General features: G+C 43.0%; 3 protein-coding genes across 3 annotated transcripts; 2 read left to right on the top strand and 1 right to left on the bottom strand.

Annotated features, from left to right (window-relative positions):
• Positions 1-26288: 26288 nt before the first annotated feature.
• Positions 26289-42153, top strand: ctsk (cathepsin K). The gene is made up of 8 exons (XM_079165130.1): positions 26289-26491; positions 27607-27730; positions 31656-31778; positions 33376-33528; positions 37109-37327; positions 39206-39371; positions 40697-40805; positions 41027-42153. The coding sequence occupies exons 2-8, from the start codon at positions 27608-27610 to the stop codon at positions 41124-41126; spliced, it is 993 nt and encodes a 330-aa protein (XP_079021256.1). The 5' UTR covers positions 26289-26491; position 27607; the 3' UTR covers positions 41127-42153.
• Positions 42154-43989: 1836 nt separating this feature from the next.
• On the top strand, positions 43990-52612 carry LOC306699326 (cathepsin S-like). Its single transcript, XM_079163905.1, has 8 exons — positions 43990-44101; positions 45182-45306; positions 45443-45565; positions 46500-46652; positions 47933-48160; positions 50150-50315; positions 50974-51076; positions 52253-52612. The coding sequence occupies exons 1-8, from the start codon at positions 44083-44085 to the stop codon at positions 52350-52352; spliced, it is 1017 nt and encodes a 338-aa protein (XP_079020031.1). The 5' UTR covers positions 43990-44082; the 3' UTR covers positions 52353-52612.
• A 6171-nt stretch (positions 52613-58783) lies between these two features.
• On the bottom strand, positions 58784-67054 carry onecutl (one cut domain, family member, like; the record flags this gene model as incomplete). Its single annotated transcript, XM_079164955.1, has 2 exons — positions 58784-59094; positions 66013-67054. The coding sequence occupies 2 exons, from the start codon at positions 67052-67054 to the stop codon at positions 58784-58786; spliced, it is 1353 nt and encodes a 450-aa protein (XP_079021081.1).
• Positions 67055-72089: the final 5035 nt, after the last annotated feature.

Genomic DNA, 72089 nt, shown 5'->3' with positions numbered 1-72089 from the left:
CATCTTCTCGTATGCATTATGGGTTCATTAGCTTTGAGAAGGAGCTCTCTCTCTCTCTCTCTCTCTCTCTCTCTCTCTCTCTCTCTCTCTCTCTCTCTCTCTCTCGAAAAGCTCCTTTTGCACAACAGGTGCCTTGAAACAGGAACAAGACCTCACAAGGGCCGCAGGGTGACGGTCTTTGTTTCCCTTCTGAGTGTGGACGCCCTGAGCACGGATCCCTGTGCCAAGCGGCCCATCTGACAGAGAATGCAAGAGTCTGAGCCCGGCTGGGTTTTCTAACACTTGTCAAATAGCTATTTTTAGCTGGTCACAGTGAGAAAGACAAGAGCCCGGCTCAAATCCCCAATTAAAGCGGCTGGAACAGAACAACAGTGCGGGGATCACAGAGCCCGAGCTTGTGTCTTTGCACTTTTCTGTGTGTTTTTTCTTTTCTGTGCGAGTGTGTGTGTGTGTGCTTGAATTGTTAAAAGTGTGTGATGGAGTGTGTGTGTGTGTGTGTGTGTGTGTTTTTATGGGCTTCTGGCACCTGCTGCAGTGTGACGGCCCCTGAGACCTCCTGCATGCGAGCAGCAAATATTAAAAGGTTTGCTGGCAGAACAGCTGTCGGGTAGCAGAGCAAGGAAACAGAAAGCCCCCTGGTCTTTCCCCTCTGGGTTTGTAGGGGAAAGGACTTGTAAACAAGACCACGTCTGGAGCCGCATGTTAAATAAACAAATAAATGTCTGACACGCAAGGTGAAAGAACAACGTTTGTTTCCCACTACGAGGGGAGTGAAGGATGCTATAGTAGAGGAAATAAGTTTATTATTGATAATATGGTGGAAATGACAAAAGACAGTTCATGCTAACGAGAAGAAGTCGGGAAGAAGTCCGAACTGAGATTGCAGCAGCTGCCGAAGAGTCAGCAGACGTTGACATATCGTGAACATGAAGGGATGTCTAGTGGGAATAAGTGCTGATGTTCAGCGCTGAAGTGTTGAATGCTGTAAGTGGGCAGATGACTTTGATTGGTTGGTAACTGACGCGATGCGGACTTGTTTCAGAAGTGAAGTGGACATCTTATATCAAAGTTTGTAGGACAAAGTTTGTGTGACATTCTCCAGTTATTTGCTCCCATGTGTCATTTAACCACTGCCACCTGATACGTCTCGGTTGGCTCCAACGCTCCTGGACTTTACCTGAAGCCTATAATCACTTTCTTCAAAGCCACAGGACTCCATTGACAAACAACTGTAGTTTTTTACCTCGCAGAACACGGGAGTGTCAGTTATTCCCAAACATCTCATGTTTACTATACGGCGAGAGTTCCTGTTATTCACATTGATGAGCTCGCGTTGCCTTTTATAAACGACTGAGTTGTCGTTTCCATTTGAAAAACCTGGAAAATAAATCAGGTAGAGTCAGGTCGAAACAAATGACTCAATCTTAATATAAAAATATGTTTATTTAGTCTATTAACTGAAAAGTTTTTTCAAATTTTTTCAAATTTTCAAATCGTCACATGCATACTCTATCTTTATTATTTGCTAAATTTGGTGAATAGCACAATGGTGGACCGGTGAACAGTGAGCATCTGTGGTTATCACATAATCCCGTCTGAGGTGGAGGAATATAATCTTCACGTAATTCATGTCTACATGACATAATATCTGCACCCATTGCAGAGCATTTTACGGACTGTGTGGAAGCCGTTTTTCTAATTCTAAAAGGCTGTGAGGAAAAAGCAGAGCCATAAATACTGATGTCACAGAGGAAGGGCGGGTTTGCCTGATGGCGTAGTTGAAATTGGCATGTGGTGGGAGTGATATAGAGAGGTGTGTGGCAGTGTGGCAGTGAGCTTGTATCTGTGACAAATAGGATAACATTAATTATTTGCCTCTGTGGCAACACATTGAAACACATTTACTGTAACGTATTAGCACTTATTAGCATTTATTGTATTCGTATTAGCTTGTTTGCTGTTTGTGTAATCAAGGAGATGCACTTATGACTTCTGGTGACCAGCAGCTCTCTTGAATGTTGAAAACACTTATTGTAAGTCGCTTTGGATAAAAGCGTCTGCTAAATGACTTTAGTGTTTGAATTGTTTTTACGTAGCTTATTTTGGAGTATTTACTAAAGAACAAGCTGACACGAGAACTGTCACAACAGCTTCCACAAGCAGAAATGATCTGGGAAAAAAGGTCAATTTTCTGTGTTGGTGGTTTGCAATATGGCCACCGATATGTATTCGACATGAAACGCCAACGTAAAACATGTCGAAGCAAAGAAAAGTGATTGTTTCATGTGAAAAAGTAAACATGTTTGAAGAGAGACTGTGAGAGAGCGAGAGGGACTGACGAATGATAAGTATGAGTGTGTGTTTGAGTATTTACACCCATGCAACGTGTGGTGGAAGTGGGTCACAGTGACGGATCCACTCACGTCGGTCTTGTTCCAGACTGCGTGTTAGGTAAAGCACTCTGCTGTAATTCCTCATTCTGACGAGGAGAGCGTTGAGACGGTGCAACGTCACACAAAGTGCGCCGTCTGCAATATTAATAATAGCACAAATAAATGAGGGAAGGGAATTAGTCTCAGCGCAGCGCCTATGCGATGTGACAAATTAGGTCGTCTCAGCTAACAGCGGTGATGCGTCCGATCCATCGACGTGCATCAGAGGGATGAGGGGAGGTCACGCGTTAAAGTGGAGCTGACTGTTGGGACACGGAGGGCTCTTAACCTGGAACGGGTCAAACACTGATCAAACTCAATCAGGGCAACATGCACACTGACAAATGCAACAAACTCCTCGTGAAATGTAGGGCAGAAGACTTGTTGGTGTTTCTTGTCAGATATCAAATACGTCACCATGTTTCTATTATAGAAGGAGTCTGAAGAACTCTAAGGAAACTAAAAAATCCCTCAGTCCAGCGGGAGAAGACGTCCTCACATCTGAGCAAAGAATTCGAGTAGAAAATGGCAAATTTCTCACACAGCAAAAGTAAAATTAACGGTAAAAGTATCAAAAGTAAAGATACTTGAAGCAGAAGTCAACATTTCATTTTTCAGATCACTGAAAGACACAAAGGAGAACACAATGAGGTGAAAAAGAAGGGGAACAAGGAGGGAAAGTACCAAAGACGAGAAATGGGGGGGGGGGGGGGGGGGGCATTAAAGAAAAAAGGAGAAGGCAAAAGATGAAAAATAACATTAAAAAAAGCAATACGGAAAAAATGGAAGAGAAAAGGGCAAGAAGGTGGAAAAAGGAGTAAAAGAAAGCAAGAAAAAGCGATAGAAAAGCGATCAACTCTTTAATCTCCTCTCTCTACTGTGCAGGTGGAGCTTTTCCTCATTGGAACACATTAGTAATGCCGTCATTGTTTCTGGTGATAAAAGTCTTGGAGTTGTGTCCTTTCACAAAGAGGGATGCGGAGGGAAATGTCACAGCAGAAACACCTTGACCAGCCAGCAGGAGCTGGTGTTATAATAAATACCCTTTGACCTGATCATTTGCGTAGCTATGACATCATTATATAAATTACTTTTAGTTTGGACCACCTGAAGGACTGGCCACCTCTCCAAGGTCCCTCCCTCTTGCCCATTGCATGCTAAATAGGCTCCAGCCCCAAACGACCTTGACTAAATGGGGATAGAAAAAGGGGCGCATGCATAGGAAATCACTTTTGAAAGTACAGCCAGTTATTGATGGCTTTTGCATTTGATGGTCTCCACTGCTGGTGATCGCTGGTGTTGAAAAAAGCCCGTCTTCATAGCCTCCTCCTTGCTGCATCACACTACCTCCCTGATCTCCCTCTCTTCAAAAAGGTGTCTTTTGCATGACTTTGTAGTCTTTGTGCAATTAATCATACAAATGAGGACAAGGGCGCACTTTTGTACGGTCTGTCCTCAAAGGCATTCATCACGTTGCACTGAGTTGTAAACACAAACAGTGACGGAAGTAGCTGTGTGACAAAAAAGAGCTTGAGAGAGAGAAGATCAAACTCCGCCCCCAAACACCCGGCCAATCACTGCATAAATACTTGTCAGATTGATGGTTTCGGAAAGTTATTGGTGGGTGGATCCCCCGAATTCTGACACTGGAAAGGTGTGGAAGGAGAGGTTTTCAGATGCTGTTAAATGATACTGATAGATGTTGTTCTAATGCATGTAGAGGTATAAATAACCTTGAGCCCCAATGACTCAAAACATGACAGATTGGTACCAAAAGGAGCCCCATGGTAGGCTTACAGGACTGACCGAAACAGGACTACAGACCTTGGTATTCCCAACCTTTCCACCAGATGCCCCCAGAGTTTCCTGCTCCTGGCCATTCAGCCTACCCAGTACCTCCCTGCCACACCTGTTCCTAGTTCCTTCATGAAGCACCAGTGTATATCCAGGCCACTTCCCCCACTCCTAATTTGCCAGATCTCCAAGGAAGATGTTGCTTCCTTTCCATCGCTTCCAACCATTCCAGCATGTCAGTGTTGTGTCCCTGTCCTGAAACTTAACTGTCTTTTTGGAATGCCAAATTGCCAATTCTGTTCATTACCCTTTGATTCTTGTACAGGTCCTCATTAAACCTGCTCTGCCTCCCTACGTTTGAGTCCTCTTCCTGGTTGCCGCTGCGCAACAACCGTGACAATAAGCGTACATGATTTGAATGGTGGATAGTTTAGCAAATACTAATACCTTACTTAATTGAAGCTGCTGAGAACAAAAAGACAATGAAGACAAGCTGCTTTGTGGTTTATTCCTACTTAATTCTTCAAAGAAAACTTAAAAATGGATGCTGTAGATTAAAAAAGAAAAATGCTGGAGACAAAGAATGATTACGAGAAGCCCATACAATGAAAACGATATCATCAAACTGGAAAGGACGCATCTTGGTAAAGGAAAAACGGCATGAAAGAAAAAGACATGGAGCATAAAAGAAACCCTCAAATATAAAGAGGCTTTTTCATGGCCAAACAACACCAAGCTGCTGCTGACACAAGCCCAGGGCCAATGCCATTCAACTCGTTATTCATGCCCTGGCTACATTTCTCCAGAGGCAGCGAACATCTCTTTCTATTCATCTTCAAAAAAGTCTTCAAATGACTGTATGGCCTGAATAGTGCGTCTGTGCACTTCGGTGGGTTCAAACGGGCTGTGCACCACAGATTCTGCCCCGAATAGATGTTTTCATGTGCAAACCCTCCAAAAGCAAGTCTGATGAAAAGACAACCAACTCAACTTATTTTGTATGAAAAAAAACTCTTGTATTATTTGCAAAAACAAGAGCAGTAATGAACACAACTGTGGTGTTAATCGTATTTGCCGTTAAGACTGACAATGTGGTGGGTAGATGTGCGGTTCATTGTTCCAGGCTCAGATAGATCTTCTCCCAGACAGCTGCCTGGTATTAAGGTGAACTACTCTGTCAAACACTTTTTTCATTTCTTCGAATGAGACAATGTGTGTGCAAACAGCATATGGCTTTTTGAAGACGTTGATTTTCTTTTTAAAACTCCTTTTTAAAACTAATCTGGAAACTTTCATCCACATTTCTGGGCCTCCACTGTGGAAGTCAATGCGATGCGACTGAAAGTTTTCAGAGACACCAAACAGTAAATGGACCTTGTGATGAGAATCTTTAGTTAAAATAAAGAAACTACAAAATGTGTGGAACTGAAATATTGATCTGGAGCTGTAGGATATGACTAAAACATGCCGATGCAGAAGTATCTTAAAACTTGCATTCTCTCTACTGTCCAGCAGGGGGCGACTCCTCCGGCCGCAAATAGAAGTCTATGAGAAAATGACTCTACTTCTCTCTTGATTTATTACCTCAGTAAACATTGTAAACATGAGTTTATGGTCTCAATCTCTAGTTTCAAGTCTTCTTCAATACAGCATGATGTTCATTTAGTAAATGATGGTCCATTTAGAGTCAAACAGACCATAAAGCAGGGGATGCTTTAGGGGCGGGGCTTACTGAGATTGACAGGTTGCTGCTCCTACCAGAGCCGTATACGGCATCTCTATGCATTGCAAATATGGTCACTTCCGTTCATTGTTATTGTTGCGAAAAATAACAACACGACAAGATGGCGATGGGCAAAATTGCCGAACTCGAGGCTTCAAAACGTCAGTCCATAAACCAATGGGTGACGTCACGATGACTACGTTCCACTACTTATATACAGTCTATGATCTGACAACAAGGTAAAGCTGAGAAAATATTTTAAATAGCTTACACACAATACAACTGATACTGTTTTTTCTTCAGGTGGCTAAAACGTTTGGCTGCTGCCCCAGTCCACAATTGCTTCACTGAGCCACTGAGGCTATGAAGGCAAAGCAACGAAACTAGTTCAAAACTTGTCATATACTTCTTTGCCTGAAGCTAAAATCAATTAAAGTCTGGAGCCGCAGCCCAATATAACAGTCCAGATAAATCATCCCCTAACAAGGAGACTGACATACTTCCTCTGCATAAAATGCCCTCTGATTAAATTGCCCATTTGGCAGAATCCCAAGCGTCAAATCCTTGGTTCTCCCTTGATGGTGATCTGCTCCTCCAGAGCCACACTGCAACTGATGTGATGTGTGTCCTCATTATGACAGGAGAGGAGAGGACAACGTGTTTGGTGCTGATTCACCTCTGCGCCCTCACTGAAATGCTGATCCTGGCTTATATCAGACCGCAGGTGAGATGAAAATCAAATCAAATGGGAGGAGCCAAGTTTGGAAACGATACCGTTTTTTTGGGCGACAAAACGGAGGTTTGAGGAAGCATCTTGATTTAAACGAGCCTCGCACCGTCCCAGAGGGGGGACAGAGGCTGCCGGTAATCCTGCTGTGTTAAAACACAGTCTGCTGTGGCCCCCAGTCTCATGGAACAAAGTGTCATGAGGATTACTGTTCACATGGACGGCCACAGTGCAAATCAACAAAAACAACAACAACAAAAAGACGGATTTACACAAACAACAAAGCAACAAGGCTGGAAAGCAAAAGTAGTAATGGTGCATTATTCTAGTTGTCTATAAAGGGTGGTTTCAAGAGATCTAATAAGAGCACAGGGAATAAAAAATGTTTAATATAGGTCAGTGTTTAAAGCTCACCGCGGTACCACACACAACACAAGCTACACATATTCTAGCAGTGTTTTAGACATTTTTATATCCGGTTTTCTAAATGTGACAACAAGTCGCCCGAACACCGAATTAGGTTGTAATGTCGACACATAATAATAAAATTAAAGACCACATTGCGATGGGATCACACCAGGGTGTCCCGTTTCCCCCCCGATTTGGAACTCAGCCTTGATTTCAACTTCAAAGTTTCTGCAGGACCACATTTTGCCGTGATGACTCACACACGGACTCACAAAGACAAGAACAACAACACCAGTAGTGGCTGATAACCAGCAATTAAATACATAACATCATATATCACTACTACCAGAAACTTGAGGCTTCCTTTCTGTTCATTTTCAGGTTTTTGCTTGCTAGTGCCACAACAAGATGTGAGTTCATCTTGAGGAAAATAATTAAGTCTTGTTTATTAATCCCTATTGGATAGTAACCCTAAAATGGACACAAAAAACACACAAATACGATAATAAAACTATAACTGGCACACTTAAATCATCTCCACATCTGAGGATTATTAAAGTGATTCCATTGTGATGAATAAGGGAACAAAGAGGAGCAGTTATTGCCTTATAGACACACACCAAACCTACGAAGGAATGCTATAAATAACAATGGGTTAATATATAAATGGTGCAAGAACACCACAGCTTATTTCATGCTCAACAACAAGTACAACTGATGAAAAGTAGTTTGAGGGTTTTTGTTGGGAAGAAGCATCAAAATGAACTCACCAGCTTTTCATCGCAACAAAGCTTCCACCTCTTTACTGCCCATCGTCCGTCTCCAGCAGAAAAACGCGTTCATCTCCGTTCAGGACACTTTCCCCTCTTCCTCTTCCTCTTCCTCTGCCTACATTCAACTGGACTTTTCCAACATCTGTCGCATCAGAGTCACTTTCGCCCTCCTACTTCATTAATATCCTTTTTTTTTTCTCTCCTCCCCCCGGCTACAGAAACACCTCGGGGGAGTTTTCGGATAATTGCGCTACTAGAATAATTTAGGTCGACTCCTGTCCGTGTCTGCCGTGTTGTGCGCGGTGATGCTGGGGAGAAGCTGCCGCGCTCTGACCGCCGCTCTGCTGATTGCTGCCCCCTCCGCATCTCCATCCCTCCGCTCGGCTGGAGCACAGCGCCACGGATTTAAAGCTGGATGCGCGCCATGTGTCGGGGTCGTAATGCCTTAAATCCCCAATGTAACTGTAGTGTAACGTACGGATGACTCTATTACAGTTGTAACAAACCCGAATCAAGTCGTTACTTTTTGTTAACAGAACTCCATTTCCGCTTAAATATTTAAAAAGGAAGATCAATCCCATCGTCATGCTCGTTTTTACCATCCATTCATTATATTTCACTACTTTTATGAATCAAGTGCGTAACAGTGAACGGAAATAATCTGCTTTTCCTAATAGAAGTCTGGATTTGGAAGTAAAATATGAGCACTGTGTTGTATTTGTTGTATCATATTGTACTGTACATTTTCATATTTTCTCTTTTTAAATTATGTGTATTACTATTGCACTTTGTTAAAGCACAAATCACTGAGCCCTATAAGGATCCGTTCATAACATTTAATGCAGAATCAAAGTCAGAACTGGCAGCAGTTTCACTGGAAACCTGCACACCTGACAGCTTCAGTTAACCCTTTGTATATTAATGAAGATGTTAGAAAAATTGAATATTCCTGTAATTCATCAGTTTTTTTCAAATTATTTCTGGCGAATTTCAAAGAACAGCACAGAAATGTTAGAGTTTAGTTTAACGGATCCAATATTGCACAGCACCTTTAGCCCAAATCTGTTTGAGGAGGAGTTCAGGGTGGATGGAGGTGTCACAGGACTTTCACCCACTTTTCACCCTTCATTCTTTTTTACGGGTTTTCGTTGCAACACTGAGATTGTTTTTCTCAGATCATAAGCAGATTTTCACGGTGCTTTGAGTTACGTCTGTATCTTAAATAACATAAGAAACACATTTATTGTTTCACTAAACCAATGTGTTTTGTTGCATTTTCGTTTTGTTTCAATTCACAAAGTCAATCACTTTTAAAACTGCCGTTGTCTTCCCAGATCTAGCATTTGATTTGCTGAACACAATGTTATCCTGACCAATAGAAATGACGACCAAAGCTATGAAAACAACACACGATGTATGAGCTCTTCTCATACTCTTCTCAAGTATAGCTTCACTATGAAGCAGCTGCAATCCCCAAACACTGTTTCACATTGCAGCAGCTTTTTTTTGTCAACAAGGTGACAGTTTAAAACACATCCAAGGTGCCGGAGACGTGCAAATAATCATTACATGGGTGGCAAAATCCCCAAGCTGTCAGCTCTGAGGGGATTTGTGAAACGTTTATTTTTTTTTTCCCTTTTACTTGTTATCCGCCACACCGAGTGAGTGCTGGCATGCTTCCAGGGCAGTACATTACTATCACAGCTTGGAGGGAGAGATGCGGCAGAAATGCGTGGGTAAGCCAAATCTCTGGATTGAACAACAGCTGGGCACAATATAGATGAGTAGGCTCCGACTCTAGAGGCGAGGAATACCCTCTTCCTCCCCTTACACATGCATACAGATGCACAAATAAACACTTATGTACAAACACACTCATGCACTCACTGCTTGTGCTTATTAATGATGCTTCAAACAGATCAACTGAGTTCAGTTCTGACATCCTGGGAATTATCCTTTAAAAACCAGGATCAGCGCGGTCATACGGACATATATCCCTTTGTGAGGTGAGTGAGCTGACTGACCAGCTGTTGTTTTATTAAAGCAGTTGTGATCGGCGATGCTGGAAATGAGAATGTGACTCCTTCTCATCAGCGTTGCCCCCGGTGGACTGACCTTTTCCTCCGCGGTCGGAACAACAGAGACGCTGCAGGCTGAAAACTCACCTGCTTAACATGGACCTCACGTTGCACACAGACACACACACACACACACACACACACACACACACACACTCATTTTCACTGTACTTATGAGGACCATCTGGCACGCAGTGTTCTTGAACCGATTCTAATGGGGAAAAGTGTTTATAGCTGTTCTAAATGGACGCACCGGAAGCCTGTCCTCAGGTTTTATTATGAATTAAATTAAAGTCTGTGCAAATCTGTGCATGGAGGAGGTCGGGCAGGATGTATGTGTTAATAACAGGACTTTCACACAAGAGATTGCTGTTCGGATCCTAAACAAAAGTCATGTTCACATATTTTGTATTTACCTCCGTAACTTAAATAACATAAGAAACATATATTAAGCCAAACCATTAAGTTTTACTGAACAAAACCAAGTGTTTGTTTTGTTTTGTGGAGAATTACAGTATTAAGAAGTATTAGTAGTAGAATTTATAGCACCCTTAGTGGTGAATAGAAGTGTTACAATAATAAAATGTAAAATATGTTAGTCACAAAATATTTACTGAAGAATGAATTATGTTTGTAATATGTTTACATGAAGGATATTATATGTTACAGTATATTGACATATTGAATGTATTGAAATCATGAATGCATAAACACTGGAGGACTTAAACACTGTAAAGAATAGCCATCAGGGAAAGTTAGGGAATTCAAGGCGAGGCTTTTCAGAGACGGGGGAGGAGAACCGGATGAGGAGCAGACTGCCATAAAACAACAGAGAGGACTCCTGGGTAAGACCATGCGGCCCCAGGTCAGAGGTGATGTCAGAGGTGATGTCACAAGGAGCCCAGCCACTGAGATGAGCAGCGGATCGATGAAGGAGGGGTCAGATCAATCGGAAACCAATCACTGACCCCGGATGACGGCCTTTATGTTTTGCGACAGGTTTCGGACGCTTTCCGACCATCAAAGAACATAAAAAGAATGTTTGAGAGAAAAAGCTTCAGTTCATAGCAATATTCGTTTTTCAGCTAACCGGCCAGGTCGGACCTGTGAGTGAAATTGCACGTGGACTCTGTTCTCGAGAACATTACCATGCATGGTGTATTTCAGATTGCATTTGTAAAACATTAGGTTGCAATTGAGTGCATCAGTTTGCATTGTTTACCTTCGTGGTTGCAGTTGTATCTGCTATCTTTTTATTAAATTACTATTTTTGATTTTTAATTGGATCCAGTTCGTTTTTGATTAGTCTCCGTTGCTGGAAGTCAGCAGCGGCGAAAGTTTGCAGCCTACCTCCTCTCGTGAAGTTCCAGCCTCGACAGTTTCAATTGACAATGTTAACTTCGTGTTTAAAACTGATGTTGTCGTCCCAGATCGTAGCATTTTAACTCGCTGAACACAATGCTATCATGTCAAATAGAAATGATGACCAAAGCTATGAAAATAAGATCCAAGTTGTAATAAACCACAACAGAGCAGTGCTGAAAAGTGTCTATAGCTGAGTGGCCACACTGGAAGCCTGTCATAAGAGAGACGGGTTAGACACGAGTTGTACAAACTGAAAATTTCTATTATATATTAAGGACTCCGGACTTTTAGAGTGCTTTTTTTTTTTACTTTAATGCACCAAAATACCAACCGATTTCTGAATACGAAAAACAATATTATTAATATTACATTTCAACAAAAATGCATCATCAATTACGTTTTGAGGGAACGTATTTTCTTCCTGGATTACGTTTGTGTTTAACGTATCAGAAATGTGTTTGATCAAAAGTCTGCGTAAATCCGTATCGGGAGGACATGGTTTAACAGGTCAAACACTGGACGTTCACCAAGGAAATCCAGGTGTTTGTTTTCCACGTGAAACCAAAAGTAATATACCTAATTCAACTCATGAACACATAATCTCTACCTAAACCTAACCAAGTGGATTTGTTGCCTAAACAAATGTAAACAAGAATACAGTTTTTAAAACAGCAAAAGTGCCATGAACGGTTAAAACCCTATAATGTGTATATACACCTATGTAGAAGATACAAAATGTATCTGTGGTTTGCAGAAACGATGCCAACCTTTTGTCCTGCCGACTGGTTTGGGATAACGAACACACTTTCAGACAGTCTGTCCTTCAGGGTATTTATTGAGTTGCACTCGATTGTACTTAGTAGAAGTGACAGAAGTGCTTGTGTGAAGTAGAGCCAGCATCTAAATGTTAATCATTTGAGACTAGAAGCCTCGGAGTCGACTCACATTTTGTCAGTCGAATCACTGCCCGTTTTCTTTAGCTGTGTCATTGTGCACAGAGTGAGGCGGGATACCAGCTGGGCAGGCTGTAAACTTTTACAATCAGGAGAGACGCCCCACAGTGTGCTGGGATTTTTATAACCGAACAATAACCAGGACGCACTCTTCTCTGACTTTGTGGAAAAGTGATCTCACGGATGAGGAACAAAGGCATTAATGCCTGAAAAGGTGGGGTTTTGTCACAGCTGCGTTGGATTTCAGCCCCAACGCACCCACCAAACGGGAGCAAACATACCTCGCAGGCCGTTGTCGAACTATTCAGGCGTTCAACTTTTGCATACAGGGCGCAGAAATATTTTCACAGTGAATGCATCCCAGACGTCATCCAAAGACCTTCCCTCTGGATTCAAGCATGTGTGTCTGTCAGAGCTCCATTCATGAGCAGCAGGAACAGACGAGTACACCTAAAAAAAAAGGTCAAACAGAGACCGAGGTGAGAGCAGACATGCAAACCCGAGGCTGTCTGTAAAGATGGAGGGAATTCAAACTAAACTCACTTCTACAAGCTGTTTTTATAAGTGTTGATCCAAACAACAGAGGGATCCTTGGAGACTCTGTATATATATATATATAATAGAAATGTGCTGAAGGCCATCTTTTTCAGTCTAAATGTGAATAATTCTTCAATGGAAATTCTTTTAACAGTAATGAATAACTTAAAATAAATATCACTAAAACATTAACGTCTTCAATTAGTTGGGCTACTTTTCTTTGGATGCTGTTTCTCTTACTTACTTCTCTCCAGTCTTTTATTTTTGGAACCCAGATCTTACTGTTAAAAGCTGAGACATGATGCCCCACCTCTTGCAATTCACTCTGCTATCAAGCATCATTGGCGCCTGGTTTGGGGGCCAAAACCGAACCATTACATGGTCCGCATGCCTCTCAAAATTTGAAAAAAAAACGTGTTCTGACTGGCTCCTTGCTCTGTGGTACCCTTGAGCCAAACACTTCCACCTCCTTCAAAAAGGACACCAACCAACCAAATGGCCTATTTACCAAGCAAAAGCAGCCTCCTCGTCTCCTTGTTGTAGATTTGTCCCCCAGCGTCCGCCACGGCAGCTTCCACGCAGGCGAGAGCACCACTTGTGTGAGTACGTACTCGAGGACAGTGCGCCCATTGAACACGAACATGGCGAGTCCTTAAAGCAGGAGGTCAGAGTGGTGTTTGACTTCGGCACCAGAGACACATTCAAGTTAATTCGTCTCACCTGAAGAGTTGGGGGGGGACAACGTTGGTCAGTCGGTTTACCCATTTTTGCAACATTTTTCTAGACTTTCCAAAGAAATTTCTAATATGCAGTCTGACAAGAAAGTCATTTCATGCTATTGAGCTCATTCTTCATGCAGAGCCTGATCCATTTTTGACACCTCTCTCTGGACAACTTTTACATTTTGGATATTTTACTGGTATGGCTGAAAATAGCAAAGTCTATGAAATATTGTTCTTTCATATTATGGAGTTTGACGCAGTCTTTTGGGGCCACTTGCAAGGTTGTGGGATTTTATACATATTGACTGAGCCACATTGAAGTTTTAAACTCAATTTTGGGATTGAGCCAAACACCTGATCCCTTTCACAACAGATTCTTCCATTGTCAACGACTTCGATGGAGTATCCACCCGGTAGTTGTAAAGGTACATGCAGTCAGTGCTGAGATTTTCAGACTGCTATGAGTTCTGCATTTTGGCTCCCGGTAGGCGACGCTGGATTGGGGCTCAACCTCACTTTCCATTTTAATTAATCCTCCTCATTCGCCTGTGGTTCTCTGATTAGAGCGGGGCAACCTTGCGCTTCCTCTTTTCCCTGAAGCGGAACATGGAGCATCTGCCAGGCAGGAAGCTGCTCTTTGATGGACGAGAGGATGGAGGCGACGATTGATGCACAGGAAGGTGCAGGATGTTATTGGGTTTTACAGCAGTCAGCACACAGCGATGTTGAATTAGGTCTTTGTTATAATACATTTGGATGAAGTAAAACCTGGAGAACGTAGCGTGTAGACAGCTCAACAGCTGTACATAGAAAGGACAGTTCTGCCCGAATGTGAACAAGCAATCTACACATGAAACTGTATCAGACTGAGTTTTGGGAGGACAGTAGTGCATTCGGTGAATTCCGGATGGGTTTAAGTAGATCTGGCCCCTATGGACCGGAGCCAATTAGGAAGGAGGTCTCATGAAGCCTGACCTTTGGCCCCCAGGCGCACCTCCTGTGAAAATCCTAAAACTATAGCAGCACTGGCAAAGACAAGAGATTTTGTTGAATAGAGAGCTTTTTTACTTTTATATATATATATATATATATATATATATATATATATATATGTATAGATATTCACACTGCAGCTGCTTAGGGAAATCATACTGTAAAGATCAGCTGTAAAATTGTATCAGTTCCTTGGCATTACAATGTAGCTATGAACCTAATTTGCTTCCATCCTCAACCCTTTGAATTAGTGTAGTTTGTAGAGAGCAGCTTCTGCATGATTAGGCAGAAACGTGACCGGATTCTCAACAGCATGTGGTCGCTTTGCTACCCAAAATCAACAGCTGACGTCCATCGTGTCCACATGAATGTGAGGAGAATAATTAACGGGTCGGTTACCTCCGAGTGCCCATCTTCTGTTTTCCTTTCTCTCTGTGAGCGTTTGTGGGTATGTGTGTGGAAAACAGATTCAATTTGGTCTCTGCTTGGTTTGATGGTACAAACTGTGGAATGATTATTCTTTTTAAGATAAACCAATGCTGGAACTTCAGCCAGCCGACAATTCAATCTTTAGCGTGCAGTTCATCACATGTGTTGCTCATATTGTGTCGCTCTTCTCCAAGAGCCTGGTGGGCGGAGTCGGGTCATCAGGGAGATTCAGCTCACCTGGTCTGACTCCAAGACTATATCAGCTGATGGCAGTCAGCCAGTCTCTTCCACCCTGTTTGGGTTTGTTTCATTTAGTTTAACATTACACTCATTTCCTTTTTTAGTTATGCAAAATAAACTTCTCTTTAGTTACACGTTGTGTGTGTTCTCCCCTCTTTTGTTCAGCCTTAAGCAGAGTTGTGACAATATTTACAGTTGCATTAATCAACAATGCAGAATTTCTTTGGGGTGTGGAGGGAACAGCGGCAGTAACAGTATTGGCACCATTGTAATCAGCATTGGTTTGTGGACTAACGTTTGAAGCCTTGAGTTCGGCATTTTGGCTGTTGCCATCTTGGTTTTTGGCCGCCGCCTTTTAGTTTTTTGCAAACACAGGGTGGAGCTAAGTAAGACCAAAAATGTAACAATTTACGATAATGAAAATAATTTAGAAGTTACGAAATGTGAGACGTCCTCGTGTCTAACGTCCTCTCTCGGTCTCTGTCTCTTGGTCTTTGCATCATGATCAGAGAGAAGAAGACATCTGAGAACTCTGGTCGTCTCAAACACAATGAAACCCTCAGAAGTAAGTTTATCACAACATGTGACCAACAAGCAGAACATCAGTCTGCAGAAATGCTCAGTTTCCCACTGTTTGCGGAGCAGCCGTCCATCCTCGCCCTCTGCAGGTAACGTTAGTGATGTCATACGTTAGTGATGTCATACGGAGTTTGATCATAAGAACAGGATCATCAATGAAAGACAATCACTTAGATAATTGTTTAGCTGCAAATGTATTTTAAACATCTTGGAACTTCTTGTATTGCTGCTCAAGAAAGATTATTTATTTCTATACAAGAATAATAAAGTAATGTCGATTATTTTCATAATTAATTGCTCTTTTTTTCTCACAAAATAGTCAAAAACAACCGACGAAAAAGAAACCGACCCGATAAGCAGCATCGATAAGAGTATCTATAAAATCCTCGTCGTATCCACAACGTTGACTGGCTGATATAACAGTTAATGTCTGAATCAGCAAAGCAACACTGGCTCCTGTCCAGCATGCACCTCAGCACAGTGAACCAATAGGAAGTGTTTCGGTGGGTGGAGGAGGAGAGAAAAAGGGGGGCTTCTCAAAGACTCATCCTTTTGTAATGGCTGCCAGTGACATCTGGTCATCCTGCTGTCGTACACAGGCCGGGCCCCGTTCCTATAGCCACCAAATATTACGCAGGGATTATTTCTTTTCTAGCAGATCCGGTCCGTCCTGCATCCCTCTGTAATGAGACCGAGAAAACAAACAGCAGACCGCCCCTTCCCTCAAACCAAGATGGTGATTTGGAAGAAATGGGGGCACATTCGTGACACACTGGGCTATTTTTGGAAATGAAACTGAGAAAAAAACTAATTGTTCCCTAACACTACTTAATCATTTACTCGTACAATCTGCATTCAAAGCCTGCAACACATTGTGAGCAGGAACACAGTGTTCTTGCAGAGTTTGTGTCGTAAAGGTTGGCAGATATTTCTTTAATCCCCCTCTTGTTGTTTTTCTATTAAACATTTTCCAACATGGCTCTTCTCCGAAGCCTTGAAGCTCCTGATAATTAAACCTCCGTAAGCCCGTCGATGTAAATCTCCCGTCTTTATGAATGGAAGCTGTGATGGACTATCATCTGCTTTCAAAGGTCGCACTAATGCTGTTCCACAGACCAAAGCCTACAAGAACAAATAGACCTTTTAGCTTTTAAATCCATGTTGAGGTCTCAGCTGTTGCCTCCTCTAATGAGAGTCCAGCTAACGCAGAGCACTCAAATATTTTTTTGGGGGGTTAAAAATGATTGGCACGACTACAAAGAGGGTGTCACCTAAGCTCCGAGCGTTGCTCGTACGAGTGTCAGCAATTTCTGCGTAACCCTCGTCTAAAAATACGAGTTAGGGGACAGAAGTGTGTGGCACTTTAAAATCTCATGTGGACGGCTAATCCCCGAAGAGCGAACCTGGCGGAGCAGCACGTGACGGATCAACCATCAGATAAATTATGAATGTGTGCCGGCAGCTTGTGTTTGTGAATTGGGCTTTAATTTCAGTGTGCTGGATAGGGGGGGGTGGGGGGGGGTTTCCTCTCTCTGCTTAGAATAAATACTTATCCCTCAGCCATGGCAGCACACGTGCGCGGCGACCGAAGGCACAGCTGCACGGCCACCAGGCCATTGAAAGAGATTAGGAGACAGGAATCATGAATGACTTTGTTTTGCTGCCAGTTACTGATGGTTTTGTTGATGATTTTCTCAACGGGGAGTGACACAGATACAAAAAAGGGAAGGCCCAGAATGAGCTGATGCTCCAAAGCCCAACCACACACACACACACACACACACACACACACACACACTGTACAGATAGTCATGCTTCATTTCTTGAGTGCAAATGATTCATTATTTCTGTTTACTCTTCCTCTGCAGTGATTGGTTGGCTACATGTGCTTTGCACCCACCTGACTGACGACAGCAGTTTCTTTTGAATGGTGACTGCAATCATTTATTTTCCATATTTATTCATATAGTTACTTATCAACAGATGGACTCTGCTCATTAGGAGTCAATTACATAATGCAATATATTCAAATCTGTCAATTCTTTGTTTGTTTGTATTTCCAATGAACATACGGTCTAAAATCAAATTCAGCTCCGTTTACTTTTTTCAAAGAGGTGCGAATGACAGAGCTCCTGATGTATTCGTCAAAATCTAAATTCAATTCTAAATAAATGTGAAGCCAACTCTGAAAAGGTATTTTTTTTATCTTGATGTCGTTTGTGGATATAATTCTATAAAAGACGAAAGATTGTGTACACACATACACAAACTAATAACTGATTTCCCCATGCGTTTCCCTGAAAAGAAAAGTCACAGAAATCACACAAATAAGCCAGATGAGTGATATTAAACCGGTCAGAAACCAGCGGTAGATTAAAGAATGTTTGTGCAATAAAATATGCCCCAATTGTAGAATTGAAAAAGACCTAAAACCCTCAGTTCAGATGAAGAACTAGCATCACTTGCCAAAGTCCAGAAACATTACTTGAAAAAATAATTGGTCCCTTTTAGGCACAGACCCACCAGCAGGCTCTGTATTCAATTCACACCCACACTGACAGATTGGAGGTGAAAATAAAGACAAGACTTGTTAAAAAAAACCCCAACGTGAATACAAGTTATTCCACCCATTAATCTGGAAACTAAAAATGAAACTAAGTGGCAATATTCCATATTCATGAAACACGTTTCCGTGCTTGATCAGACTGCTTTATTGAAAAGACATCAACAACATTTTGTGCAGGTTATTTTAAAGTTGTAAACAACACCACACCTTCTTAAGATGAGGAATCACTCTGGCTTGTGACCGTTTTTCATTTTGGCACCAAGCAAGCCCGGAGGGGAAGGGGACTCTGATTAATGGCGTAGATGAAGGGAAACATATTGTACAGCTTAGATGCATTGACCCCCGGAGGTGTGAACGCTAAAGAGGACCATTCTAATGAATGTGCACACCCTGAACACCACCCCCATGCTGTCCATTGTATCCCTGTTTATATTCTCATGCTAAATGTAGATACGGTGGAATGCGTAAGTTAGCATGCAATGCTAGAAGAAGCTAATGGAATATCCCAATGGAATTAATCCTCTGGGCAGCATGACTGTACATATTAAATATTACAACCATATGGCCAGTAATTGTTGAAATATCTTTCTGGAGCCCAAAAAAAAAAAGAGACAGTGAATTATTTTGTAACATGTCCTGTACAACCTCCAATCACGCATGTCCAAAACCTATTTCTCACAATAGGGCGTCCATCTAAATAATTGATGCTCATTCAGTCGGCATACAACAATGCAGATCTCTGCAGCCTCACTGATGAACTGCTGCTTGCTTCTTAAACCCGTTCTCACTCCCAACTGGTCAAATATCGCTGCTTGGTCAGTGCCCCTCTGAGGCAACGAGACGCCTTTCATTTGTTGTATGAGACGCGCTGGGCTTTCACCAAACTCCAATGTAAACCCATCCGCTAAAAAGCTCTGTAGAGCTGCAGAATTTGGGCGGTAATTCTCCATGAGAGAGAAAAGTAATCTCTATAAACAGCATAGGCAATGTGACAAGATTTTAGAAACGCATGCGTCGTGGTTTTCCGTTTATTGTCCGAGTATTATTGACCAATCACGTTTGACCAGGCTTTGGTTGCATGCAGGTAAACAGTCCATGTGGAGAACAAAAGAGGCGGAACTCATTTACCTAAAATGCAATCTGGCAACCCACCGGCTACCAGCTGACCATCATTTAGCTTTTTGCACGCTTTGCAAACTGCCAACTTGTGAAACAATCCGGTCGCACGTGTCATGTTTCAACTCCCAACTCCATTTTTGTATCTAAAGCTGCTGATCGGACTGTAAACGATTGCACCACAGCGGTGGAAAAGTAAATTGGATATTGGCTGGCTACACCGGGACCCCAGAAACATTGGCTAAATTGTGGTCAGATCGATAACTGAACGGTTACGAGGTTGGAACCAAAGTAACTTACCCAACGGTTCATTGAAATACTCCGGCTGGCATTAATCGAGCGTCAAAAACCAAACCTCAGCGGACCTGTGATTCAGAGACGAGCGTGTTGTGTGCAGGAGTGTATTGTCTGTTGTATGTGCTGGTTTTTGTTGCTTGTTTGTTTCTATGTTTTGTCCCGCTGTGACGTTGTGGTCAGGATGACTGGATGTTCTCCTCTGGGCTTATTCAGCTGCCTCTAATGAACCTGCTGAAAACCGCCTGCTTAGTTCGACCTCATTTTACATTCTGGTGAAGTTCTCTCAACCCTCTTAACCCCCATTTTATAAATACATATATTTAATTTGTGCTGAACAGGGATGCCTCTTCTCTCTCCTGGCTGCACCGGTAACAGTTTTTTAAATATAGCCTTTTGGAATCTCCAAATGCATTAGGTTCACTAGCAGGAACAACGTGCTGCAGCATTACTTGTTTTCTACCAGAATAGATATTAAATGATCTTTTCGGAACACAGTCTCCGTTTGGAATCAAAAGCTTTAAAGTTGATCTAATCTGCTTGGATGAATGCAAGAGTTTAAAATGCTTTCTGTTGTCTGGTGCTCTCTTATAAACTGATCACAGGACAGGACAAACCGTTCTGTTCAGGAATAATCGGATTTATGGATTGAAGGGATAGTTGAAGTGGTAGGGGGGTCAAAGAGATGTCATTTTTCTTTTTTGTTAATCCAAGCCGCTTCCTTCCAATCATCTCCTCCTCTGGAGCTGCTGGGTCTCTTGGTGTAGGAACCTGCTGATATCCTCATCACAAGCCCTCCATTGCTGGAAGATGGCAAACAGAAATGATCTTACCGTACAGTATTTTGACAAATCACAGTAACAATGAGATGGTCCGTAAGTGATTTTTTCAAAGAAAATGGGAGCATTCGCTTTTTCTCTGACATGTAATTATTGAAGAAAAGAAAATAATTGTAGTTTACCCAATTTTTTGAAAGAATTAGCATTTTGGGAAAGAGGTTTATTTGCCTTCTTGGCAAGAGTTACATGAGAAGATCGGTACTCCTCTCATATCTGTATGTTAAATACGAAGCTACAGCCAGCAGCCAATCACCTCAGCATGAGGACTGGAAGCAACGGGGAAACAGCTAACCTGGTAATTAAACTCAAACAATGCACAAAGTAACTTCAAGATAACTCAACAGCACTGGTCTCGAACTCTTGTCTCCTGGTTTTAAAGTCCTTTGTTTGTTTAATAATTTGTGGTTCTGTGGAAAGTTTGCTGCATGTGCCGGACTATGTGTCGGTCCCACCAGACAGATACGAGCGAGGTATCAATATTCTTATCTAAATCCCAGCAAGAAAGCGAAAAGCAGTTTTCCTAAATTGTTGAACTTTAGAAAATCCACACACACACATCAGCCTGCCTTTAAATTGGACGATATTGGCAGCATAGCGATTACTTTGATGACTTATTGATACATTTAAAGCAACAGTTTAGGTTCCCTTCCCTCCAGGAGTGGGCAGTATTGATTAATTCAATTCATTCAGCACAAAAAATTACAAGTTGTCTGCAAAAATAAAAAGAATATATAATTTATAAAAGGTTAGTGCTTGCCTTTAAAAAGAATGGATTTTTGAATCACACATTTTCATGCACACTATTAGATTTACTACATATGTCTTTATTTTTAGAAATATATAAAAAGATATATATATATATATATATACAGTGACAGTTGATGACAACTTCAGTGCACGACTGACTTTTTCTGTGTTCTTTGTCAATGTACACTTAAACATTCACACCCATTCAGAAACAGGACAAATCAGTGCTTCTAACAACAACTCACAGCGAATACACTTCGTAATTTTTCCCTCGACAAACGATCTGAGCTCGGAATGAAAAAAGACAACCCGGTCTAATCTGTTGGATTCAAAACAAGCCTGTAAAACCTCTTTGGTGTCTACTGCTGTAATCTCTGAACTGGTCAGTGAAAAGTGCACATTTCAGACCAGGATTTAGCCTCTCAGACGACTGGCAGGGGAGAAGAATGTGAACAATGTTTTCTAGAGTGCTTAAACACAATTAATTTCAACGGCATTAGTGTTACGTAATATGTCCCAGAGGGACTATAATGGATCGGGGCTGCATATAGAAAATGGGATGTCGTTTTTTTTTCTGCAGTGATGTAAGATTACTTCTTTCTATTACAGGGCCGACTCAGTTCTGTAATAGCAAGACGGTCCCATGATGAGCTGAGTCAGCGGGCTGATCATATGACGGGAGCAGAGGATCCTGGGAGCTGAGCGGATTCGAGGTTTGTGGGTTGGGGGGTGCGTCAAAATGGGAAACAGATGTGGCCTCACAGACGCAGGAATTTACCGTCAAACGGGGCCTCAGATTCCTCCCCAGTGTACACACGGTTTGCCCTCATTCTGAAAAAGACAAAAGTCCTACTCAGCAGTTTACATGGCCAATGAAAATGATTCTCCGTTAACGTAGGAACACCCTCGTGATTTTCCTCCTGTGGCTTCGTCCTTTAAATTAAGTCAATTTCCCTCCTTTTTCCAACTGCAGTCATGGTGCTCCCACGTTGCACCCCTGTCGTCGTCATTATGCAGGTTTTGTAAAACTGTGTTTTTAAATTGTTCTTTATTCAGCTTTGCACAAGAACAGACTAACACGCTCAAAGCTGATCGTAAACAGCAAAGAGGCCTCGTGTCGCAAACTGCCGTAAAAACCCCGATTGAAACGTGTATACTGAACGCGTTACATACATGTCCAAAGAATGCTCCTAACACCGGAATAATACCGGCATATCCCACGAGTCTTCATTTAAAAATGCTGCTCATAGACTAAGGGCTAGTTTGGAATATTCAAATGTTGTTCACGTGACCCGTGTCAAATTCAGAATATAGTTATATTCTGAATGTTAGTGTCTATGTAACCGCAGTCAGTGAAGAGCCTGAGTGGAAAATCAATCGCTGCATTAAGGTAATGGCTGCCGCTGCACACATGAGAGCGTTTGGATTATAGAAATGCATTCTCTATATTGCGATATTAAAAGATTTTCCAACACTGCAGATAAAAATAGAGCCATCGACCGCTTGGTAACCACCTTAGTAAGGAGTATTGGATTATAAATCTATCTCCGCCTGTAGCCGTCCCCCCTTTATAACCCCCCCCCCCCCACACACACACACACACACATTTACACACAGGTCACGACCTGCTGCCTGTTCGCTGGTGCTGAGAGACGGGGGGGGGGGGGGGGGGGGGGTTGGGTCCTGGATGATGGATCAATCGAGACACTATCGTCCATGGGTCTCATTATCTAAAGTGGCCGTGGAGGAACCTGGAGGAAGAGCCTTAAAGGAGCTCAAAATGCACTCTGCTGCCTGCTGAGGTCCAGTGAGCAGCCTCTCCAGAAAAATAATAAATAAAAAAAAGCATCTTATCGATCAGATAGATAGGGAAGCTGCCGGTGATGAGAGGCCTGCAGCCGCTCGCCTGTGCTGCACTTAACACACCAGAGACCTTAACCCGACGGAGATCTTAGCACAGCAGCAGAGGTTGCCGGTGACCTTGAGGGGCGCTGAAGCTGCCAACGGAAGAGACGGATCGCTGCATTTATATGAAATTCTCATCAATTCATGTTGTTGAGGGCACTGACTGCCTTTTACTTTATTTCTTTTTTTTTGCTGTATCAACACACCTACGCTTACAACAGATCGTTAGCTGTTAGCCAAACTGTTTTCCTCATAGACATAGTATTTGGTGTCCCCCCCCCCGGAGTAGCGGCTGCGGTGGCGATGATGCACTCAGTTGTGTAATTGGTTGAGAGTTGGTGATTGAGGAGTCAGCAGGCAGTCAACGGCAGCATGAACCAGACAATAAAAGGTGTTTGAGCATAACTGGACCACCCAAAATATGATGCAGTTTGCTGCAGCGGCAATGCAGTCGGTAGTGGTTGTAGTTCCGTTAGCTGTTAGCTGTTAGCCAAACACACTCTCCAAAACAGTAAAAGTGGGAAAACTTATATTCTTCATTGACATACAGTCTGTGGTTTTACCCGCACTCCTTCTCTGGCTGCAGAATAGCGGCTGTGAGACACTCTGTGTTATCACCCGACCGACTAGGAGGCAGTGTGAGGAGTACTGAGTCAGCAGGCAGTCGATGGATTTATAGAGTAGGTGTTGAAAGGTGTCTTGAAAAATTGAGTCACCGCAACCATGAGAGCATGCAGCACCTAACTGGCCACTTAAAATATAACGCAGTTTGCTGCAGCAGAATGTGAGATTAGACAGGTGCACGTCTCACTCACTCACGTGATTATCTTGTGAACTCCTGGCGGAGACAATAAAAGTTGGACTAAAAGGTTAAAACAATGCCCCCCAGAGCCCATTACACCCATGGAGATGATGATTACCCCACAAAGACAGATGTTGTTGTTAAATAATAACTGTAAAAATAGAATGTTAATCTGACTTCACACAGGTTTAAATTCTGCCACAGAACCAGCGTAATGAGGTCAGACAAACTAAAAACAAACGCGTTGTATTGTTAATGAGCACTAAAAAGCACTTCAGGGCTCCTCGTTATTGAATTAAGAGCAGCTTAGTAGCAGTAGTAGCCTTTGTAAAAGTATAATCAGCACTAGAACTGAATCCTCTCCATTCTAACAGACCTCATTACATGAGTGAGTAACCTGCTGCAGCACTGCATCATTGGACATATGAGGTACACGGGACCTTCTTATATTTAGAGAAGTGACTACATGTGCCAGACAGCTGTGTGACTATAGGAGTCACACGACATGTTCATATATATACACACAGACCGGACACATAGGACTGTTGACTAACGGCATGAGGAAGTAGATATCCACCAAAAAACCAGACGACACATGCAGAAAAAATAAATATTGTAAAGATCTATTTTGGCTCCGTCGTGGGAAGTTTATTTGAATAAGTTAGCGCACGGGATCAAGTCTGATATGTCGTGTTCATGCATTAATAATGTTAAAACATCTTCTCTGCTCGTCTCTTGAAATATGCAACATGTGTGAGTGTCACCGCTAATAACTAATAAAGTTCAGGGCAAAATCACCATTGGTATAAATGTGTTGGTGTCGGCTAAGAAAGGCAGGACGAGAGGGATTTTTCTTAAAAAATAAAATGACTCATACAAAGTGTGTCTGTCTGTATTTTCTTATTTTTGCTCTGTTCGGGACGTTTCTCGGGCGTCAATCTCCTTTTAAAATAACGTAGCGACCGGGCGCCAAATCGTAAGCACGCCGCACAAGAGGAAGCTTCGATAATTGTGGACACAAACGCAAACACGGCCGGGCGGAACGCCAAGCGGACTGTTTGGCTTTCACTCGTTGGCGAGCGTCCCGACCCTCGCTGAGCCGTGAAGGAGGGGCCGTCTATGAATGCTGTGATTACAACAAACAACCAACAAATCACTCCTTTAGAAATAAAAAGGCTTTGTAATCTCAACTTTTCTCAATAAGCAGCAGAAAATGTGTTTAATCAGTTAACAAATTCTATCTGTAGTTTATAGCTTGTTTACCAACAGTGTCTGTATTGGAAAGGACTCCGACTGTCAGAATCCACAATGTATTCAAATAATAGAGATGTACTCTATAGCATCATATTTCCAATGTTTGTTCCTCTACTTCATTATTAATTCCTGCAGATAATGATGTTGGTGTTTTAAATACGCCTACAAATGTTTCCCTTTGTATTCTGCAGCATGAATCGGGTAACACCTCATCCAGGAATGAAGGTGTGCAATGTAAATGATGTCATGGCTTCCTGTAAAACAGAGATGTGACCTGCAGATACGTGTGCAGATTTATGGAGATCCGATTGTTACAAAATGTAAACAAATAATTAGTATGTCGACAGAATGTCTTGAAGACACGGTGGGGAAAAAGCTGACAGAATTAAATGTACAATATTTCCCTCTGAGATGTAGAAGAGTAGAAGTATATAGTGCCATCAAATGGAAATATGCACGGGAGTAAATGTACTTAGCTTCTAATATAAACCCTGCAGTGTCGTATACTTTACATGGCAGGAAGTGTAGCGAATGAACTGCAGGCTTTAAAACAAACCGAGCACCTCTCAGTGCGGTTACATCTGGTTGAATAATATTTCAATTCCCTCCTGTCAAGGATCAGTCTTGCAGCTCCAAAACACAACATGACTAGACGTGTTTCTACCTCCCTGCTTTCGGAAAAATGCCTGAGCGTTAAAAAGATAAAAGAAAGTATTCTTCTGGTGTCGAGGTCCGTCCATTCGTCCTCTTTAATTTCATCTTGATTCTTAAGAACTAAGCACTTGTTCATCTTTGCAGCGGTCTGATACATAATAGTGATGTTCGGGGGGTTGTGGGATGAGGATAAGAATGTAGTTCAGAGCACCATCTTTATTAAAAATCCAGCAAGTCTTATTCATTTTTCAAGCAGTGTTCCCAGAATGCAGCTGGGCGCTGAGTTCACAGCCAGCCTCTGTGAAGTTTTCAGACACCACAGCGTAACCCGACACCTGACATCATCTGTTGAAGGGATCTTTGCTATTTGAGTGAAACCAGATGTAATTCCCCCGCCTGGAAAAAAAAACAAGAAACTCCTCCCCAGAACCTGGAACTGCCTTTTTGTATTTCCTCAAAATCCAACCGATATAAACTCACACACTGACCTACTTTGACAGTAGAGGAACACGGCGTCGCACTCAGAAAACTTCACCAAACCCTTTGACTTTTGGACTCAAGGTAAAGTTTATTGTTTTACTCTCAGTTGTGTGAGTTCCTGCTCTGGAACAGGGTTAGTTTTAAACTTGTAGTCCAACGGGATCCAGGTTGAGTAAAGCTGATGTGCTGCTCCTCAATGAAACAGGCACTGTTTTTCTTAACTTTGACTCTGCGGGTTTATTTCCTTTGAGTTAAGGCTCAGACAGATTTAGAAGTATTTGTGTAAGCTATGAAAGTAATTAGTGTTAACAGGATTAGGATTGTGTTGTACCTTTAATAGAAAGAGTTTTGGAAGTCAGAGGTGTCGACTTAACTGGGAGCTGTGTTGACCTCTGCAGATCTGTGGCTTACTCGTGGAACAACATATAAAATATATTGACTAATGCTGTAATATATCCTTCTAAAGAACAAAGAAATGTCCATGGGGAGAATTCTTATGACTCACACAGCGACACACAGTGTGCTTTTGTTCACATTAGCTGTAAGTTATTTGCATAGATCATGAAACCCTGCTATTTAAATCATGCGGCACTTCCTTCAAATCGGCCCCGAGAGTGAAGCCAGACGAGATATAATCAATGCGTGTGTGTGCAGGACGCGGCTCAGTTCACACACACAAGCCTCAAAGACAAGTTTAGTTTAGTTAAACTCAACAGGTCGATGGCCTTTACTGGAACACAAATGCAGATTGGAAGCAGGAATCTAGAGAGGAAGTGGGAGAAGCTGATGAAGCAAAGTTTGCAGAAAGAAAGTTCAGTCAGCTGTGATTTCTTCACAGTCTGGAGTTCAACACGCACTGAGAACGTGTTTGAATCCCTGACGAGAGAACAACGGGAACATTTTATATTCTTTATCTGCTTCCTGGTACTTTGGTGTCTGGTCTGAAGCTGCTGACAGACGATATTCAATATCTTCAAGTTCGATCATGCTTGTGGCACAAAAAACAGAAAGTATGTTGTTTTGCCATCGACCTCTGGACAGGATGCTGCGCGGTGTTATCTCCCATGCAGCTGTCCGAGGGTTTCCTGGGAAATGTAAACCAGCATGCTTCTTGTCTTTGGTGGCACACGAGTGAAACCATCATGTGACAGTAAAACCAGCTTACAGAAGCACATTTTCTGTTGTTGTTCTTGCAGAATGTTGCAGTGCGTGTGCTTGTTGCTGCTGGCGGCCTCGGCCCTGAGCCACCTGGATGAAGCCTCTCTGGACGCCCAGTGGGAGGATTGGAAAATCACACACCGGAGAGAATACAACGGCCTGGTAAGTCTCTGCCATTACTGTGTGTGTGTGTGTGTGTGTGTAGGCTTTTTACAAATCCAAGAAAAAGCTCTTCCCAACCGTATGTAACCACAACGCTGCTGGGTTTCGGTCTCTAATGACTCGCTTTGCCACAACTTGAAGAAAACACGATTCCACAATTTGACAGTGAAAAAGGAAAGTTTACAGATGAAAACAGTGCCGTTTTATAAGCTGTAAGCTTCCGTGACTCTGTGTAGTGTTGTGGCGACTCCTCCATCTTAATAACAGACCACATCCCACATCTGGACTCCAGATGGGATCAACGTGTTCCTTTAAAAGAAATGTACCAATAAAGTTATCAAAACATGACTTTGTATGCAAAGATTCTCAGAACTTCAGCGATGCAAATTCCTCGAGGATTGCACCGAGCTGTTAGAGAGACCGAGGGAAAGATCAGACAGACCATAATGGGAGAGGATGTCAGATTTTCATTGTCACTGGAGTTGCTCTAAGAAAGGCTGAGTTTACTGAACAATGTCCCTTTTCAACGGTGGCTTTTCATCGGAGCGTTTTATTTGAAAGTGTTCCTGACGTTACAGCCCGAGCCGTGTCCGTACGCACCAATGAATAGATGTGCATTTATTTAGCTCTTTCCTCCGTCTTCAGGCTTTTCGTGTTCCCTCTTATCTCTCTTTGCTCTCTTTGTGCTTCGGTAAATTGCTCAACAAGTGGACGTCTTTGTGTTGACTCGCTGCCCGTCTAAAGCGGACTCAATTTAACGGGCAGTCAGTTCACTGCTCGTCTCTCTATCGGCCTGTTTCTGCTGGCGGTCTGGTGGTTTATCTAGTCTGGACATGGCAGCTCTGCTGAGAGAACATTAAACGGGGCAGATGTTCTGTTTTGCCAACATTCATTATTCTATGTTATTCATATGTCTATGGTCTTATTTTGTCATTAAAATGATTGAAATAGCTCATCATTCCTTTGTAGTTTCAAAGATTAAAATGGAGGCGGAGGCTTTATTGTTGAGTCAGATTTTAACCAAATAATTAACTTAATGATTTGCTGCATTTTTGTTTTTAGAATAATAATATTTAGGATTGTTTCTTCAGAAAATCTCTTTTTTGTATCCAATAATAACCGCCATGGGGTTGTTATCCATTATGTATAAGTTAGAAAGTATTAAGATTTGGTGCTGCCAGTCCACCAGCATGTTAAGATTGTTGAAGTGTAGATGTTTTAATTTGGTGTTTAAGTGGATCGTATCATGTCATCAGCATATGAACAGAGTTGTGTGATTATTAGCACCAACTGGGACGTCTGGAATGATTGTGTTGTACGACAGAAGCAAACAGTGCTGTGAGCAGCCTCGTCTAGTTCCTTGTATTGCTCATTTGGTAGAATATCTACGTCCTAATGAACGGGTGAACTAGAGTTGATGAAGCCTGTCTCTAATAAACTCGATTCATGTACTGGAGGTTTACTACTAATTTGTTTCCCTGATTACCTTTTTTGCAAAGAAGCATAATTGCTGGCAGTGTTATTTCCCCTGGCGTCTCGTAGAGGCGATTCAGGTGATCGGAGGAATACTAAGTGCAGGATACAGGCTCTGCATCCTTAATCCTTCAGTGTGTGATTTAGATTTACTCAACTAAAGTCCTTTCATTGAGTTTGGGAACGAGTGTGATTTCAGTTGCATGTTAATAACGTAAACATGTCGTCTATCGTCCTCCGAGTCTATTATCCTTCTCTGATCTTCACCAAGTGCTTTGAGGGCCTAAACACCACCATGCAAACGTTGCAGAAACAAGTAAATTAAAAGGAGAGGGCAGTGATAACCTGGGACAAATACACTGTCAGTTGTCAGCTGACCTGTGCCTCTCAAACCATGTATGATTGCAAAGCAGCAAAGAGTTTCTGGTTTAAAAAATGATTAAAAAAAATGCCACATCACTAATTTTCAACAGTAGAATATGTTAAAACATGACTCAGTGCTGACAAGAAGTGTATAATTTGTGCTCAACACACGTCAGCTACTTCCTCTCTTCAGGTCTGAGTGTTATCTAACATCATCGACTGTGAATCTTTAACACCACATGTTAAAATATGCCCTCGTGTTTTTCTTTCACTAGAAAGAAAAAACATTAAAAATAGACTCTGTGCTGCGGGAAAACAATGTTGACTGGAAAAACAAGAAAGAAGAGGCCGGCACCGGTTGCTCTACTTCCTTGTTTTGGCCCGAAGAAACAAGACAGATGGAGTCAGAGAACAGAGGAGCAAAAGTAAACAGCAAACGTGCACAAGAAGACTTTACAGTCGCTTCATCTTCCTCCTTTCTCAGCCAGTGATTCAGAAAGACTGTAGACACACTTTAGCCAAGCTGTTTGTGTTTAACCAGGAAAACAAAGACATTTAACCGGGATCATCAACTGAAATCACGCGGACAAAAAACACCTCATCCTTGCTCGCAAATTTAGTTTTCAATTGAGGTGAACTTTCTACTGCGCTGCATACGGCAGCCAGCTGGTGTGTTGAGCAATGGAAACTCAAAAAGTGTCCAAAACAGAGGAAACTCCTCTCACCTCCGACTCTATACGTTACCCTCCTTCCTCGGTTTCCCTGTCCCTGTTGCCAGCCATCGTTTTAGTTTTTATTATTTTGTTGTTTTGTTGTAGCTCCTGGCTGCTGCGAAGAAGGAAGAAAATGTAGATAGCTGGTGTTAATAAACCAGAGCCGACCACAGACTCACGTCTTCAGCGCTCACTGAGCATCTGTTATGCCTCTTCACCTCTGGCCAGAGGTCACCGCTCCACAGCTGTGGAGCGTGTGAGTGTGTGTGTGTGTGTGTGTGGACAGATGCATGTGTGGACTTAATCTACAGTGCTGCATGTGCCTGCGGGTTCATGTACAGTATGTGATTGTGTATCTTATGTTGTTTATATCTGTATCTATGTTTACATGCATGCATTTATTTGAATGTGTTTGTTAATGAGATCATGTGGTGTATTGTTGACATTCATGTGTCTCTCTCTCTCTCTCTCTCCCTCTCTCTCTCTCTCTCTCTCTCTCTCTCTCTCTTTCTCCCTCCATCTCTGTCTCTCTCTCTCTCTCTCTTTCTCTCTGTCTCTCTCTCTCTGTGTGATTTCAATCAGTATTCCTCCAACACTTCCTCTAATTCAACCCCTCCTTGAACTGACATCACTTAAATAGAAGCAAAGTCTCCGCGCATCATTTGCATTTTCCATTACTGGAATAGACATCAAGATAGAAATAATCATTATAGTTATGCTAATGGTTGTTAAGACCACGAATACTAAGTAGAGCGTGGATGTTTTTCAGGTAACCAACCAAACACTCGGCTCCATCTCGTTCCCAAATTGAGACGGCCGAAATGCAAATCAGTCTCCTCCGCACATAATAGACACATACAGAGGTGATGAGGTGCCAATATTCTAAAAAATAAGGGATGAAGCAACATTTTAAGGCAACTTCCAGTTGCATTGGACAGTTCTGTTGCTGTCTTAAGCTGTAGGGAAGATTGCTGTGTGAACGTGCGCCGGTTTAATTGGCCTAATTAATGAAACGAGGCTGTAACACAGGCGAGCTTCCTTTCGTCGCTAATTAAAACGTAAATGTGCCCTATTTGCCCAGATTCATTTCTCTGAGCTGTCAGGTGTTAACACAGGAAGAGAGGAAGGGAAGCAAAACTTAAGACGGAAGAATCTGCATATGTTAAAGACTCGATGCTCCAAAGTTCATATTCCTAGAGCGAACACATCATCACACACGCTAACGCCTTCTTTATAAGAAGTGCAGACTTCTGTTGTCTGAATTTGGAGGACACAAGCGGCCCCCCGGTATCCCATAATCCTTTGTGTGTCACTCAGCTCGTGTCAAGTCTCTCTGTCTTGACTCAAAGTGACACATTGCACTTGTTTTGTCTCAGGATGAAGAGGGGATTCGCAGGGCCATCTGGGAGAAGAACATGCGGCTGATTGAAGCCCACAACCAGGAGGCAGCGCTGGGCATCCACTCCTACGAGCTGGGGATGAACCACCTGGGCGACATGGTGAGTCTGAGCCCGTCCTGCATGCTTGAGGCCATGTAAGGTGTCATAGGGGGGAAGACAACCGACTCCTGGACAGAAAGATGGTTTCATTCTTTTCCATTCTCCATTCTGTTCTTTGACATCATCTACATGCTACAGACACACTTATGCTCTCAGAAGTCTATTTCTGGCCTCTCCTACCGGATCGCCTTCGCATGTCATCCAAGTGAAAGCGATGATCGGTTGATGTCCGATGTATAGCGAAAAATGCAAGCTAGATTTTGCCATAGTGACTATCTTTAAGTTCATGGCACGCAAATATCAAGTGACAGCTAAATGCACGGTAGCCAATGACAGAAATCAGACATTTTTCCAGCTTGTTTCCACAACATTTCATCACCAGAAACCAGTCAAGTCTGACTAGTCTATTTTATCATTATTTATATCACAATAATATCACTGGCTCGGCCCAGCTGCTGTGGTGCCGACACCAGACACTCGTCTCAGGTTAATGAAGGAAAGAAATACCAACTGTCACGCCAAAGGAACTGCACCACGTGTTCACAGGCCTCCGGTTCTGATCACACGTTCAAGTTTTCCCAGATCAAATAAAAATGAACTAAAAACAATTCTTTTCATTCTGGATTAATATGCTGACTCAAATTTTTTCCTTAGATCAGCGGTAGTCGCTGACGTGTGTGTGTGTCAGAGCGGTGTCATGACTGAGGCTTGTTTTTTGCATCAAGTTGCCGTCTGTAACAAGCCGTACCTCAAAAAAATGGGTGGGAAGCAATATGGGTAAAAAAACACACACAGGCTCATTTATTAGTGACACATTCAGTAATTCTGGATAAATGGCCAATTTCACGTGTTTGTGTAGAAACAGGTGGCCGGGAAATGAAGGATGTTTTTTCCATTTTCATCTTGCACTTAAGTGAAATGAAAGGAAGGACCAGATGGTCTGTAGTTCTTCTGTTGATGATCTCTCGGCTTGCACACTGAGCTGTAATGAAAGCACCGGGGAATTCTGACAATAATAGAAGGCAGGACATTATTTTAAATGATTGCTTTAATATGCCGATAGTACAGGAGTTCCCTTACTTCACCTCCTCCTTTGCTCTCGTCCTCCTCGTCTGCTTCTTCCTTTTACGTCGTTGTTTTGTAAACCTTGCAGCTTTGCACCTGTGTGCCCCTCTGGTGTCACTTTTTGACACATTAGCACCGTGCAGAAAAATTCATTTCATCAACTGCTAAACCCGTCCCTTCATGAAACGCTCTTCATCCTCCGTCACCCTGCTGAATCAAATCCTCCCCCTCCCGTATCTTCTTCACTTGTTCTTGTCTTAAGTCTAAAAATAAATCCTCTCTACCGCTCTCCTCTTGTTCCCGTCCCAACACACTTTCTATGTCACAAGATTATTCCAGGAACCGAGGGAAGTTTCATATCCTCCACCTGTAATCCTCAACTTCTGCTCTTCAGAGAGATCATTTCTTAGTATATCTTTGTTTTGATCAAGAAACTCCGCCTCCTTTATGCTCGTCTTTTCTGAACGAGAGCGTCAGAAACATTCCTGAAACCCCCTGATGTCAACTATGAACTGTGTCTCCGCTCACGCAGACGTCAGAGGAAGTGTCGGAGAAGATGACCGGCCTGCAGGTCCCGATGAACAGCGAGCGCAGCTTCACCATGGCTCTGGACGACGCGGCGTTCAAGTTACCCAAATCCATCGACTACCGCAAGAAGGGCATGGTGACCCCGGTGAAGAACCAGGTCAGAGGTCGTCTAGCACACATCTTAATCGTTGTATGTTTAGTCAAACACATGAATGATTCATCTTATTGGATATCTGGTTCACCAGAGCTTCAATCTTTGTTACTGTAGTATAGCTACTGTACTCCTCTTTAAAGCACTCTCTTCCAATAAAAGCATTTGTTTTCAATAAAAGACCTAAAGGGTGAAGAAAAACTCGGTTTGTTTGGTGAAGGTTCATCTGCTTAACGCCTTCACCTCCGATACAGATCAGTGCAAAGCAGCTTCCGTGAGCTTTCACTGTGCTGCTATCAAAGCTCCACCTACCTAGAGGTCTAATCAGCCAGAATAACTGGAGAAACCAGTTATTCATCATCTACATGCTGCAGATACAGACACACTTATGCTCTCAGAAGTCTATTTCTGGCCTCTCCTACCGGATCGCCTTCACATGTCATCCAAGTGAAAGCGATGATCGGTTGATGTCCGATGTATAGCAAAAAACACAAGCTAAATGTTGCCATGGTGACTATCTTTAAGTTCACGGCACGCAAATATCAAGTGACAGCTAAATGCACGGTAGCCAATGTAATACCCTCCATGCATCAGTGGACGCTTGGAGAAAATGAAGCAGGAGTTTGATGAAGTAGTAGGCCAAACGTGATCAAGAGCTGATATCACATGATTCAAGAGTTTCACTTCAGGAAGCACAGCGATCAAAAACAGACCTGGGACGTCAGAGGACGTTGGGCTGAAAAATTAATGTTGCAGTTCATGAGAATCGAAGCATCTCACGATGGAACGAGTTATATTTGCGTAGCTGTCATATTCCTCAGTCAGTAGTTTTCTCATTAACTGAAACACAAGATATGAATCTACAGATAGAGGGGTTTTTCGGTTCGTGCGTTTGATGGTGTTTGTTTGAGGGGGAAAGCTGAGAAAATGTCCCGCGGCTGTTTTTCAGGCAAAACGCAGAGAAGGAAACTCAGTGATTTCTGTGGGGATGTTGCTGTTGGAGGCAGATGCAAAAAGAATCAGACGGGAACAAATAAAGAAGCTAACGGTCGCCAGGAAAATCAAAGTTGGCAGCGTACGCTCGCTGCACATTACGGGATACGTTCCTGAGTAAAAAAATCCATTTCATGAACAAGTTTCATTTAAAATGTGATTGGTTTGGTTTAGGCAACAAAACGACTTTGTAAAGGTTAGAAAAAAGATCATGGTTAAAAACGTAACAACGTAGCGTGAATAAATAACAACCGCCCTCACGTAACGTTACATCACGTAGAGTCAACGTTTATGGTTTCAATGCGACACAAACAGCAGTCTGCAGGGTGAACTGTAGATGGAACATAATATCAGAAATAAAGTATCTTAAGGAAGAATGTATTACCTTAACATGTTAAAATAAGTATGCACAATTATGAAAACATAGACGCCTTGTAACTCAACTGTAAACAGTTCAGGAGCACAAGGTTCACACTCAGAACCCTTTTTACGAAGCGCTAATTCAAATGAAAATATTCAAAACCTCCATCATGAGAGAGAGAGCAGCAGCAGCAGCATGTGATCTCACAGAGGCTGGATGAGATTTTGAGTATTTGGTGAATATTTTCTCTTGTAGCCATGAAAGAAAAACTCCATCCTCCACTTTCAACCTTCATTCACGCTCCAGAAAAGTAAACACGTCCCAGTTAGTGTACGATCTGGTGACCTGCCGGAGGAAACAGCCTGTTCTCACTGCTAATGGGCTTTGAAAACACAAGAATGGGTTTAGTTATTACATGTAATTAGTTATTATGAGTGGGTCGGACAGCCGGGGCCGTATTTATGTCAACAAGGGTTGAGCTGAACTGGAAGTAGATAGACTGAAATATGTTGCACACATCTGTGCATTCTGCTGGCAGGCAGAGAGCAGCAGAATGATGGGGTGTTATCTAATGAACATCGGAGCTGAAGCTGACGCACTGAAGGCTCAGCGCGGTTAATAATCCATAATCAATGACGCATTTTACTGTTGTAGTTTATTTATTTTCATTTTGTTTCATTAACTTTGAGTTTGAATGTTTTTCTACAAATACATACATCTTTTTGTGCATTTATTTTACCCCAAATTAGGCTTCATCTTTTCATTTTCATTCATTTTTAAGCATGCTTTTTATTCATACTTACACTAGATTTAACTTAACGATTATATATATGATGATATATAATAGTGTACACAAAAACAAAAAGATGATAAGTGCAAATATTTTAAACATAAGAATGTCAGATGGATCATTTTCCATTTCTATCCTAAATGTCGGTTTATGCGGAGGACGTCGTCGCCCTCTGGTGGATGAAGGTCAAACTGCAGCCACAAGCAGGATTTATTGAGCTGCTTCCTGTCGCTCATGAATTATGCAGCAGTCTGACTTCACTCTCTGCATACTAACAAGTCCGCCGCTTCCTCCCCGACGGAAGCGTGATGACTGAATCCTGTTTTGTTTGTTTTTGTTTTGTTTGAGGCAAATTTCAGTTTTACTCGGCGCTCAAAGCCGCATTCAGAGCCTCCTCCGGTGAAGCGCTGTGATTGGCCCACACGTTTAGAAAGCAGCAGAGGTGATCTCCTGGAGCAGCAGAGGTGTTTCTAACTCAAAGCCAGATGATCATTTAGAGTCAGACAGCGACTCTGGTGTGTTTTACTCCTTCGTGACTGAGAGAGCGTGAACACACGACAGAGATCCTCTTATTTAACGGAACACTGCTTTGACATTTGGATTTCATAATTCTGTTTGTCAGATGTGAAATTAGATGAAATTAGATTTTTTTAATGCAACTATGTGCATTCACATGGGTGGATTTAGAGACAATGGTCCCCACCACCTCCCCTACATAAGAACAAGACACACAGACTTTATATTTGTTCTTTGTTTGTCTCTTTGTAGTTGTGTCTAAGAGGGAGCAGCCTTAACGTCTATTACTATCAGAGTTAATCTAACATTCTTATGATCATTCCATATCATCAGTAGTCTCCTGCACAGGTGAACACAGCTGTTTAATCTTAAAACACGTAGCAGTGACTGTGTCATAGTATCGTTGATAAAACATCACATTTCACTGTGTGACGTGTTCTCACACAGAAACATCTGCCTCCCGGTGGACAGACAGGAGAAGACACAAGCTGTTGTTTTGTTCACCGCTCATCTATCAGTTGGATTTCCCTTCAGGCTGATGAGATATTAATGCGGTGCTAAGACGCTGTTTTCATTACTCATTAATCTGCCAATTATCTTTTTAATGTGGAGTGTAAATTATGCAAAAAGACAAGTCTGTCAGTTTTCCTAAAGCCCAGAGTGCCGTCTTTAGATTACTTCTATTCACTGGCTCAAAATACAGAACCCAACGATATTCAGTTCATTCTCACATGTGACAAAGAAAAGCAGCAAATCTTCACAGCTGAGAAGCAGGAACTAGTTTGTTTGGCATTTTTGCTCCATAATTTGCTAACATCATTTTCTGTTTGGCCGTCTCCATCATCCTGTAACGGGGCCTATGTGCACATCCTATCATGAACCTAAGACCACCTCTCTCTCTCCTCTCTTTCATTAACTCCTGACAGGGTTCCTGTGGCTCCTGTTGGGCCTTCAGTTCGGCCGGGGCCCTCGAGGGCCAGTTGGCCAAGACAACGGGGAAGCTGCTGGACCTGAGTCCCCAGAACCTGGTGGACTGCGTCAAGGAGAACAGCGGCTGCGGAGGAGGCTACATGACCAACGCCTTCAAGTACGTGCAGGACAACGGAGGCATTGACTCGGAGGAGGTCTACCCGTACGTCGGAGAGGTAAGGAAGCCACAATGCTGCACATGTGGAGAAAATAAATCAGTTTGAATCCTTAACTTCCCCTTCAGTGGGTCACGTGTCCTGAGACACGAGAGGTCAACCACATCTTTAAATGCTTCGTTTCTCTTTCCTGTCATGTGCTGTTGGTGTGACATCATGTTCTGTGGCTTTAACCCACAACTAGAACCAGTCTCACCGCCCAGCCGGGTGTTGTTTTAAAGTCTGACACCTTCACAGGCCTCTCCTCACACTGAATTGAGACACCTATGACACACTATTAATGACGTGCAACGTGAAATAAAAGGTCCATCTTATCGGACTTTTTCCACCCTTAATATGATTTGTCTTACTTTCACTTGAAAGATAATCATGCTGTGAGTTTTGGAACCACAGTTCCCATGATGCTTTGACCGATTTGACAGGAAACAATACGAATAAAAGTTGCAATGGAGTCAGCTTATGGTGCTTTATGAGAAACAAACTTAAAAAAAGAAATAAAAAAAGGTAAAATGCTAAAAGGCAAAGCAGGAGTCCTGACTAATAGCTCTACTTGTACCAAAGAAACACCTCTAAAGCTCACAAAGCACCGTGTTTGTTTAAACGATATTAAAATCAAAGTGAACAAAGAACAAAGGGCACAATTTGTTACGTTTGGATAGAGCCAAGCTAGCGTTTCTCCCCTGTTTTCAGTCTTTATGCTAAGCTAAGCTAAGCTAAGCTAAGTGGTTGCTGGCTACCTTCATATTGAACATAAAAGCAGGAGAGTGGTGTTGATCTTCTCATCTAATTCTCAGAAGGAAACGTTTAGTTGATTTTCACAAATTAAAAATACACAAACATAACAGAGATAACTAATATCACGGTTAGTTAACACAACATGAATATACATAAGCTAGGCCTAAATAATATGAATGACAAAGTATTTCAAAAAGATAAAGGATATGAATAACAACAAGACATTATCAACAGACTAAGTGTAACTTTAACACTCTTGGTTTTAAATGACGCTAAAGCAAGAACACAAATTGCACAACTTGTAGAAATAGTCTGTTTACCACAACAGAGCTGCAGACAGACTGAAACCAGCAGCGGTCGGTGGTTCCTCACTTGGCTTTCAGGGTGTCACACGTCACCCAATCAGGTTTCAACAAGAGCACGATCACTGTGATCTATAAAGCAGCAACAATATCAGACTGAAGGGAGGCGGTTTATCAGAAACGATGATTTGTCCTAAAAAGCAAAACACAGTTTCCTCTTAAGTTCACACGATTGGTGCAACGAGGAAGTGCGACTTCTTGTAAATAGTTTAACGTTCGCACTCTCCCCGTTGTTTGGATGCTAACGTACCGAGGCTGTGATCAGTCACATGAGGTGCATGTGACAGTCAGATCACCAGGTTTGCTGCACAGGCCTGCAACTAAAACATGTTTCAATTATCGATTCATCCGATGTTTTGTTTGCTCATCAGTTGTTTGTTTTTTGAAAGAACATCAGAAAACGTTGGACAATTCCATCACGTTTCCCCGTGTGACATCATCAAAAGTCTTGTTTTGTCAGAACAAAAGTCCAAAACTACGGTGGAAAAGCAATATGTGAACCTGGAACCATTCAATATTTGACATTCTTGTTAAAAAATGACCTAAAGAATTAAGTTTCTGTTGATTCTTTTCTGTTTGTTGCAGCTCTGCATTTCTGTATGTTTTTCTTTTTCGTTCCTTTTTTTAGCTTTTGTATAAAGATTATGACCATAACTGATGCAGTTCTTACATTTGAAGCTTTGCATTTTCCAGCTTCCATTTTTTGTTTTGCCTTTAAAGGAGAACACAGAGATCTCAACCAGGTTTATTCAGGATTGTTTCCTCCTCCTTTGTCTTGAAGGACCAGCCGTGCCGCTACAACTCATCAGGCATGGCCGCTCAGTGCAAAGGCTTCAAGGAGATCCCGGAGGGCGACGAGCAGGCGCTGGCTCGAGCTCTGTGCAAAGTGGGTCCGATCGCCGTGGGCATCGACGCCTCGCTCGGCACCTTCCAGTTCTACCAGAGAGGTCAGTGAGACGCTCACATGTCTGTTATCTGACACTGAATCATCTGATTCTTCTTATGATGTGTTTGTACCGTTCTATGCAAATAATATTAAAGTAGAGACAAAGTCACAACACAGATATCACCATGAAACGTCCCCATTATTACTGACATCAAGACAATTCTTTCTAAATTAAATTCTGTGATTAAATATGCAAATGAGGCATTATCTAGGAGAAATAGACAGCGTAGTAAAATCAAACACCTAAATGTGTATTTGGGATGTTTTCTGAAAGAAGACACGTTATGGAAGCAAATTAGCATAACGTCTCTTTTTCTACAGAAGCCCAGAACGGACAAACCAAACATGTGCTCCTACACACACTGCACACGGGAGAAGTTTCAGTTGGTTGCAATCTGCAACCTCACCACTAGAGGTCGCCAGATCCGACACACTGGCCCTTTAAGAAGTGTGATAAAACATAATTGCTAACTGAATTTAAGCAGCATTTTCTATCTTGTCAGTGGTTTAGTATGTTTTAGCCCTTTTAGCTGTTAATAGTTAGGAAAGGACCTTTCAGGCAGTGGTAACAGGAAGTGCATTTTAAAACTTCAGGTCCCAGAGTTCTAAAGGCATGTTGTTTTAATTAAGAAGTCATTAATAACTGGGCTCAGATTTCATGCTGCTCACAGCTGGAGTAGTTGTCCACACAGCAGCAGCAAAGAGAGAGGAGTTGGTCAACCTGCTGAGGTGTGCGGCTTGTCGCCTGCAGCTCTTCATCTAACAGAGCTCTGTGCCCCCCCCCCCCCCCCCCCCCCCCCCCCCCCCCCCCTTCTTCCATCACTCACTGACGGATTTCAAACTGACACACTGACAAAAACAAAAAAGACCGAAATGACTGTTGTCTTTCTTTGTGGACGCATTTTTGATGAACGATTGTAGTCGGCTAAACCAGATGGGAAATGGCAGACTCCGCCAATAAAAACAGAATATTACAGTATGTGAACATGTTGAAAAACGCAGACCATAAAGAGCATCTAAACTGCATGTGATTTCCTAAAAATATTAACTTTAAAACATGACGCGAGGAGGTCGAGGCTCTAAACCAGAATTTAGACTTTCATGTTGGGAAATGAAACCTTGTTGAACGAGCTGAATAATTAAAGCCACCTCATAGAAACTGTTACAGTGAAACTGTGAGAAGGCCGTTTCCGATTTCAAAAAAAGTGTCAAATCAACTTACAAACTGTATGAGCCGCACATGTGTGTGTGTCGGTTCGCTGGTTGCACTTCCAGCTCTGAATCTCTCCTCGCTCACTCTTCCTCTCTCCGCCGTCGTGTTCCCAGGTATTTACTACGACCGCAACTGCAACAAAGACGACGTCAATCACGCCGTGCTGGCCGTTGGCTTCGGAGTGAACGCCAAGGGGAGGAAATTCTGGATCGTCAAGAACAGGTGGGGACACACACACACACATCATCACCTGTCCAGAGCGGCATCAGGTGGCTCATAAGGCCGCCGAAAGCGAAAACGACACGGCGGCCGTTGATTTGACGCCGTCTGTCGGGCGTGTTGGTGACAAACTGAAATGCTTTTTTTGACTCCCGGCGATGCTCAACAACTCTCTTGTGTCTTTCTCTCCATCTCATCTTTTGTCTTTTTTTTGTCCCTGACAGCTGGGGCGCGGAGTGGGGCAAGCAGGGCTACATCATGATGGCACGCAACCGCGATAACCTCTGCGGCATCGCCAACCTCGCCAGCTACCCCATCGTGTGAAGGAGGAACGGAGAGGGGCTTTGCTTAGACTACTACACACAGAAATGCACTTGACAAATGTACGCAGAGCTCATTCCTAACATGGATGTATTATAAAAACTGGCAGTCCAGATGCAAATAAATCCTCTGGAGCCCAAAAAACAACATTTTAAAAGAGACATCTCAGGTCAATTATCACTCTTACTGTGCATTTTTAATTTCCAAAGCCCCAGAGAAGTATTTTTGGTTTTTCTGAATGACATCACTGCTGAACGGTTCGCCCGTTCTCATTGGCTCATACCTGGGCCAGAGGCATGATGGGATTAACACTACTGCGCATATTCAGGAAGTAACCCGGAAGCTAGAAACCTTTTTTTTGGTGAATGCACCAGGCGAGCAGTTCTCATTGAACTCAACAGACGCCAGTTCTTTAATACATCCATGAGTCCAACATACAAAAACCACTTCAAACAATAACTGAGGATTTTATTTTGTCTTGCTGGTTTTTAAAACAGCAAACGTATATTTTTGAATCACCTTACATTAAAATAAGTAATCAGACTCTTTTGGAATGAACCTCTCCCAGTGATGAAACGTTTGTGTGAAGTCTTAGACTCCAAGTGTCTGATGAGGACGTTTGGTTTATCTTGAGTTATTTGAAGCACTTTGAACCCCCTTAAGACTCTTCAGTTTTATCTTCACACCAGCAGACTGTGGTCTGCTCCATAAACAGCTTTAGTACCTCCGGGGCTGCTGTCAGTGACCCTAAACCTGAACACTGGACCAAGTCAAGTCTCACCAGGCACTCAAACACAGTAACATGCTGGGAGTCTACAGTTCAAGAGCCAACAGAGTTTAAATTCACTGTGACAGGAAGCATTGCTGGCCAATGGGAGCTCCTCCTTTTCCTTTCGACGCAGAGTCGGTTCTTTTAAAATGTTAAGTTTTTTTCTCTTGATCATGTCGACTTTTGTTTTTTCTGTTCAGCACTTTTCCGATGATCAAACTGTAAACTGGTGTTTTCTATGAATAAAAGTTTCATTTTGAAGTTAAATGCATCGTTTAAATTCCTCATTCTAATTGTGAAGAAGCGGGAAAAGAACACAACTGTTTTTAGATGTTTGTAGCAAAAGCAAAAAACGCTCAAATCACATCCTAAATGAGCTGCATCTCGTTCAGTAAATATGTGACGTCTGACGGTATATTCTGAACGCACCAGCTTCGTGATGGAGCGGTTGCCTCCACACGGCTCTCAACGAGGCGACGGCTGAGCCAGCGGCTAGCAGCTAACGGTGCTAACAGAGGCAGCTGCTATACTGATGCTAAGAATTTCTAATTTAGCGTTTCGTTAATTTCTTTCACTCTGAGAGACTAAATGTGTTGTTTTCACAACTTGAAGTGGTTCAGTTTAAGAATTAAAGTGAGACTTCAAGAAGAAAAGTTTCTATTTTGCAAACTTGCTTCATGTGATACGTGAAGAGAGGCCGGCTGTTTGAAGTCTAATAACCAGCAGATACATAATGAAATAATCTCAGGGATTCCAGTCAGTAATACAAGTTAGAATAACGGGATTCGTGGTGCAGCACAGAACATAATGTTCAAGAAATAAACATATTGAGAACGTGTGGGAATGTAATCAATGAATGAATTGATTCAAAGGAAATGAGAAGAGTTCGCCCCACATAAGAGCTGAGAACAAACAGACTGACGACAGACAGCTCATGTCTTATTAGCTCAGTTTTAGCTCTTTAAGTGAAGAGTTTTAGTTTTCTGTTTGGATGAAATAGAAGAAATATTTCCTGTCAAGAATATAACTTTTAACAGCAAAACAAAATATCCGCCATGAGGTCCGAGAAAACAAACAAAATCATCCAAATTAATAAATAATGTAACGTGTATGTGCAACTTGGTAGGATTATGTTTATCATTTCAAACTGTGTAAAAGCACATAGTTTAGCTATAATCATGTGCACAGTGTTCATCAGGGGGCATAACCATAACAGATGGAGTCATTGATTTTAAATTCAGCAATTTATTTACAAATTTGACATTTTATATGATTGTTATTGATTAACAGTTGAAGCAGAATGGGTTATTATCCATCTGCTCAGCCAACACTTTGGTCCAGAGACCCCGACAACATCTGGCAGAGCGCCACACAGTGTGCTGACCTTTCATCGGGTCTGAAGCACCTCTCGACCTACGCTTTGCTGCAGAAACACACACATCCCTTCAACTACACCGACTGTATTTCCAGGAACGCTCGTGTTCCCTCAGCGCTGAATCCTAATGTTTAGTAACCTCCCTGACCTTCTCTACTTACACCACCATCATACGAAAGAAAATCACTTCTACGTTTGAAACATCAGATATTCAGTACAACAACATATTCGTTTCCCCGTCGGAGGAATATTTTTCATTTCCATTTGTTCAGCCCTGAGGACGATATGTTAAACTTACACACAAAATATTCTCTAATCTAATTTTTGTTAACGTTTATTAAGCTCTTTAAGCACAAATTCTTTTTATTGAACATTTGATCCTGTTAAATCTAAATCATTTGTTTCATCCAACATATTTGTATTGTGCGTTGTAGTTCACATCACAGCCGCTAGAGGGTGCTAGCGCGCCGTTAGACCTTTTAACAACTATATAAAAGTTATTATTTTAATGTGTTTAGACACTAAACAAGACAACGGACCCTCTCCTCTAGTCTCAGGAGAGTCGTTGTGATTCTTGGGTTCAGTTTTAACGCTTTAAAACAGTATAGTTATAACTTTGGCTCCTTTACTTCCTCGTGCACTTACTTCCTGCTGTCTCGCGCTGTAATCCGCGCAGCTTCAGGTGATCAGCCTGTTGGGGCGATGCTGCTTTCTGTTTCTAGAGGGGAAGAACAGCGACAGGTCATGTGACATAGTTCCTCATAAATAGCGAGCAGGAACACACAGAGTGGTTCAAACACGACAGAGAAGCAGCGATGACGCCCACTGTTCAAGGCAAGTTAAAACACTTTATATCCATAAATATACAACACAGATATTCTGCTTTGTATTATTCATGTCAGGACTTTTCTATCAGCTTCAGCTCGGATGCTTTTACTTTCGTTCCTTTTGCTTTTAGACGACATGAGTTGTTTTTTCTCGTCAGGCTGCAGGTGTGTTTATTATCAAAATGGAGGAAAATGATATGAATAATGCTTTATAACGTTGTTATACTGTGGTTTAGTGTGACTGTGGTGGTTTATTATGACTTTTACTATCTGGCCTTATTATAGGCCGGATATGTGTTTTTATTATTAGTATTTCTAATGAGATGAACAGAAGTGACCAATAAACAACACTTTCTTCAGATAAAGCCACGTGACTATAAACTCTACTTTACTGCTAATGTATGAAAAGTCGACAGAGTGTCAGATTCTGGTGAACTTTTTGAATATTAAAGGTTCAGATGTGGGTTGATCTTGTGTTTATGTGTCTGTGAACTGTGATAGTGAGTCCATCAGGTATCAGGTGACTTCAGAGTCATCTTGATGTTGTTCTCTGCTCAGCTGTGCACCTGATCCAGTGAAACTGGCCGATCAACATACTGAACACTGGCACAAAGACCCAAACCTGAACATTCATTAGCAGTAACTTCTCTACTTTATGAAACCACTGACTCTCTCTCTTCCAGTCAACAGTCAACAGTCATTGGATCAAACGATCACTGATGATGATGTTGATGTATTTGGTCAGATTTCTTGCTTGTTCACACAAGTTTCAGTTCCGTTCTTGTGATGATTGCCTCACTCTGGGATGATTTATGTGCTGTTCAATAGCTTTTAAGTTTGAAGGAAGTGATACTATATATATATATATATATATATATGTGTGTGTGTGGTTTTCATGAAGCGAGCACCACTTGTATGTTTCTGACTCAGAAAAGGTCTGAACTCTACCCGGCGGTTTTGTTTTTCTCGGCGTGTGAGCATCTCCTCAAAGGTCGGACGACATCCTGACTTCTCATGTGGCCCACGTCTGTGTGTGTGTGTGTGTGTGTGTGTGTGTGTGTGTGTGTGTGGTGTGTGTGTTCAACAGGCCTGATGTTGGGGAGCCTGCTGCTCGTCTCCCTGTGTGTCGGGGCAGCGGCCATGTTTGACAGCCAGCTGGACGTCCACTGGGAGCTGTGGAAGAAGACACATGAGAAAAACTACAGAAGCGAGGTATGCGATTAGAAAAAGCAAAGAAAGAGGTGGATGTAAATATATTTGTAGGCGCAAAATCCATACGTGAGATGTATCATTAAGTTAAACGATATTTGACCTGATGCACTCTCACTGTGTGTGTTTTTGTGTTGAGGTGGAGGATGTGCGCCGCAGGGAATTGTGGGAGAGTAACCTGCTGCTCATTACTATGCACAACCTGGAGGCCTCGATGGGGCTCCACACCTACGAACTGAGCATGAACCACATGGGAGACCTGGTGAGACACATTCACTCGCTCTGCTGTTTTATACTGTAGGGAAAACTTTTATCGGTATCGGTTTATGATCAGCATGTTTATGATCAGCGTGTGTTCATCAATGATGCAGTGTTAATGCTGGTGGAAGGTCAGAAGGAGAGACAGCGCGACTAGTTTGAACTTTGAAGCGCAAAAGCTAATCGTTATAATGAAGTATAATTACGTACGTCTGTGTATATTTGTAAAAAAACGTAAATGTTGGATATGCTGCTGCTCTATTTGCTGGAATACGGACGAGGTAGCAGTCAGCTGGACCCCCCAAGAGGCCCCGAAGGGCCCCAAAGGGCCCCAAAGGGCCCCAAAAGGCTCCACGTTAGCTTTCTGTCAGCGGGTTTATGGTAAATAAATTAACAACAATTTGTCTGCGGTAAATACGACCACGACGTCGGTTAAAATATAAATAAGTAAACACAGAGCCGGGGAAAGGGCGGTTATTAATAATTTACTTTACTTTTCCAGATGTAAAATCATAAATGTATGAAAGAAGAACTTCATAAATATAGACCCATAGAACATATACATGTCACCACTTTTTAGCTTTAGCTCCTCAAAATGTGATTGATTTAGATATAATAATAACAATGACAGTAATAGTAATGATAATGATACCACGAATAATTATTCTTGGTATCATTATTCGTATTATTATTATTATTCGTAGTAGTAGTAGTAATAGTAATAATAAGACTATTTATGTATTATTATAACAATAAACAGGGATTTAAATAGTCCCTAATCATGCCGTTGCAGCTGAACGTCACACATTTGTAACATTAGATGATACATTTAAAAAGACTTCTGTCCTTTTTAAAATCTTATTTTTTCCATCTCCTGCCAAATGAACAGAGGCCTCTTAAAACTGACCCCAGTGCTGCTCTTATGAACCTCCTCACAGACGCCAGAGGAGATCCTGCAGTCTTACGCCACGCTCACTCCCCCCACCGACATCCAGAGGGCAGCGTCTGCCTTCAGGGGCGCGTCAGGCGCTGACTTACCAGACACCGTGGACTGGAGAGCGAAGGGCTGCGTCACCGCCGTCAAGAATCAGGTAAATAAAACCACACGCCGTGTTTCAATCCGTGGCCGAGCTCAAGAACCCCGTCGGCAGGATTAATCGGTACTGCTGGTGAAAGCAGAGGCCGATCGTGTCTCTCAGTGACGCAATCAGCTGCCGTCATCCCACACATTCCTCCTGTTACTTATTCGTCGAAGCGGTTGTTGTTGTTGTTCACACAGGAAGTCTTGGTTTTTTGCAAAACAGGTGCAGAAGACGGTCGCCGTGCTGCCAGACGTGCAGCATTATCACCACAGAGTCTCGTTCACCTTCCAACCGCGAACTTTGTGTCTGTTAAATATCTCAGCTTGGAAAACCTCCTGACTTCTTCGACACCCAGTTTCTGTTACTGGATTAGAGAAATCAAAGTGTACACAGCCTCTATTTGGCCTCTTCATCCCTAAAAAGTTGGCCCCTGGGCACAGACTTCTGAAAAGGCCCCACTACCTCACATAGGAGCGAGACACACACAGACTCATAGTTGTTTGCACTGTTCACACACTTCTTTAACTTCTTTTGTGCTCATGTTGCGTCTCTTTGTTGTTGTTTTGTGTCTCTTTGTGTTTCTGCAGCTGTTTTGCATCTCTTTGTGGTCATTGTGCGTCCGTTTGTCATTGTGGTGTTTTTGGCCAGAACTCAAGAATTTATAAATTAGTTCTCTAATAGGATAAAAAAAAAAATGTGAAGGTTGGCACAGACAGTTCTCACAGCTTGATGTTTAATTTTAATTGTAATGTTTATTGTCGAAAAGAACAATAAAAGTACAATATTTGAGGAACAACATTATAAACTAAAGTCTGTGAATAATATTTTGTCACATTCATGATTATTTCACAAAGCTTCATTTCTTGAAGTTGCACAGACACAACGTTGATGACACGATGAGCGACAAAAGGCATTAAACCTACAAAAAGACTATAAATCACTTCCCTGAATAATCATCAATTTGTGACTTTTTTCTTGCAAGTCTTAAGATCTTGTTGTGAAAAGTCACTAATAAGAAAAGTGTGCTCTTTAAAAAACAGTTGTGAAGAAGTATTGACTTTGCTGATATAGTTCTGTGTCAGATATAACAGACCAACCAGGACTTTTCCCAAAGAGTCAGTAGAGTTCTTTAATCTTAAACTCCGTATTTACCAGCTCGTGTTGTGCTGCCAAACATGGAAACGTGAAGCGTTCCAGCTGACTTTGAAGATAATAAAGACGGAAAATAAAAATGTGCAGTGTGTGTGTGTGTGTACAACATCACAGTAACACCACTCCTCTAAATCCAGGGTTCCTGTGGCTCCTGCTGGGCCTTCAGTGCCGTAGGGGCCTTGGAGGGCCAGTTAGCCAAGACCACTGGGAAGCTGGTGGACCTGAGCCCCCAGAACCTGGTGGACTGTTCCAGCAAATACGGCAACCTCGGCTGCAACGGCGGCTTCATGCACCAGGCCTTCCAGTACGTCATCGACAACCAGGGCATCGACTCGGAGGCTTCGTACCCGTACAAAGCAAAACAGGTGAGTAACTGCTTTAATCCTGCTGCTCAAAGACGCGTCCAGGGGATTTGGAAAGAGCCGTTAAACGTTGGGAAGGAAAGAAAACGTGGAAAGGAATTTAAAAAAAAACGGAAACGAAAGGTCAGATCAAATATACACACTCGTAAGCACCTACAAGCCCGAGTTAATCATCTCAGCCATGATGTTTATCACCTCTGTGGCAGTTGACTGTTAAATCACATTTTCCTCATTCCAAGCAAGAAGTTATAACACAAAGTCGCACAACGGCGTCGAAACCGAGAGGGAAGAGCAGGAGAAGTAGAAAAAGGGGATTCTCAGTTTGTTTCTGAGGGTTAAGAATGATATTTTAGGCAGAACGTCTTGTTTGTGTTACACACTAATAACTTGTTTTAGTTGTCTAGTCAGTAAGTCTTTGTGTCTGCATGTTTAACATGTAGATTTTTGAGAGCTTCTTAAATGTGAATATGATCTTGTTTTGTTCTATGACAGTAAAGTTGATACATTTGATTTTTTGGACCATTGGTTGGACGAAAGAATTTTGAAGACTTTTCTTCACACTCCAGGAACTTGTAATACATTTGTCACTATTTGCTTATTGAACCAACAAAATCAAGTAAACTATGAGTAGATGGAATATGGAAAAAATGAAAGGTGACAATTATACATATTTTTAACATACTTAGTTTATTAACCTTTATTTTTCCAGGAATAATTCCCTTTGAGGTTCAACACCTCTGGCCATGAAAGAAGCAGAACAGTTTCACATAAAAGAACAAACGACAGACTTAAAACAAAGAAATCTAAACTGACATTTCACACATCAGAGAGACGAGGAACAAATTAGCATATTACATCAACCATTAAAATAGCCCTCAATCCTGATTTTATCATCTTTGATTGCTTATAAAATAATCTAGTTTAAAGTGACTCTGAAGCTCAGAAGATGACGGTGCAACAGCTTTAAAAGCACTTCCATCAAACGCGGTGCATCTAGGAACGACTGACGTAATTAGTCCGCATGACGAAGGCTGCAACTTCTGTTTCTGGCGTCAGTGGAGAACATAAAACAGGAAGCGGTGTGTGTAATGTGTGCTCATGATGTAAAAAGTACCAGTGTTGCATAAAGAAGAAAAATACAACTCTGTTGCACAAACTGCAATAATGTGAAACCCCCAATTAGAGACAAATCATAACGCAGCATGATTCACTGAATCTTTCATTTTCAAAGAAGACGAACTTGCACACATATCAAATAATAATTCATTAATAATAACCAACCGCTGATAGAAGCATTGCTTTAATTCCTGTTTTCCTTGCAGCAAGAGAAAAGCAGCATTTGCATCTATAATAGAAGCCGTTTATTGCATTAGTTCATCGTGCTTCCCCTACACAGGAGGGCTGATTGTCTCCTATGAAGGCCCAAGAATCAATCAGGACATTGAGGACAGACTTGGGACCGGCGTGGTGTTCCTTCTTTAGTGGAAACGTATTGGAAATCCAGCACAAACTCAGGTTTACAGTTAACGAATCCCTGTGTGAGACAACAATGTGGGTGTACAAGAAGTTAAGTCCGACCCTCCGGGCTGTGGACTGCAACACTCTCCTCACTTGTCCGCGGTCCGCCGTTAATGTCTCTTTGGAGCAACAGTAAATTAATCGGAGCGGACAACGTGTTTGTCCTCCGGGCTTCATCTGGTTTCGCTGTTGTTGGCGTTTGTGTGGAGGAGGAGGAGGGCGGTTGTGAGCCGACCCGACGGACTGCTGCAGTCTCGCCGAGGTGTTGTGGCTCCAATTCACCCAAAAACATACATCACATGTATCTGTGATGTGAAATATTCTCCTAACTTCCTGCCTCGCCTTCTGGAGCTGGACAATGTTCAAAATTGTACATACATGGACGTCATCCCAGTTGGTCAGCTCACTTCATTGCTTTTTATTTCACACAGTGTGAATCCTCAGTTTTAACCCTGGTTCGTCCTCTCACTTCAGTCGCCGCAGTGCCGCTACAACGTCGCGCACCGCGCCGCCAACTGCTCCACTTACAGCTTCCTGGCTGAAGGAGACGAGGGGGTTCTGAAGGAGGCGATCGCCACCATCGGACCCATTTCAGTGGCGATTGACGCCACGCGGCCCAAATTCGCCTTCTACAGGAGCGGTACGTTACACATCATCACGCTCATCTTTACTAATGTGACTTGGATGCAGAAAGATCCGGACATGTTTGGGAACCGGGTGGGGGATGGAAACGAAGTGGTTTGTCGTTTATTTTATGTGGAAATTTAAAGTTAAAACACCTGAAAATCTTGTTTACGCTGGTGAAAAGTGGTTTCACTTTTGCATTGCTGTACAGATGTACTCCAGGAATCACTGTTGAGTGTAGTTAAAGGTGCTGAACAGCTCAATTGTATCCAGTTGGGGCAGTAAAACACTGCATTTCAGCCTTGTATTAAACTACCCATTCAGGTTTTAGACACTTAGTCCCTCACCAGAATCAATAATAAGACAATTTATTCCTCATTTGTCTTTTTGAAATATACTTCTGATCAAATGTTGGGTTAAAACTACAAAAGTGGCATTACTTATACTAAATAAATCAACACTGACTGCTGCTTTCACACGGGACACAAACAGCGCTGATAATGACACAACATACTATTTAAAGACATTTCAAAACATTAGAACATGGGCAACAAAAATGTGTATTTATTTTAAAAAGTATACAAGAAATTCCCGGCTTAAATGTTTCTAAAAAAAGAACAGATGTAATTATAGTTGATGGATTTGTTTTTTTATGTTGAAACCTGACATTGCAGGAGTGTACGACGACTCGAGCTGCACCCAGAAAGTGAACCACGGCGTGCTAGCTGTGGGCTACGGCACACTGAAGGAAGGGGACTACTGGCTGGTAAAGAACAGGTAGGACATGTTATACTTCCCCATACATACAAACATACATACAAATATACATACATACAAATATACGTACAATTATACATGCATTCTGAGCTCATGTGTAGCTTCTATATGTTCCTCCTCCGACTGGTTCCCTGTGTGGTGAAGGGGAAGGGAAACAGGAAATGACTCTGCGATAACAAGCACGGAGGGTTTGGGTATTTTGCTGTTATGAGTTTAGTGTTTGACTTAAAAACTCCACAAAAACCTTCCTCTCAAGTAACCCTGAGCTCAGACTACAAGGTTTGGTCTAAATCTAAATCATGTGTGTGTAAACCGAGAAGAAGGGAGTTTCATTCTCGTCATTTATTGCATGATAAACATCCCAAACTGCTTCCTGTTGTAGCTTCCTCTCACCACACAGTATTCCTTAATCTGTTTCTCCTATTAGTGTTTGGTGCAGATGCACAAACAGGGAGATTGGCCCTTTAATAAAGAGGATGAGTGGTGACATTTGTTTGTTTTTAATAGATTTTCACTGGGTTTATGTTATATGTTTCTATCTTATCTTATGACACTAATTGGCAGCATTACCCTTTTTTAAATCATTTTTAAATGACTTTGCACCTGGATGTTGATTACGATGCTCACCGGTTCTCTCTAATGACTGAGGACATGCAGCTGTGGTGGACTCAACCATATAAATGTGCCTGGTAGAGTTTAGGACATCACAACACACTGGAGCAGACTTGAAGCCTGAACATCTGTGTCACGTTTTGTTCCACGTAACTGATAAAACAATCTTTTAATTAAAATGATGAAAACATTCAAGATCATTTCTCAGAATATTCCCCTCTATCCATATTAACACTTTAAACATTATTTAAAGTAAGAAGCAAGACAAATATTGCAAGTTAAACTTATTTTATCATTTAAAAATAAACCTTCCAGATCTAGCCATCAGGTGAGCAGCCACACATTCATCCACTGCTCCGTGATATTTGATTCAGCTGGACCATAACACTGAAAATAGTGCATGCTAAGCTATTAGCATGAGGCGCTAATGATGCATGCAAGTGTGGCTCTTCTGGTCATATTCTCATCACTAAACAAGGATCTTTACTGATGAATCAGTATCAGCATAGACCTCTTGTTAGTCCCTTTATTTACATCTTATTTTTCTCTGCTCTTTCCGTCCAGTTGGGGAACTAAATTTGGAGACCAGGGCTACATCCGGATGGCTCGCAACAAGAAGAACCAGTGTGGCATTGCTCTGTATGGCTGCTACCCCACCATGTAGCCGCAGAGGGAACTGAGATTAAGTTCCCTTCTCTTTTATGGATAGGCTACAGTATATTTACAGTTTAATTCCACATTGAGTTAACCTTTTTTCTTCATGTTTTGTTTTTAAAACTCCTTTTTTAATGCACCTGACAAAAGCCAAATATATCAAATCTTTAAACATTAAAGTTATTGTAGTTGTCTTAACTGTGTTAGTTTGCATCCAACTCGATGTATGTGTGGGTTTGAATCTGTAATAAAGAGACATTTCTACTTTAAGGAACTGCCTTAAACCTGCATTCTCTCTACTGTCCACCAGGGGGCGACTCCTCTGGTTGTATAGAAGTCTATGAGAAAACGACTCTACTTCTCTCTTGATTTATTACCTCAGTAAACATTGTAAACATGAGTTTATGGTCTCAATCTCTAGTTTCAAGTCTTCTTCAATACAGCATGATGTTCATTTAGTAAATGATGGTCCATTTAGAGTCAAACAGACCATAAAGCATTGTTTTATTTTACTGACGCTCTCATCAAACATCAACCTACTTCCTTAAAAAGTCTGTTTTTTTTAATTGAGACGATAGATTACACTGTATCTGTCTAACTAGGAAGCTACAGCCAGCTGCTGGTTAGCTAAACTAGCTTAGCTTAGCTAGGTTAGCTAACATAATTCACCGATCAGCCACCACCTAAAGCTCGCTACATAACAAGTCTCATTTGTTTAACCTGCACTAAAAGCTGAAATTTAAAAACACGAAGTCGTGGTTTTACAAATAGACAGAGCCAGGTTTCCCATCTTTATGCTAAGCTAACTGGCTGCTGCCTTTAAATGTAATATCTAGTGACTTTTAGAAAGTTAATCAGAATGTATTGAACTACTTCTGTAAAAGCTGCTAACAAAATAACATCAGTAATATGAGTACATCAATATATTGGCTGACAGATTTACTGTCTAAAATTTGAAAGGCCTTTTCATCCTGGAAAACATTGATCATTTGAATCTCTTAAATGCTGCTGTTCCACTCGCTCATCAACAGAAACCCTTGTTATGTTTAAGCATTGTTTAAACTCCAAAACTATGAACACAGTACCAGAATATTTACGTTGCACTGTAGAGAATATAAACTGTTTTCATAAAGCACCATCATAGAGCTGGAAGAAGCAGATATTAAACACTGTACATTTGCAATAGGGTCAACTTTAACAGCAATCTCAGGGTCTATTAGGGTGATTTCTTGCATTTATATTGGATGATCATAATCTAATTAAAAGTACAGTTGAAGACTGCAAAGCAGGCCTACTGGACAGCAACATTTTCAAACACTATTTTTGTCCGCCTTGGCTTTTAGAAACCCAGAGATGCGAACGCCTCAAGCAAGGTCAGAATAAAGTCAACAAGAGCGCAGTGTTGGGTTACAAATGAGTCATTTTTATTTTTTTAGTGCAACATCACAACAAACAATTTTCACATGAGGTATTCAAAGGGATTTTCTTTAGTTGTTGATACAAAATGTCCCACCATGATTGACGTTTAAAGTGTTGTGTATCTTTTTTTTTTTAAAGCCTTTGGTTGGTTAGCCACATTCATTAGTAAGTCTAACACATGGACAAGAATGGCACGATAAAGCATGGTGGGTCGAGTCCAAGCTGAGGAAACTCAGACTCAGTCAAATATAATATTTCCCTCAACTCTTCCCCGTTTAAAGCTTTTTGTATGGATTTAATTAATTCCTACTTACAACAGTGGGATCGAACAGTATTTCAACTACACTAAACATTTTGGAAAAAACAGGGGTTTGAAGGGGTGGCTTACAAATGTGGAAAAATAGCTTCTGTCTCCTCCGACCTTTTTTATTTTTTGGATGAGAGCTTGATTTTTGGGCTTTTCTGTTACAACAAGTCACATGATTCTAGTTTTCGGAAAAAAAAAACAAGGAATAGGCAACGTTGATTACAGCAAGATCCTCCTTGCTTGGATTGTCACCTCCCTTCTTTTTTTTGGTCTTGAGAATGATTTTATTTATATACAGAACATGTATCGATGGGACACTCGAGCATACTGGACTTAAAGCTTCGGCTGGACGGGGGCCTTGTTCGGCTCCTGTTACGGATTGATTCCAGCACATTTGGTTTGGAGTAAAAGGCATGAAGAAGAGACGGATGGACAGACAAGATAGATAGATAGATAGATAGACAGACACCCTGACAGGATGGATTCTTTGGTTAAGGAATATCTTTGCCACACAACATCTCACACAGTTGAGGTAGATGGGTAAAGTCTTCATGTACACATGGGGGGAGGGGGGGGGGGGGGTAACACTGGGGTTTACAGAGTCAAAAGACTTCCATCTGAAGACACTGCCTCATGTCAGTTTCTCAGTTCCAGCTCAACATAATACTGTTTTATGCAACATAAATAATCAGCACGCGGAACCCCACTGGTGCTTTTTTGAATCCTCTGAGTGCTACGACAGCTCTGATAGGGAACTGCTAAAACTACCCATGATACATTACCATTCAGCAGTTACCCATCAATCTTTGGTTGTTGTTGGTTTTTTTTGGTTTAAACATTATCAAAAAAAAGGACATTTTTTTTGTTTTGTTTTTTGTCTTTTTTGTCTTTTTTTATTCTGAAAGTAAACATTAGCTTTCAGTTCTGCTATTTCATTATTTAACGCTCCCCTCAGAATTGCTCTTCCAACGGCCTCTGCTGCCAGACTTGTTTTTTTTTTTTAGGGTCAGGTTCCTAGAAACGCCACTAGGGGGCGATGCTGATTCACTCCTCCCTCCCTCTTCGCTCTCCCATCTGCACAGAGAGGGAAGAGCTTCCCCCGCTTGACACGGAGCAGAAGGTGGCTCAATACAAAAAGCTCTGTCTCCATTTTAGGCTCCCAGTCAGAGAGACAAAGAGAAACCTGAAAGGTGTCACCTCCGCTTTGATACCATGACAGTGGCGTGCAGGGGTCGGCAGAGGAGCCTCAAAGCTCTTTTATTTTTTTCATTTTCCCCCCTGTACAGACCCCACCGCACACCCCCACCATCGCCCCCCCCTTTGCTCTCAGCATGCTTACAATTGTTGGTCATTAAAGTTTAATTCAGCTCCATGCCCCACTACTCCAACACCTCCTTTTCCTCGAACAGCCCCCCCCCCCCACACACCTCTCCTACACACACACACACACACACACACACACACCACTACCACCATCCTCATTCTGGATGATTCAGCCTCCTCTCTGATCTCCCCCCGCCCCCTTTGAATGCCCCCTAAAGCCCACAGGTCTGGCCAAGAGCGGACCCCAGACCAGATACCCAGAGAGGAGACGGGATGAAAAAAGCCTCCTCTTTGAAGTCCGCGAAAAAGTCGATGGCCTCTTTCATGACCGCCTGTCTTTCAAGTGCACGCTGTGAAGGGGGCCCCGGCAATCCGCCCCCTTCCAACGTTAAAGACAGAGAAAGACAGAGAGAGAGAGAGAGAGAGAGAGAGAGAGAGAGAGAGAGGGTGGAAAACGGCCAAGCTAACCTTGCCAGTCTTTGGCAGCATTTACACAGGGATCAGAGAGTCTGTTTTTCTCCTAATTCAGGCGTCTACAAGACAAAATGCTGGAAAATCAAATCACTTGCGCCTGTGGAAGGTACTAAGTTGAACCCAAACAACCCTAAAGGACCGGGAACGAACTCCAAGAACCCCAGATGATCAGGAAATGAATCCTTACGCTCTTTGTAGGGCCTCAGGAGCCGTGCAACATAATCACAGAGCCCTGCAAGATGAGGAACAAACTCTTAGACCCTCAGGAGTTCAGAGAGACAAAACCTAGAAACCTAAGAGGCCTCACAACCAAATCAGAGTCCATAAAAGATGAGGAACGAAGCAAAAGAACCCAAGAAGGCCAGGGACAAGCTCTAAGACCTTTAGAACCCAGGGGACTAAAATCCAAGATCCCCAGAAGATGAGGAACACACTTTAAGAACCCCAAAGGTCCAGGAACGAACCCTAAAAGCTTTAGAACCGAGTAACCAAACATCCAAGTCCCCCAGAAGATGAGAGCACACTTTAAAAAAATCCAAAGATCCAGGAGCAAAACCTAAAACCATTAGAACCTAGGAACCAAAAATTCAACATCCCCAGAAGATGAGGAGCACACTTTCCAAACTTCAAAGGTCCAGGTACAAGCCCTAACACCTTCAGAACCCAGGAACCAAAAATCCAAGATCCCCAGAAAGATGAGGCGCAAACCGTAAGAACCCCAAAGATCCAGCAACGAACCCTAAGAACCCTGTTGGAACTGAGACAACTGGCAGAAGGGCTGGGCATGTGGAGGACGGTGAGATCACACTGAGTTGGACATAGACAGGAGTGTCTGCACTGCATCGGGGAGGGGGGGAGGCAGGTGAGGGGGATGGGGGGGGGGGTCACTCAATGGTGGCTTCAGGCGGCTTTAAGTGGGTCCTCAGACACTTTACACTCTCCGCCAGATGGCATTGCTCTGAACACAACTTTTACGAGCAACCTGTGAACCTATGGGATGCCACATCATCATCGTTATTATTGTTATTATTCATAGCATTAATTATAAATATTATCACAACATTCAAACAAGCTTTGGCCTTGGCGTTAAGAGCTGACCGCAGAGACATTTGCAAGAGTAAAGAAATCCCCATTATTCTACAAAAAAAAAAAGCAACAAAAAAACAAAAAACAAAGGCCAGGCCTTAAAGATAGAGAGAGATACGCAACATCACTGGGTGGGTCGGGCTGAATCGGGGCGGGATCAGGTCGGGATCGGGTACTGGGTTTAGGGATTCAGGCCGTACATTCAGGGAGGCAATGTTAATCTTTGGTATTACGATGGGATTCTACAGCTAAAAGTGCCCATCAGAAAAAGTCTTCAGTTTCACACAGACATACAGAGCATTGTTAAATAAATACTTACAGTATATAGATAGCATAAATAAATAACCAAATAAATAGAGGAAAGAAATAAAGGGAAAACAATAAATACACAAATTCAGTAATAAATACATTGATCAGATCAGCAATTGCATTTGAGACGTTCTTGGTTTGATTTAACTATTGGCTATAAGGAGGCATGTTAAAGCCGTTCCTTTGTGGACCAAAAAAATGACCTTGTACGTCAGCAGGGCTGAAACAAACTGCCCCACACCTCCATCGTGTTTCTATAAATAGAGCGATGTGCTTGAAATCTGTACAAAAAGGGCTGAAAGAATCACATTCCTCCATTTTCTAGACATCTGTAAAAAAAAAGAAAAAAAAAGAGGTTTCGTGATGGAGCAGAGGTGTGTACAGTTATTTGGAAATGAGTGGAAAAACAAAATACTACAATGTCACTATACATTGTGTCAGGTGTAGCTCTTCCCCGCGGAGCCTTTGTGTTCAAAGGTTGTTTTTCTTCTTCTTCCTTTTTTTTTTTGGCTTGATTTTTGAGTCAAAAAAAAAAATGGCTGTGGAGCTTTCGATTGGAAGCTCAGTCAGAGTCTTAAAGCTAGACAGTTGCACCGACAAGTCCGTTTCTGCATCCTACTTGTGTTTATTGATTCGGATGCCGGCGTACGGCGAGACGCGGCCGCGGCTTCCCCCCCCCCTCGAAAACCCTTGATTCATTCGAGGCGGGACCGTCTCGGCGAAACACAGGGAACGGCTCTCCCGTTGAGGGTATAATGATTGACAGCTGGGAGTCACGGACGCTACATAACCCCTCCTGATAATTCCTGGCTCCGAAAAAACTTGGAACAACGCCATACAGTCCTGGGAACCATCACCATGGTAACACATGCTAAGAAAGGAGAATTAGGTTCTTCGGGGGGGGGGGAATAAAATAAATAAAAAATAAAAAGCCTTTTTCTTCCTCTTTCACCTTGATTCTTGAGGAAAGAACAGGACCATAAGGACATTGGGGGAGGATTAACGTCTTTGGATGATGGTGAACACTTTTGATTAAGAAGATACACGATGGAGCTCGCCACGCGTGAGCAAACGGCACCTCTTGATTCTTCACGTTTGGAGAGACGACAATAGATTAGAAGGTACACCAAAATATGCTTCCTCCTGATTTGTAATACCCTCATTATCTCTAATCTAGATAATCAAAATAATGCAATGAGATGGCGTCTATGTGAGGGCGTGACTCTTTCTTTGAGTCAAATCATCTTCGCACCCTCGACTATACAAGCAGGACCTCACATCCTGCCATCATATCACTCTGGGGTTCCGCCCCCCTTCTATTTCAAGGGAGCGATCAACTTTGGTTTGGGAAAAACAAAAAAGCTTCATCTTCATAAAATCATCTATAACAAGCTCGGCTCCGTCGCTCCTTCTGATAACGAGGAGGACATCTATGACGGCTGATCTCTGCCTAGACCAGTCTATGTGCCCCCCTTGCTCCCTTCGGCGCCCCTCCCCACCGCTACCTCCTCGGCGGTCCGTCATCATGCCGTGCTGCAGGACACGGCGGAGGAGGAGACGCTGGAGCCCGAGGAACCCGTGGAGGAGGGACGGCCCTCGTCCGCCCACTTGTTGACGTTGCGTCGGCGGGCGTTCATGAAGAAGTTGCTGACGGTGGAGAGCTCCAGGCCCAGCTGCTGGGAGATGGTGATCTGCAGCTCTTTGGTCGGACGGTGGTTCTCCCTGAAGATGGCCAAGAGGGTGCGGCGCTGCAGGTCCGTGAACACCAGCCGGGTGCGCTTCGGGCCCTGGTTTCGCTCCAGCTTGCTCTGCTCCTGCTCCTTCCGCTTGCAGGCTGCAACCAGATGGATAAAAGATGAATTTACAAAAAGGGAAAAGGAAAAAGGTTGGCTAACAGACCGGCTGGCTAACTAGGACAAATGGATTAAATGGAGGGAAAGTGGATTTGTTGAAAGAAAACAGATTAGCTCAGCAACTTTGATTAGTTAAAAGAGATGAATCAGCAACTTGTTTCACTGTGCAGTAAAGGAATCAAGATGTTCAACCTATCACATCCTATTAACAGTGAGCTGCTGTAGGCTGCTGGGAAAAAATCACTTCATTCAGGCCAAAGCTCTCCATGGTTTTCATTACACTCTTCCTTTTGGAGAACAGTGTATTTCTTTACATGTGTCTGGCCTGAAGACAAAGGGCAAAATCTGGTGTTGTCATCCACTGACAATGTCTTTCAAAAAGAATAATCACATCCAAACACACAAACAGATGCACAACAACGCTCTCATCTTGCAAAAGGACCGATGAACCCAATGGAGATTACTTTCAGCCAAAAAGCGTTTTTCTTTTGCTACGATGTCATTTCTGCAGCTTATTTGTCGTTAAATCTATTACAAAATGTATGGATTCTGGCCTTTACTCGTCCATATCTGTTTTACATTTTAAACTGCAATCTACACCAAAGAAAAACACCAGATGCATGAATTTACAGATTAGTACGCCACTACTCAACCACTCAAAACGATGACTTTAAATTAAATTGATCAGTAAAGTTGTTGGACTCTGCCTTACTTAAGATCCTGCACTTCAGTATCTGTTTCACCCCACAGAGGATATATTATCTGAGGGTCGAAGTTGGCCGTATTCAAACTTTTTAAGTGGTTATAGAGGTGATGAAGTCTTCTGGTAATTTGTTTTTTTAATCCCAGTCTTGCTTACACCAAACCGCAACACAAGGTCTGGGTTAAACACCACTGTAGCTGCAGCAACCCGTCCAATTATACAATCAATATTTCCTCACGAAAAAGTCTGAAATTTAAGAAGCAAAAAAAAAAAAAGAGAGAAAAGAGTTCAAGTGAGGAAGGAAAGAATAGCCTGATGTGTGTGTATGTGGGTTGAGCTCAGATTCCATTTTGAGAATCAGACGAGCATTTTGAATTCAGGCTGCATGTTCCTCTCTGCATATCCATCGCCGAACCTTTTCACCTCCAACACGCTGTAATTCTGTATTTACAGGAAACACGACACCAACCTCTGCCTTTGTGTACCGAGCCAACCCCCCCCCCCCCCCCCCACCCCCCTCCTCTCTTTCTCTGTCCATCTCCTTCCTCTTCCTCTCTTCCCTTTCCCTTAGTGGACACTTCAACATCATTAGTTTCTCATAAAAGTCATTTACATGTGGCGGCAGTGAGTGAGTAACAATCACTTTAGGGGGGAACTAATTTATTTTCTATTAAAGGTGGGTTACGTCAGGGGTGAGTGAAACAAGCAGAGTCGGCATTGCCCAGGGTGTTTAAAAGCCTTAAGTGGACTAAAACATATTTGGGGGGGGGGGAGTCGTGCAATTACCTAAATGCACACTTTTAAGAGGTCTCAATCAGCACTGTGCGGTTGAGCGACTGTTTTGCTGATGGTATCAAATGCGTTTCTAAGTGTAAGCACTGGTGTATGTGCAGACAGCACAACAGGGCATTGCACATTCACACCAGCGCAGAAATACAAACACACACACACACGCACGCGCACACACACGCAAAGGGGGGACCAGTGGGTTGATGCTGGACCTTTATTGAGTACAGGCCTGGAAGTCTGGAATCTGTGAACAAAAAGTGTATTTTCTTTCTGTTTTGCTGTATATAAATAATGTTTTCAATATTAAAAATAGAGCAGCAACGATTACTCTAGTAATCGATTCGTCCTTGATTAATTAAGCTATTTTTTTATGCAAAAGTGTCAGAAAATGCTGTTTTCAGCCTCTCAAATATGGAGATTTGCTGCTTTTTTATTTCATGTATTTTATATCGTATTAAAAATGAATATGTTTTGGTTTTGGACTGAAATTGGAAGACATCACCCTGGACTTTGAGAAACTAGGAAGGTCATTTACCACTTTTTTCTGACATGTTATTTTATCAATTCATCGAGAAAATAATTGCGAGTTGCCGCCCAAATTTAAACTATTTTTCTATTTAGTGTCCATGATATCTGACATGCCAAAAAAAGTAATTTTTGTTAAGGAAAAGAGTCTTTTGAAGGATTATTCAAACCTGTTTCCTACACAAATATGCGTTTTTTACAGAAGGTTTCCAGAAATCAATGTCTGCATTTTGGAACAAGACATGAAAAAGGCAGAACGCAGCAAAGGAACCAAGAAAAACTACACTTCATTTTATAAAAAAATGTTTGCAACAAGCTGCTTTCTGGAGGAATCTTTCTGCACAGGCAGATTTCTTTATGTTCATGGTTCTCTTATTATTGAACAAAATGATCTGATTAGATGAAGAAATCAGCGCGAAGCAATAACCTTGAAATCCCATATTTCCAACCGCAACACACACACACACACACACACACACACACAGTTGCAATCAAACTCCCTCATGCTACAGACATACATTATATAAACCAAAGCTGCTGCCTTTTTTTTCCTCTCAAAAACAGCGCTGACTGGATCGATTGATTGGCTTACATCTTCCCATTGAGAAACATCTCACGCAGCGAGGGATGATGTTTACTGTATGACCGGCTCTTCACTCCTCAAACTCACAGCGGCAAATTTCTCTCATTAGCAGAAGCACTTGAGAAATAAGTGTGACCTTACTGCCGTCTCTTCCACACAAGTGCCATCACAACAGCAGCATGTGTGGGTGTGTGTGTGTGTGTGTGTGTGTGTGTGCGGCCCTGTTGGACTTTGATTGCTCTGACATCCAGCTGAGTTTCTGAAACTTAAGTACTCAACTGGACATGAATAAATCTGCGGGTGATTTCCCTCGTCCTCTCCCTCTGAAATCATTATCTGAAGGAAATGTTTTGACTCGGGGATGCACCCTTGTCAGCTCGAGATTACAGGTGCCTGTTAGCTTTTGGGCCCCCAGAGCTCGTTTGCATTTCTGAGAGTTATCGAACCACGTCTCATTAAAATCTGAACAGGCCAAGATGTCAGCGGCATGTCAATATCACTACAAGTTACATTTTCTTTCTTTTTTCACCAAATGCTACATTTTTCACAGGGCGTTACACCATTCCACCACGTCAATATTTCTGGGGTTAGGTGTTGGGGGTGTGGGCTGCAGCTGTGGACGGTATATACAGCGGTGCACTCTCAGCTCATGTAGTAATGAAAGGGATGACATGATAGTGCTGGCTGGTAGTGTGTAGTGTGGATTTATGGCTCGTTGGGAGTCGGGGTGTCCTGCCGCTCTCCTCCTCCTCCCCTCCTCTTCGCATCCATCCTCATCCTCAGCCTCAGCCTCAGCCTCCCTGTCTGAACCATCATAACGCCGACCATTAAGTAAATGCTTCCTTATGCTGTAATCATGTGTAAAAGGCGTACAATTACCATGCTATAAATCCCCGGCGCTGGGGCTACTCCTGGAGACATAAATATTCCCCTATAGGCTTCTTATGATCGTGGGAACGGCCCCTAATCATGATGTATGCCCCTGTCTCGTGTAGCTGAAACGTGATCGAAAGCCCTTTCCCTACCCCCCGGCGTCCCTCCCCCCCCCCCTCCCAACCAGAACAGCCCCCACCCTCCACCCTCAACACCCCCCACCCTGCAGCCCCCAGCCCACCCCCTGCTGATTTCTTGGGCCAGGGGCTGATAGAAATTATTGATTAAATCTGTGCAGCTCAGACTCCCCGACCCACAGAGGCTGGTTAACCCCTTCAGCGCCGGAGTGGGGGGAGCTGCAAGAGCTAGATGTGAAAAAAAAAGAAAACAAAAAAAAAACAACAACCCTGTTTGTTAGGTGTATGCCACGTCGGCCTGTTTGCAAATTCCTGCTATGCAAATGGAATCGGCTTTGACCTTTGAGCCTCGCTAGCAGAATGCGAACTGTACGCAGCGAGAGGTGGACGAGGCTCTGTGGCTTTCATTACTGTGGGGGTGGTGCAGGCGCTGGAGCCGACACGTAAACCGCATTGACCTTTCTTATTCATTTAGACCTTTAGTCAAGGGCTTCGGCCATCATCTTTAAAGTTATAGTCTCTGATCCCCCCCCACCCCACCCCATCCCAACGCTCCTTGACTTTAAGTGTCCGAGCATGGCTGTGTGGTCTTTATCCTGCCTTCTTCTCCCGACTAAATCCTGATTGCCTCCTCCACAGCCTGAGGTTTGGCGAGAGATGCATCTCATATATAGCGCAGTAATCCATAGAGTACACACACACACACACACACAAACAAGATACTGCGGATAAATCCGAGGGATCACCTCCTCCGTGTTTAGCAAAACGTCTGTGCAGAAAACAATTATTTGAAGAAAAAAAAAAAAAAGACAAAATGGCAGCAGCTACATTTCCAAAAATTACTGAGCACCCGGACACGGAGAGCTTCCGCAGCCCCTCCGTGCATCACAGGCATGGTTATGGAAATAACACGGCGCCGCTGGCTGACACTGAGGGGCCTTCTATGTATTTAAGCAAGTGCTGCATTAAGGAGGATCATCTTAAAACTTGAGGCGTGAAGCAGAGAGCACTTGAGCTATCTTCAGACTGGGGAGCGCAGGGCACCACGCATTCTAATTCCAGTCTCGATTCGCCGATGCGGCCGAGGTGTGTGTGTGGGCAAGGCGTGCTGCTCTTTCCCATGGAAATCAATAGAGGCTTGTAATTAAACAAAAGGGGGTTGGCCAGAAGGGGGGGTGGAGAGGGGGTGTGGGGGGGGGGGGGGAAACAACAACCCCCTTCGGAAAGTAGGTTATGTAGAAAAAGTGCCGAGCTGTCCAAATTGTGGCTTCGCCAAGAACTAAATATGCAATTTCAGAGTGTGTGGGAGCAGCATTGTCAAACATTAGCACACTTCTCTGTTGTAGGGGACTTTAATTCTTTATGAGCCCGATTGATCGGCTGCTCGGACTCCGGAGCGCCGACTCGTTAAAAACAACAATGTTTGTGTTTGTGAAAGACGAGGAAACAAAAGATGCTGCAAAACGAAGACAGAATGATTTGGTGATTAGAGAAAAAAAAAATCTGCTCAAATGGGAACAAAGAGCTGTTTTTTTTATCACGAGGAAGATTACGTTTTTTTTTCCTTCTATGTGACAGTAAAGAGGCCCTTTGCATACAAAGCATTCACACACGTCGCGGGATTAGATTCATCAAAAGCAAACATTTCTGTCAAATTGCAGAGCAAAAAAAAACAAACAAACAGATAACTCGTCTTTAGATAAGAGGTTTGGGTGCGACGTACACATGTGCTCTCAGAGCCGAACAATCAAAGATCAATAATTGTGAAGGGATTGCAAGAGTGCACAATCATTACCTATGAACTCCATTGTGTTGTTGGGCTTAATCAGCGGAGCTGCTGACAGAGAGCAAAAAACGCAGTGATCAACTGGGCCGGCTCACACACACGTCCTCCTCACAGACCCCCGCAGTGAGCACACCACTTGCAGACGCACACACACACATGCACACACACTCGTCTGTGCTCGTCTCACATTACTGTGTTCACTTGGATCTCTTTCTGTGCTCCGTGTATCAGATGGGCCCTCGGTCCCTGTGGAGGGACAACACTGTAACGCGGCACTGTACAGCGTGTGCTGTCGTGTCGTCCATCCGCATCCCCAAAGAATATTAAATGTCAGGCAGCAGATTACAATGTGCCTTTCAAAAAAAGAAAAATCTTTACGCTGTGAAATCTGAATAAATACTACTCAGCTCGCAAACCGAAGATATTTTCTTAATTTCTTTATTATTTTTTTCCAAATATTCCTACAACTAAAGTTTAGAAAATGTAAGAAAATGTCAGAAAATTTAGAAAAATTCAAAGTGAAATCTTCAAATTGTTTTTGTCTGACCAAACAGTCCAAAAACTCCAAAAAATGTATTTAATTTGCAAATAATATAAAACAAAAAGGCGGTAAATTCTCACATTTGAGAAGCATTAAGTGACTTTTTTTTGATGATCAGAATAGTCGATACATTTCCTCTCCCTGCACTAATCGATCTCCAGTTGAGCAATAATCTCTTGTTTTTTCCAGATATGAAGACTCTCACGAACCTGTGAGCAGGACAACGTTCGTATTTAGCCTCGCGGTAATTGCCCTCGGTGACGACGTTGATAAAAGACGTCTGGCAGAAGCTCAAGTCTCATTTGCATCAGCTGCCTCGCCAAACTCAACTTCAGCCGCACACCGGGCCGACATAAATCACTGCTCGGATTAATCAATCGCTCCAGAGTGGCATATCTGCACAAATTATTTTGTGGGCTTCAGAAGCGATTAAATTGCCAACCGCTGCTCGCGCTGATCTTCATGGTTCATTTAAGAGGAGGGCAAATGTCTGTGGCTTTTTTTTCTTTATTGTAGCTACTGTACAAATCAATAAGAGCTGTTTGGGAGCAAAGTAAACAAAGGAATGGCACATATGGCCCTCTCTGGCTCAAACTGTCCTCAATGTGCTGCTAAGTTCTCATTGTCCATGCTGTTTGAGACAATAGACAAACCAGTGGTGCATTCACAGTGGTGTGAAGAGGAGGAAACATCAGTATGATGCTTTAGCTTTTCCTCATGTCTCGACCTGAGCTGCATACTGATTGCTGGAGAGGAGATTTTTGTGTGTGTGTATGTCTTTGGAAGACATGGAGAAGGAAGGTGTTTGGGGAAAACAAGGGGAGAAAGAGTGTGTCTGTTTGTTGTGGTTTCTGTATATGGTTGTGTGTGTGTGTGTGTGTGTGTGTGTGTGTGTGTGTGTGTGTGTGTGTGTGTGTGTGTGTGTGTGTGTGAGAGAGGCAGATAGCAAAGCCAGATCTTACCCTCCAGCCGGAGCGAGGCCATTCTTTGAAACTCGGGCTCCTGCAGCCAGCGGGACATCCTCTTAAAGGTCTCGCGGCCGGACTTGAGCTTGCCCCAGGGCTTGGGGTTCCTCAGGAGGTCAGACAGCGTGCCCTGTGACCTACACAGAACCCTCTCGGCGAAGATGGCCTGGGGGATGCTGTACCTCTTCAGCTCGGTGATGATCCTCTGGGCCACGTCTCTGGTGTTGATCTCCTCCCCGCCGCCGCCGCCCTGCGAGCCCGGCAGCATGCCCTCGCCGGGCGAGGACAAGGCGGACGACGAGGAGTGCAGGTGCTCGCCCATCTTGGAGGCCTGTTGGCTTGGGTGATGGTGGGGCTGGTAGTGCTGGCTGTAGATGTGAGGGTGGTGGCCCGGGGCGTGCTGGTGAGCCTCCATCTTGTTCAGCTGATGCCCCACAGACACGTCGCCTCCGCCCAGGCCCGGTGGCGACATCTCGCGGCCAAAATCTGACGTCCGGCAGAAGAGGCTCCCCCCGTGGACGTCGTAGCCGGCGTGGAGCATCTGGCCGCCGTTGCCGTTGGGGCTGTTGCCCAAGCTGCCGTAGCCGTGCATGGAGGAGGCCAGGCCCGAACCCGTGGACGGGGGCGACAGGCTCTGGGACATGGCCAGGTCCTTGCCGTAAGGGTTGTAGAAGTTGGTGCCGAGGCCCCGGTCCTCTCGCATGAGGGTGAAGCTGCCAATGACGTTGCTGACGGGGAGGCAGGGGTGGTGGTGGTGGTGGTGGTGATGGAACTTGTCATCGAAGGGCTGCAAGGGGGTCAGGGTGGTGTAGGTGCTGCCGGAGCTGGACGGGGAGTCGCCGCTGTAGCCCAGTGCCGACATGGAGTGGTCGAAGCCCGACGCACGGGGCTCGGGCTCCAGAGACATGGAGGGGCCCCCGAGGGAGGGCCTCGGGAAGGCAGCCGAGAGGTCCCGCGAGTGCAGCATGGCCCTGCCATCCTGGCTGTGGGCCATATCGGGGTGACCGTGGAGGGACATCTCCCCTAGACTCCCATCCATCTTCAAAAGCTCGACAAATAAACGTGTATTTATTGCACCCCCCCCTCCCCCCTTGTGTCGTTGCTCTCCTCTTCTTGTTATTGTTGTTCAGCAGCCGGGCTAACAGTCTGGAAGGTCTCTCGTTACACCAGACTATGGATTTATTGATTTGTGAATTAATTGATTTCCGGGCTTATGGGGTGTCTAATTAATTATCTGATAACGTTAAGTACTGTCTTCAAACTCCCTCAAACTCCCAGAAAACGAGTTTGCGAATTGCATCAGGAGCTTAAACTGTGATTTTATTCTCACTTGTGCATCAGCGCTGGGCTTTCTCTCTCTCTTGTGTCTCTTTGGTGCTCAGCTGCGTTCCTCCCTCGGCAGAAGCCTCGCTGTTTGTGCCTGCTGTTGAGACAAGACAGGCGCTGTTACTCCGGCTGCATTTTAAACTTTAACCGTCACAGAGAAGGGAAAATAAACAGCCAAATAACGTTTCGTGTCATCGGCCTCAAACGCCAATTAACACTGGTGCATCCCAGACAACAACAGTAATAGAAGAATTTAGAGATATTCCACCTCACGCGAGGAAACACGGACCATTAATCACTTCGACCTAATCTCATCTCATTTTAAAAATGGGATTTTTTTTTTCCTTCTTATGCAAAGTTATGAATACAGAAGTAGCGCGCATGCAAAGCGCCGGACATTAAGGTGCGTATTTACGCCACATGCAATGAATCTGAGCGATGCGTTAACTAACTAGCAAACACGATGGCGATCCAGAGACACACACACACACACACACAAAAACCTCGACATGTGTAGATGTAGAGCTCCGTAATCCTACCTTTTTATGATCCACTTCTCAGAGCGCGTCCACGGCCGTTGTCCGTCCTGTGCATGTCTCCGATTGTGTCGCCGAGCAGCCCTGCAGATTCACACAATTGGTCCGCCGCGCGCCCCGGGGTGCTACATTCACCGAAATCAGAGTGAAAAAAAAAAAAAAAACATCTGCGGTTACAGGCGAAAATCTATGTTTCTCTCGCGCGCGCTCTTCGTTCCCAATTCTCGGGTCTTTGTTTTCCACTCCAAAAAATCTCCGGGTCTAGCCTCGTGTGTGTGTGTGTGTGTGTGTTTTTTCTTGCTCTACACTAGCAGCTCTCCTCTTTTTCTTTCATTATCTCGTGAGATTTTCCTCCTCCCTCCCTCCCTCTGCCTGCCACTTCATCGATCTCACCACCAACTCTTTCTCCTTCTCCTCCTCCCCCTCCTCCCCCTTGCTCACATTGACTCTCCGCTTTCAGTGCGTCACGGCCTTAAAAATCTGACAGATGTGCGATGAAATTCCTACTCCAATTAACCCTTTCTCTCCCGGGGGGAGGGGGGAGGAGGAGGGAGGGGTGACGGATTGTGGGGTGGGGGGGTGGAGGTGGAGATGCTCCCTTTCTTATAACCCCACAGGTTAAGCCTCCTTCAGCTGATTGCATGCACAATTTATGAATTATGTGCGCACATCCTGGTCATTGTGCTGCGCTCGGCTGTTTATTGGATCTGATCAATGGAGGTTTCACGAGCTGCGGCTAATGTCGTTTTGTTCTTTTTTTATGTAACAAGCGAAGCTGTTGCAGCTTATTGTCACTGTGAAGAACGTGGAGATGGAATGATAATATAAACATATCGGGGTGTTGCTTCTATTATTATGATTTGTATTATTGGTAGAATTTTGCACTAACTTTTATTTTTATTTCTGTTTTTTAATATCAGTGCAGGACTAGACTGGGAGGCCCTGAGGCGATTAAAAAATGAATTAACGGTGAATATTATGTAAATCGCCTCACTGACTTATTGACTCGAAAAAAAAAAATCTATCCATTTGCACTCTGCTGTGCGCCATCTCCACACCAGACCACGTCCTGTGCTCAGACATTCTATTTTTGTATTTATTTCTAGTTTTCCTGACTCCGCTTGTGCAACCTTTCAGGAATAAATGCTGTCAAGTGACGTTCGTGTTTAGCCCAGCTCTTAATCAGCACTCAGCACGCGCCTCCATTCACTCAAGCAGCCAGCACTTCAGTCTGGAAAGTCCCTCAACAAGATCAATGCAACCCCCCCCCCCCCCCCCCCCCCCCCCAAAAAAAAGACCCTCGACCTGCTGCTGCATCAGCGTGCACGCGCAAGAGCGTCCAATGACTGTAATTGCGTGTAAATGTACTGTGCCATATGTGGGCTATACGCTTGGTTTGTGTCCGTGTGTCATACACGTGTGTGATCACAAATGCGCCTATGAGAGCGTGCATGCGTGCGTGCATGCAGGCCTGCACTTGTGTGCATGTTTACTTGTTGTATATGCGCGCATTCACGTGATATTAGTGTCCATGTGTGTGTGTGTGTGTGTGTGTGTGTGTGCGTGCTGGCGTCCGTGTGTGTATGTAAGAAGCATAAATATACATCTAGTCAGTGTTGGTCAGGCCTGCGCGTGCATGTTTGAGCGCGCACGCTGGAGCCAGAGAAAAAACACACAGACAAGACAGAAGCAGGGAGGCAGAGCGCATACTAATCATATCTGTCTGTCAGTTTAATTTTCAGAGATGAGCAGTTCTGGCGTTTGGAAAACAGCGGAGCGGGTTGCGCGGTGTGGGACCGCCGGCTTCCCGGAGCAGATGCTGCCCTATCGATCCGCCCCGCGCGCATGCAGCCAGCACGGAGGGATGGCGAGTAGAGCTGGAGGTAAAATGGTCAACGGCTACAGAGAGAGAAAAAAAGGTCCTTTTCGAGGTCGGGGTGAAAGTTCACCTTCTGTGGCTGGAAAATCCGAGAAGGGAGGCTGACACCAGAGCTGCAAGGGCCCCCCAACTTTCTGCGGCCCTGAAGAGAAACCCAAACCCAGAGGGGCGTTCAGGGTCTGGGGTTGTCAACAGCCAAGAGACACTTATAGGCCTAATCTAATACTGGAAGAAAAAAAAAATCCTACATCCCCTGTGTATGACTAAAATTAATATTCCCAAAACTGGTGATTTTTGACTCCACAATAGGTCTCAGATCGCCGAGACCATTTCCATTTGAAGCCCTCTCATCCGGAGCCACTGTCCTCACACTGAGAGCAGCGCGATCAGCAACATTACAGACAAAACATTTACATTTCATCCATTTAGCTGATGCTCTCAGAAGGACTTCCAGCTCCAAAAGACACCCTCCATCACTAACACAGGCAATAAATAAACCGAGGGACACTCACATTGTTAGACATTTAGCCGCAGCTCTCATTGCAAAGAGACTTTCAATGTGTGTCGAATAAGCTTTTAATCTAAAGCCAATATCGAGCGTGTTTTAGATTTTAACCATTTAGCTGATGCGTTCATCCTGAGGGACGTGCATCAAATCCCGCATCGCCAATATTACAAGCGGCCAATAGCGAGGAGGTCAGGGGTCAGATGGCATTGCTGTGACCGTAAAATGACCATGCAAGTGCGCTGGAAAATAAACAGGATATAAGCCAAAGAGAGATGCAGAGATGGGGGTTATTTTCTGGTGTTGCAGTGGGAAAAAAAAGAAGGAGGGAGGAGAGCAATGGCTGCTCCCAGCCTGCGAATGAAGAGGCACTCGTCGAGATTCATAAATTCATATTTTATTAGCAGAAAATAGAAAATAAATAAGCAGAAGCGGGGAGTTTTCTGCAGCGATGGACGTGCTGTGCATGCACGCCCCCGCCCCCCCCCCCCAAAAAAAGGCCTGCTAAGCTCCCCGAGCTGCAGCAGCAACAGGACGGAGGAGAAATACACAGTGCGACATTATTCATCCTGTGCTTTTACACTCGCTCCCCCAAATCTGCTGTTTAATCACCGAGTAAACGTGATCACTTATTGGCAAATGATAATGGATGGAGCGCACGCGCGGGGTTTGCAGTTTTGAATGAGATATTGACTCTCTTGTTTGCAGCGACGAAAAAAACGGGGGAGAAAGAATGTAAATGACGGTGTTTTATTCTTTACTGCAGCGTCAATCAGAGAAGAAGAATCTCACGTGAACAGCGTCCTTCTGTTTCTCAGGACCTGACTTGTGTCAAACTGTAATATAATTATAATTATGTAATAATCACTTATATTCTAACTTGCAGACTGATGCTGCTGTTGTTGTTCCTGCTGCTGCAGCGTTTTGATTCTGACTCTAAATGAGTCTAAAATGTTTTCATCTAATCTGGATATCCCATGCACTATTTAATCACACACACACACACACACACACACACACACACACACACACACACACACACACACACACACACACACACACACACACACACTGCTGTAATGACTGGTAAACATGACACCTGAAACTGAAATCCTGCATGTTCACACTGCTTTTCTGCCTCTGCAGTGTGTGTTACACACACATATAATATAGTACATAATACATAGAAAACACAGGTTCATTCTGCACATTATTTATTGTCATATAATAATAATAATAATAATAATAATAATAATACATATACGACAGAATGTTTGGGACAGTCAGTATGTTCATCTTTTATTTTGAAAAGGAAACACAAAGTTGACGCTGGTAAAAAAGAAAATTACAAGAAGTTATTCAACACTTTGTGAAACAAACAATTTAAACAAACAACTAAAAACAACCTTCAGAATGAATGCATCTTCATTAAACAATTGTGTTTTTTGTTCTGTATTAATTGTGACGTCATCACGGTAACCTGCCTGCTGTAGCTTTAAGCCTCTATAACTATGCAGCGTGCCGGATGTGAGAACGTGTTTTCTTTTTGCAGGATTTCTGAATCTAAACTGAATTAATCTCAGGTATATATATATATATATATGTGAGCCGATCAGTTCTCTCCGTGACGCAGAACGTTCAGAACACTGAGAGAAACAGTGAAACAACAAACACAATGTCGACCTTTCCTTTTTTAACTTCCACCTGTTCGATGTGCGCAGCGCGCGCACATCTGTCCTGTACACGAAGTAATTATTAAAGAATCTAAATGTCATTTCTGCTGGTTAGAAGTCATCAAATTAGATATTTCTTATTAAACTTCAGAATC

Source organism: Pholis gunnellus (assembly GCF_910591455.1).
Source record: "Pholis gunnellus genome assembly, chromosome: 8".
Classification (NCBI taxonomy): domain Eukaryota; kingdom Metazoa; phylum Chordata; class Actinopteri; order Perciformes; family Pholidae; genus Pholis; species Pholis gunnellus.
The sequence above is the reverse complement of the archived record's forward strand: the minus strand, read 5'-3'. Positions and strand labels throughout refer to the sequence as shown.

Excerpts from the sequence above, each read along its gene's own strand:
- LOC306699326 (XM_079163905.1), top strand. Across the intron at positions 45,307-45,442 it reads AGAAAAACTACAGAAGCGAG|GTGGAGGATGTGCGCCGCAG; the intron begins GTATGCGATTAG and ends TTTTGTGTTGAG. Across the intron at positions 48,161-50,149 it reads ACCCGTACAAAGCAAAACAG|TCGCCGCAGTGCCGCTACAA; the intron begins GTGAGTAACTGC and ends CTCTCACTTCAG.
- ctsk (XM_079165130.1), top strand. The coding sequence starts at position 27,608 with ATGTTGCAGTGCGTGTGCTTGTTGCTGCTGGCGGCCTCGGCCCTGAGC. Across the intron at positions 27,731-31,655 it reads GGAGAGAATACAACGGCCTG|GATGAAGAGGGGATTCGCAG; the intron begins GTAAGTCTCTGC and ends GTTTTGTCTCAG. Across the intron at positions 40,806-41,026 it reads TTCTGGATCGTCAAGAACAG|CTGGGGCGCGGAGTGGGGCA; the intron begins GTGGGGACACAC and ends TGTCCCTGACAG.